At 44.4% G+C, this 72,089-nt stretch overlaps 3 protein-coding genes across 4 annotated transcripts; 1 reads left to right on the top strand and 2 right to left on the bottom strand.

Moving 5' to 3' along the window:
• Window positions 1–22,236: 22,236 nt before the first annotated feature.
• On the top strand, window positions 22,237–25,393 carry LOC124654687 (probable 26S proteasome non-ATPase regulatory subunit 3). 2 transcript variants are annotated; one of them, XM_047193683.1, is made up of 7 exons: window positions 22,237–22,323; window positions 23,324–23,461; window positions 23,529–23,665; window positions 23,792–23,846; window positions 23,934–24,044; window positions 24,254–24,493; window positions 24,571–25,393. In XM_047193683.1, exons 2-7 carry the CDS (start codon window positions 23,339–23,341, stop codon window positions 25,081–25,083), a joined length of 1,179 nt encoding a protein of 392 aa, XP_047049639.1. In that variant the 5' UTR covers window positions 22,237–22,323; window positions 23,324–23,338; the 3' UTR covers window positions 25,084–25,393. The 2 variants fall into 2 exon arrangements, with proteins under 2 accessions (XP_047049639.1, XP_047049638.1); XM_047193682.1 differs by lacking the exon at window positions 22,237–22,323 and having other exon boundaries at window positions 24,571–25,097; window positions 25,278–25,393.
• Window positions 25,394–26,636: 1,243 nt separating this feature from the next.
• On the bottom strand, window positions 26,637–30,297 carry LOC124654506 (probable leucine-rich repeat receptor-like protein kinase At1g35710). Its single transcript, XM_047193508.1, has 2 exons — window positions 27,249–30,297; window positions 26,637–27,094 (listed from the first exon to the last, which is right to left on the bottom strand). Exons 1-2 carry the CDS (start codon window positions 30,295–30,297, stop codon window positions 26,805–26,807), a joined length of 3,339 nt encoding a protein of 1,112 aa, XP_047049464.1. The 3' UTR covers window positions 26,637–26,804.
• Window positions 30,298–57,466: 27,169 nt separating this feature from the next.
• On the bottom strand, window positions 57,467–60,712 carry LOC124657489 (probable leucine-rich repeat receptor-like protein kinase At1g35710). The gene is made up of 2 exons (XM_047196034.1): window positions 57,853–60,712; window positions 57,467–57,753 (listed from the first exon to the last, which is right to left on the bottom strand). Exons 1-2 carry the CDS (start codon window positions 60,710–60,712, stop codon window positions 57,467–57,469), a joined length of 3,147 nt encoding a protein of 1,048 aa, XP_047051990.1.
• Between the last annotated feature and the right edge of the window lie 11,377 nt (window positions 60,713–72,089).

Below are 72,089 nucleotides of genomic sequence, written 5' to 3'. Positions count from 1 at the left end.
CAAGTGGTAAAATGCATAGTAACAATCATCCACACCAATGAATAGTAGTTGTATAATAAGTAAAGAGCAGTTGTCAATTTTAAGTCCTATAGTGCTTGGTTGATGATTCTAATAATATATTTCAAAAGAATAACTTTTGAAGAACATGTTCTTTAATAAAGAACAAGTAGGATAATTAGGTTGGGGTTCTATGGTTGACTATGGTTTCATGTAGTTGCTTGGAGTAAGTATTAGATGGATTACCACCTAGTTGGATTCATCAACACCAAGAGTTTGTAAGGTTGAGTTAAGCCTGACCTTCTAAGCAATTATCATACAAGGTTGCTATCAAGATTGGTTCATCTTGTTGGTGGTAGCTAGGTATTGGCTATAGGTCCTATTAGGCAGAATTGATGATGATTCCTTATTTTCATCAAAAGAATAACTTTTGAAGAACATACTTCTTAAGTAATAAGAAGTATCACAATTAAGGTTGAGGTTACCTAGGGTTTACATTTGAACTCTCTAAGTATTTTTAAAATGGTTGGTTCCTAAATAGGATGATTAATGGTGATGACATGAAAGTACCATTTTAGGGTTCACTAAGAGGTGGTACTTCTTGGTCATATAAGGTCTATTGGAAATGAAACATGACATGATAAGTTCATGTGTATTTGGCTTGTTCTATTTTAGTAGATCATGAGCATGCATTTATTTGTTGCATAGTATGAGTCTATGAGTAAGGTTAAGCTCATATGATTTAACCTTATAAGTTTCTAGGGTTTTAGAGTTGAAAGGAAATTAAGGTTTCATATAAAAATATGAAATGAGGGTTTAGTTCATGGTGGAATTAAGGTTTCTTATTTACTATGCAATTTTAGGATGATGACTTGTTAAGTGAAGTTGAATATAAGAAATAAGTTTTATATATGGTTTGATATCTATTTAAAGATTATTATTTAATTTTTCTTACTTAAGATAATTGGGGTAAATATCTTTTTAGGGCTTTTGTCTTAATAGAATCAAACCTAGGAATAGGCCTTCTAAAATTTAGAGTAGACTTTATTTTATTGTGTTTTATTTTTTTAAAGTATTTGTTGTTACTATCTTGTTTATTCGTTTATTTGTTTTTATTACTTTATTTATTCATAGAATGGTTCTAAAAAAATATATAATCCAAAAGGAGAAAAATGGGCAGATCCCATTTGATCCAGCCGGACCCGACCTAATGGGCCGGCCCACGAGCGCCTGGCTTGGTCGGGTCAACCCGACCCAGCCCTACTCTCCCCTTCACTCCTTTCTCTCTTCTTCACCCGCACGCACTCGACCCCTCCACCAACCTTTCTCGCGACCACCGAGCTCTGCCGCGCCGCCGATTTCTTCTTGCCGCCGCTGACCCTCTCCGGCGCCGACGTGATGGGGCTTTTGCTCGCCTGTACGAGCTCTACGAGACCCCCCTGTTCGATTTGTTTTCCCCTGCCTCGGTCGCTCGCACACTACCCCGGAAACCCTAGTGGTTACCGGCGGTTCTACCGTCGCTGGCTGCTGCTTCGACCATCTCCGGCCACCTGCGAGCGAACGCCCGCATAACCTGAGCCATAGGGCTCGTGCTCGCGGCGCAGCTCCAGCGACTCGCGTCCCCGGCTGCTCCCTATCCTCTCCGGCACCGGCGAGGTGGCTCGAACCGCCCCGACGTGCTCTACATGGCGCCGGCGGACGGCAGTGTCTGCAACCCCGGTGCCCCTCTTTGGCTTGCCATGATCTGATGGTGGTGATGGTTATGGTCGTGTGTCGACCACGGTCTCGACGCCGGCAGGACGGCTACTGGTGTGCAACCCCGACGTCCATATACTGGTGGTACTATGTGGTGCTATGACCACAACTTCGCCCTCGACTTCGATGCCGGCGGAGCGGCGCTGTGCGCGCAACCACGGCATCGACTTCTTCCTCGTTGATTACTGTAAGCAAAATCCCTCTCCTCTCCACTCTGCCTCTGACTATGTATTGCAAAATTACTCTAGCTTGTTCTCTTTGATATATGGCTTGGACAAGTGAGGTATGATCTAAATGATCACCGAACCGTGTGTGGCAGGGTTATTACTTGAGAATGCAATACCCCCGGTGGCGTTAGATTAAGCCCATACTTGTAGTTGCTCTTGTTCTGGTAGCTCATGTGAGGCTTATGGTGCTAGGTGGGGTGTTGCTTGGGTTAGTGAAGCTTTGGATTCACTGATATATATGTACTAGACTTGATATTGTGTCTCTGTTGAGATGATTAACTATCCTGACATGTGTGTGATCTGTCGTGACTTAATATCGATGAAACCGAACCTAGATAGTTCGATCAACTGGATTAATTCAGCTATACCCATGTGTAGCTTATTACTGAATATGGGAATGTGAGAGACATTTAGATTTGCTAGCAGATTGGTGATGTACCTGATGGTTGGCTTGTGCTTTGGTGCTACTGTTTTAATTGTGCTTCAATTCCAGGCTGTTGTTGCTAGTACCTAGATCATGTGCATACATGATCAGATCTTGTGGTTATGTTGATGGCTTGCTTATAATTAATCTGATAAGAACAGATATGGCTTGATTCTTTGGCCCGGCCTATGATGCAAAGGCTGAGGCACATTCTATGATATGAACAGATACTACTTCTTGTGGTTTGTTTAATTCTATGATGAACTAGCATAGCACTTCTATGCTAATCTGAGAATCATCTCTCCTACCAATTTTTCTGTGAGCTATTATCGATAAGAACAGATGCTTGCTTGATCTTGTGGTCTTGCCAATGATGCAAAGGCTGAGGCATTGTTGGATAATAGAACAGATACTACTGGTGCCTTTTTATTTCTCAGTGATGAGGCTGGCATAGCACTTCTATGCCATTCTGAGAGAAAATAATCCTTCTATCCTCCTAGTCAAGATCTAGTGGAAGGGTATTTGGATTTGTTGGCTTTTCTTCTCTGTGATGAGATTAGCATACCATTTGTATGCAAATCTGAGAGTGTTCCCCACCAAAAATTATTTGAACTAAACCGAGAAGATTAACTCGTCGTAGCAGAGTGGACTGACTTGTGGTGAAGTTGTTCTGATGGTGAATCTTGATCAGCTGTTACTTGTGGTTGTTGGCATGTTCCTCTTCCCAGTTCTTGATCTACTCAAGTTGATCTTGCTTCCCTTCTGGAAGTCCTCCTCTTCCTTGCTGTTGTCTTGACCAGAACTATATCTATCTAAACATAATGGTTGTGTAATTTTTGGTGAAGAACTGTGGATGAACTGATGGTGTTCTTGGGTGGATATGGTGCGGTTTGTTGTGGAGAACTCTGTGAAGGGTTTCAAGCAGCACAGCTACGGCTGGTTTGCTTCTTTTATCTACTTGTTGTTGTTGTTGTTGTGTGTTGACAGCACACCAGATTGCATGTGTGTGTGAGCTGCTTGCAGCTGCTTACATGTGAGACCCTCCTGGTTCAAGTTTCCATGTGAAGATATTTCTATCTATGGATCAGCTCAGTTGGCTTGGTATTATCCTTAGTTGTATTTTGGTTTTGACGTTGCCAAGTGTTAACTTGACCCTGCCCATGATGCATGAGCCTGAGGCCAAGCTTTGTTGATAAGAACAAATACTACAGATTTGGCCTCTAAATTAACTACTCAATGATGAGTTCAGCATAGCAACACTATGCCAAAACCTGAGAGTAATCACTAACCAAAATTCCTTTTTTTAGTTATTTTATTTTTGCAGGAATTCAAGTTAAGAACAGAAGAAGAAAATAGAAGATGAAGAAATAGTTAGGAATTACTGTAGGGTTTTTATTTCCATTCTTTTGTAATATTCTTTTAATTCCTCAATCATGTGAAGACATTGTATAATTGTGTTAATATCAATAAAGAACTGTTTTGTTTTCTCGTATGATAACTTTATTACTCGAATTGCTTGTCTTGTAAATATTGCATGACTATAAATGTATTCAAGTGTTAAGTATCTATTTTAGGGTTTATATTTTGTTTTGATTATATTATGTGGCATAAAGGTTTAGAATTCAAATTCCAATTGAAATTCTTATTTGAGTTTCTATCTTTCATATTTGAATTTGAATTCAAATCATTCCCCCCCAAATCACATGCCTTTACAGAGGTCATGTCGAAATTTCTCGCACTCACATCGATGACCTAATTCAATTCCACCGATGCAAGAGAAACCTCGATCACTTTGATAGTTTTAAACAAAAGCGCGAAAATTCCCCGGATTTTCTATGCATGAATGCAATGCACACATCTCGTTTCCTCTATTTTTGTAACCCCAATACCTGGGATATTACAGTCTCTACCCCTTAAACTAAACTTCGTCCTCGAAGTTTGATCTCTCTCACGTTTCGGAATGTGGATCTGACTTGTGCAGACTACGGCTTCTCTCGAACTCCGTGGTGATCTCACTAGATATAATTGAATATATTCCTTGTCCAGATTCTTCCTGGAATCCATTAGGTTTTGTCTCTGAGCCATGGCTTCTTACTTCAATTCCATGATTACTTTCAATATTATAATCTTGTTTCCTTTCTCATTGAAGATTCAATGATGGGACTTCTTCTGGTGCTGCTAGTCTTAACTGAAGACTAATTTGATAATAAACTCCTAATTGATAAATAGGTATTTGTTTTCCCTTACTACCAAAAGTGCAATAATGGTACTTGGTAAGGTACTAAACATGGAAATGATCATGATGGTTTATTCCTCTAAGAATGGATTAGACTCATTTAGTCCATCCAATCATGGTTTATAGTTGATACCTATAACTATTTTGTGTTCTTTAGGTTCCATGAAAGGAATCATTCTAATGGACTTTAGCTTTGGTAAAGTCAATATCCTTCAGTCATTAGCCTTCTCGAGCTGTATTTTGTCTACGGTATTTCCTTTGTCCAACTTATTTATGTTTGACTTACTTGAGCTTTCATACATCTGAGTAAATACTACTCACTTTCTCAAGTTATAGTCCACTTCTTTCTTCCTCGAGGTATGAACCTCGGCTTCTGGTCTGACATCCTTCTGAAAGTAGTGTTCGATAATCTTATGAAAATAAGATCAAACTTCCTCTTAGTTCAGACCTTCATCATCTATCTTGCTCAAAATATTGAGTTTTTGTACTTCCAACTCAATGTTTACTCTACCCCTTAGAGTTTTCTTATGGTATTGAACTCCTTTTCTTCCAACCATTGGATTGATGGTTAGAATATTGGTCTGGTTCTAACTTATGGTTTATACTTTTCTAAAAGTCTTGTGAGGCATCTTTGTGGTGTATCCACTCAATTGTGGACATCCAATGTGAATTCTTCGACTAACTGATTATAGGTCATTGTTATTTGGCTAACAGAATTTTATTTGTTCACAACTTTTTGATACAAATAATCCAATGGTGGACTACTTGATACCAATTGTAGCTATTTGTTATCTAAAAATGGATTCTATTATAGGTTCTGATCAACTGGACGAGACATTCTCTACCTTATCTCGCAGTATTGATCCTATACCAATTGTGGTCTTCTAATATCTACTATGTTCTTCTTATATCTGCTATGATTTCATATATCATCTTCCTTTTTCGAGGGTTCATTGGTGCAAGAAAACCACTAGCTGACACTATGATTATAGTATCCTAAGTGATTTCCCATGCATTCCCTCTTCTATATTGATTATGGATCTGCTTGAGCTTCACCATAATCACCAGATTTCTCACCTTCATGCTTCTAATGTACTAAAGTACTCCTTTGTTGAGGCTAAGCATGAGTTTTGATTGGTACTTCCTTCTGAATATTGTGGTTGCTTCCCACAATTTTGCTTCCTTCTTTTGGTGAACCTTCATCTCGTCATTAGAATCTTCAGAATTCGTCACTTCCTCACACGGATACTATTACCTTCTAGATCTATAACATCAAGTAAGGACTTGATATTGCAACATGCATTTGCATACCAAAGTCAAACTTCATGTATGGATCTAGTCAAACAATGAAAATCCAATAAAATCCAAGAAGGTTCAGCTTTGTGCATATAATACACACCATCATAAGCCTGAATATACTAGTTGAGTAAGACATCTCTAAACATCAGGCTCTGATGTGTAGTATATAACACCACATAAGATAGGTTATATTGTGATACTTAGCACGCATATGGGGATTTCTATTATTTGTCTCAACCTTTACCTTAATTGCACATCTGCAACGAGATAAACTTGAAACAAAGTGGTCTAGGATAGTTGTGGTTAACCTAATTTTCTTTGGAAGTACTAACAAAGTATTATACCATATATAGGTGCTATTGAGGACTATTTTGTATGATACCACTAGTTCTAACATGGTTATTCTGAATACATATTTATTAGGATATAGTTCCTATACTTCCAAGTGTTTCTATTGTAAAACTATGGTCATGATGTGCTTGGCACACTTCTTATTGTTCTGGAACACAATTCTTGCACTATTTGTTTAGCACTTAGCTTCTTATTGTACTCCTCCTAAATACTTTAGATGTTCTACTTCATCACATAATGACTCTCAAGTGAATCATATATGATTTGCAACTCTACCATGTAGGTAGATATATATTATTCCTATCACTCTTCCTTATCTCCCATGATTGACTCATCATGGTCTATACTATCTCATATCACTTGTTTTTATCACTTAGTATCAGTGGTTTCACATGTCTAGATAATTTTACTTACTCATTACTTGTATTGGTTTACACCTTCTAATAGGATATCTTAATTAATTTCATCACTTGATATAACCCCTATTACAGTTCTGGATAACTCTTACTTAACCATAACCTGTGGTGGTACACATCTTCCAATAGGATATCTTCCTTATGGTTGTATCCTCTCTTTGGACTACCATGTATTGTATACCAACTGTGATCTACTCATATATTGTTTTAGGAACTTAATGGTGTGCTCTATGTTTAGCTAACTAACTTAAGGAAGAAACATTGACTTAAGTGTGTCAGGATTATTCTCAAGTGAATATCCATCTCAAGTCATAAGAAGTATTTGGTTTACTCGGGACAATTTCCTATAGACACTACCAATCCTATAGGTCTCCTTTAAAGGGTTTTAATCCTAAGGTCAAAGCATTTGCTCTGATACCAACTCGTGGTGACCCGGCATACCACCGCATGGTGTAGTATGCAAGTCCGATATAACACCAATGAAACACCGTTCCACTCGTATTATATCGCTCAGAGTGGTACAACAGAAACATATGCGGGTCCAAGGCATGTCTATAGAATTACAACCCAGACTCTTTACAAAAGATCCACACAGCCTCCTACTTTACAATGAGGTAAACTGCAAATAAACTCCAAAAGAACGACTCGTGATCTAATCTTATCACGTACTCTATTTATAGAGTATTTGACTAGCTAAAGAGGCTATGACTAGATTCTATCTAAATAGGAGCTAGGTTTAGGAAGCTAGTTCCCTTCTTCTACTTAATCTAGGTTTTCTCCATGGTAGTTGTGGTGTTTGACTCTTCCGGCAGGTTCCTGTCCCCTTGAAGTATTTGTAGACTCCTCGGTCTTCGAGTTGCACGGTAGATCCTCCTTTGATGGCTCCATATCTAAGCAGGGGATTTAAGAGTGGGATGAGTACGAGCGTACTCAACAAGTTCATTATAGGAAAGAGGTGTTTAATGCACTAGCTACGGCATTAGACCAAAAAGTCTAATACCCATGCAGGTTTTCATAACCATTTCTTAAAAAAGGTTGCTTTTATTCAGAAGAACTATGTCCGTCAGCCTTCACCGGTTTACTAGAACTTCATGGAGCTCCTTTCCGGCCGCGTTCGCAGTTCCATATCCCGGAACAGGGAGTGACAGGTCACGGTTCTTTACACTCGCAGAGGTGTGTTGCTTTACCCATAAGAGATCTTAACCTTGATGCCAACCGAGTCTATAGTTCTCGTCCACACTTCCTTTGGTGTGAGGCCCGGTATAAGGTCATAGCCAATCATATTCCTCCGCTACCTCATACACCCACCCGTTGATGCAAACTCCGACCCCGGGTCCTCGCCGGTGCTCTTATACCAATTAAGGACGGCCCCCGACCACGACAACAGTTCGGGTCTCTACCATGAACTCCTTCGCCGGCAGCTCGCAACCCATCATAGACCGCAATTACCGTGGGGACTTCATCGGGACCCCCACCCTACCACTTGTCCTCTCTTGGATCAAGGGTACCACTTGTCCTCTCTTGGATCAAGGGTCTACGGTAAAGCGCATCCGTTGATGTACAAGAGGTGGAAATACAATTGACTATTCCGTCCCACTCCGGATCTTATGGTTAACACGGGTATTACGGCACAAGAATCACTCGGCGACATTTGTTGTTTAATCCTAGATGGATATAAACCCTTGCAATGGAACCTCCACCATATCAACACAATCCATGGTTCCATTGCCCACCACATAGTCATATTCATAGTTATGAAAGTAGTGGTTTTGGTTTTTATGCAATAGTGATAATCATAGTACTTTGCAAGTAATTTGATAAAGATACTCAAATGACATGAGCAAGTGATGAACTTGCCTTTCTTGACTGCAAGATTATGCAGACAAGGTCTTCGATACGCAGTAATTCCAAATTCTGAAATAGCATCATCGTCCGGTAAGGACGATGTTTAAAAGATTGGCAAGGATGCAATAATGCATAAGTATGAGATGCAATCGCTCTAAGCGTGACCTAACCCCGATGATTTAGGATTAGTGAGTGGTAATGATTAGTTCAGGGTGTGTTGCACTTTTAGAGAGATTCACAAACAAGGTTCTTATTCAGGTTTGTGTTGTTTTATAATCATAAGCAAGTGGTAAAATGCATAGTAACAATCATCCACACCAATGAATAGTAGTTGTATAATAAGTAAAGAGCGAGTTGTCAATTTTAAGTCCTATAGTGCTTGGTTGATGATTCTAATAATATATTTCAAAAGAATAACTTTTGAAGAACATGTTCTTTAATAAAGAACAAGTAGGATAATTAGGTTGGGGTTCTATGGTTGACTATGGTTTCATGTAGTTGTCTGGAGTAAGTATTAGATGGATTACCACCTAGTTGGATTCATCAACACCAAGAGTTTGTAAGGTTGAGTTAAGCCCGACCTTCTAAGCAATTATCATACAAGGTTGCTATCAAGATTGGTTCATCTTGTTGGTGGTAGCTAGGTATTGGCTATAGGTCCTATTAGGCGAGAATTGATGATGATTCCTTATTTTCATCAAAAGAATAACTTTTGAAGAACATACTTCTTAAGTAATAAGAAGTATCACAATTAAGGTTGAGGTTACCTAGGGTTTACATTTGAACTCTCTAAGTATTTTTAAAATGGTTGGTTCCTAAATAGGATGATTAATGGTGATGACATGAAAGTACCATTTTAGGGTTCACTAAGAGGTGGTACTTCTTGGTCATATAAGGTCTATTGGAAATGAAACATGACATGATAAGTTCATGTGTATTTGGCTTGTTCTATTTTAGTAGATCATGAGCATGCATTTATTTGTTGCATAGTATGAGTCTATGAGTAAGGTTAAGCTCATATGATTTAACCTTATAAGTTTCTAGGGTTTTAGAGTTGAAAGGAAATTAAGGTTTCATATAAAAATATGAAATGAGGGTTTAGTTCATGGTGGAATTAAGGTTTCTTATTTACTATGCAATTTTAGGATGATGACTTGTTAAGTGAAGTTGAATATAAGAAATAAGTTTTATATATGGTTTGATATCTATTTAAAGATTATTATTTAATTTTTCTTACTTAAGATAATTGGGGTAAATATCTTTTTAGGGCTTTTGTCTTAATAGAATCAAACCTAGGAATAGGCCTTCTAAAATTTAGAGTAGACTTTATTTTATTGTGTTTTATTTTTTTAAAGTATTTGTTGTTACTATCTTGTTTATTCGTTTATTTGTTTTTATTACTTTATTTATTCATAGAATGGTTCTAAAAAAATATATAATCCAAAAGGAGAAAAATGGGCAGATCCCATTTGATCCAGCCGGACCCAGCCTAATGGGCCGGCCCACGAGCGCCTGGCTTGGTCGGGTCAACCCGACCCAGCCCTACTCTCCCCTTCACTCCTTTCTCTCTTCTTCACCCGCACGCACTCGACCCCTCCACCAACCTTTCTCGCGACCACCGAGCTCGCCGCGCCGCCGATTTCTTCTTGCCGCCGCTGACCCTCTCCGGCGCCGACGTGATGGGGCTTTTGCTCGCCTGTACGAGCTCTACGAGACCCCCCTGTTCGATTTGTTTTCCCCTGCCTCGGTCGCTCGCACACTACCCCGGAAACCCTAGTGGTTACCGGCGGTTCTACCGTCGCTGGCTGCTGCTTCGACCATCTCCGGCCACCTGCGAGCGAACGCCCGCATAACCTGAGCCATAGGGCTCGTGCTCGCGGCGCAGCTCCAGCACTCTGCGTCCCCGGCTGCTCCCTATCCTCTCCGGCACCGGCCGAGGTGGCTCTGAACCGCCCCGACGTGCTCTACATGGCGCCGGCGGACGGCAGTGTCCGCAACCCCGGTGCCCCTCTTTGGCTTGCCATGATCCGATGGTGGTGATGGTTATGGTCGTGTGTCGACCACGGTCTCGACGCCGGCAGGACGGCTACCGGTGTGCAACCCCGACGTCCATATACTCGGTGGTACTATGTGGTGCTATGACCACAACTTCGCCCTCGACTTCGATGCCGGCGGAGCGGCGCCGTGCGCGCAACCACGGCATCGACTTCTTCCTCGTTGATTACTGTAAGCAAAATCCCTCTCCTCTCCACTCTGCCTCTGACTATGTATTGCAAAATTACTCTAGCTTGTTCTCTTTGATATATGGCTTGGACAAGTGAGGTATGATCTAAATGATCACTGAACTGTGTGTGGCAGGGTTATTACTTGAGAATGCAATACCCCTGGTGGCGTTAGATTAAGCCCATACTTGTAGTTGCTCTTGTTCTGGTAGCTCATGTGAGGCTTATGGTGCTAGGTGGGGTGTTGCTTGGGTTAGTGAAGCTTTGGATTCACTGATATATATGTACTAGACTTGATATTGTGTCTCTGTTGAGATGATTAACTATCCTGACATGTGTGTGATCTCGTCGTGACTTAATATCGATGAAACCGAACCTAGATAGTTCGGTCAACTGGATTAATTCAGCTATACCCATGTGTAGCTTATTATCGAATATGGGAATGTGAGAGACATTTAGATTTGCTAGCAGATTGGTGATGTACCCGATGGTTGGCTTGTGCTTTGGTGCTACTTGTTTTAATTGTGCTTCAATTCCAGTGCTGTTGTTGCTAGTACCTAGATCATGTGCATACATGATCGGATCTTGTGGTTATGTTGATGGCTTGCTTATAATTAATCCGATAAGAACAGATATGGCTTGATTCTTTGGCCCGGCCTATGATGCAAAGGCTGAGGCACATTCTATGATATGAACAGATACTACTTCTTGTGGTTTGTTTAATTCTATGATGAACTAGCATAGCACTTCTATGCTAATCTGAGAATCATCTCTCCTACCAATTTTTCTGTGAGCTATTATCGATAAGAACAGATGCTTGCTTGATCTTGTGGTCTTGCCAATGATGCAAAGGCTGAGGCATTGTTGGATAATAGAACAGATACTACTGGTGCCTTTTTATTTCTCAGTGATGAGGCTGGCATAGCACTTCTATGCCATTCTGAGAGAAAATAATCCTTCTATCCTCCTAGTCAAGATCTAGTGGAAGGGTATTTGGATTTGTTGGCTTTTATTCTCTGTGATGAGATTAGCATACCATTTGTATGCAAATCTGAGAGTGTTCCCCACCAAAATTATTTGGACTAAACTGAGAAGATTAACCTGCTGTAGCAGAGTGGACTGACTTGTGGTGAAGTTGTTCTGATGGTGAATCTTGATCAGCTGTTACTTGTGGTTGTTGGCATGTTCCTCTTCCCAGTTCTTGATCTACTCAAGTTGATCTTGCTTCCTCTCCGGAAGTCCTCCTCTTCCTTGCTCGTTGTCTTGACCAGAACTATATCTATCTAAACATAATGGTTGTGTAATTTTTGGTGAAGAACTCGTGGATGAACTGATGGTGTTCTTGGGTGGATATGGTGCGGTTTGTTGTGGAGAACTCTGTGAAGGGTTTCAAGCAGCACAGCTACGGCTGGTTTGCTTCTTTTATCTACTTGTTGTTGTTGTTGTGTGTTGACAGCACACCAGATTGCATGTGTGTGTGAGCTGCTTGCAGCTGCTTACATGTGAGACCCTCCTGGTTCAAGTTTCCATGTGAAGATATTTCTATCTATGGATCAGCTCAGTTGGCTTGGTATTATCCTTAGTTGTATTTTGGTTTTGACGTTGCCAAGTGTTAACTTGACCCTGCCCATGATGCATGAGCCTGAGGCCAAGCTTTGTTGATAAGAACAAATACTACAGATTTGGCCTCTAAATTAACTACTCAATGATGAGTTCAGCATAGCAACACTATGCCAAAACCTGAGAGTAATCACTAACCAAAATTCCTTTTTTTAGTTATTTTATTTTTGCAGGAATTCAAGTTAAGAACGTGAAGAAGAAAATAGAAGATGAAGAAATAGTTAGGAATTACTGTAGGGTTTTTATTTCCATTCTTTTGTAATATTCTTTTAATTCCTCAATCATGTGAAGACATTGTATAATTGTGTTAATATCAATAAAGAACTGTTTTGTTTTCTGTATGATAACTTTATTACTGAATTGCTTGTCTTGTAAATATTGCATGACTATAAATGTATTCAAGTGTTAAGTATCTATTTTAGGGTTTATATTTTGTTTTGATTATATTATGTGGCATAAAGGTTTAGAATTCAAATTCCAATTGAAATTCTTATTTGAGTTTCTATCTTTCATATTTGAATTTGAATTCAAATCATTCCCCCCAAATCACATGCCTTTACGGAGGTCATGTCGAAATTTCTCGCACTCACATCGATGACCTAATTCAATTCCACCGATGCAAGAGAAACCTCGATCACTTTGATAGTTTTAAACAAAAGCGCGAAAATTCCCCGGATTTTCTATGCATGAATGCAATGCACACATCTGTTTCCTCTATTTTTGTAACCCCAATACCTGGGATATTACAATATGCTCTCGTTTATTCGAGCAATTATCTCAGTGTTTCAAACTCCCCAAGTTATGTCGCCTGCTTTACATTTGTTTATCTTGCATCAATTCCTGGGCATACCAGTAGATCCTTTACTATTCATTCAGGGAGACAAGGGGGTTCATAAACTAAGATCTATTATAACTTCAACAACTATTTGTTCATGTTAGATGTACATGAGTTATAGTTGAAGTTCACTGTACTTTTCTCCCGATCAGCAACATTCACGACAATGAACCAAGGATGGCAATTTTATCCACACATTTGAGTACCTATGCGGAAATTCAATTTGGCTCCCGGGTGCGTATGCTCCCTCTACCTATGGACAATCTCACTTTTTTGAGGGAACCTATGGATCTCTCACTTGCTAAATTGCCTAAACATTGACTATAGAAGGCTTATTTTGCCCATGGATTTCAAGGAACTGTAAGTAGTTGCTTGTCCCGACATATATTTTGTTCTACTGATATCTATTGGATACTTGCCTAACATGTATGGACCCTAAACCCTATTGTAGAGTCCTCAATTCAATCTCATAGCCCAAAGATTTAAGGACCAACTCAAATAGTGTTATCACCAAGATTTGACCGAGTCAGAGGTGGGCCGCAGTCAAGATGGGCTTAAGGAAATATACGCGGAGAATTATGTGAATCGGCCTGTTATACCAAGTTGGGTTTAATTGCCCGTGTATCCGTAACATATTAGATCTATTTTAGTTTAGAGATAGAATCTTAGTCGTGCACGGTTTAGTGCATGCCCACATTAGAAAGTCCCCTGGACTATAAATATGTACCTAGGGTTTATGGAATAAACAACAACTCACGTTCAACCCCAAAAACAAACCAATCTCGGCGCATCGCCAACTCCTTCGTCTCGAGGGTTTCTATCGGGTAAGCGACATGCTGCCTAGATCGCATCTTGCGATCTAGGCAGCACAAGCCCCACGTTGTTCATGCGTTGCTCGTATCGAAGCGTTTTTGATGGCGAGCAACGTAGTTATCATTAGATGTGTTAGGGTTAGCATTGTTCTTCGTTTAAGCATGCTTACGTAGTGCAACCCTTGCATATCTAGCCGCCCTCACGCCTATCTCAGGTGTGGGGGCGGCACCCCGCTTGATCGTTATTTAGTAGATCCGATCCGTTACGATTGCTCCTTGTTCTACAAGGATTAGTTTAATATCCGCAATAGTTAGGCCTTACAAAGGGGGAGGATCCAGTGGCACGTAGGGTGGCGTTCGCAAGTCCTAAACGGGATGTTCCTAGGATCAACTTCATGTTGGTTTTTTGGCCTTGTTTAGGATCGGCTTACGAGCACCGTGCGTGGCCGCAAGGCCCAACTCCGGAGTAGGATGATCCGATTATGCGGTGAAAACCCTAAATCGTCGTAGATCTCATTAGCTTCATCTTGATCAAGCAGGACCACCAAGTATTCGTGCACCCCGTACGGATCATGGGTGGATCGGCTCTTTGAGCCGATTCACAGGATAACCCGAGAGCCGATCGAGGCTCGTATTTAACGTTTACATGTATGCCCCGGCAGAAGCTAAGCGAGGCATCTTCATCACCTTCCCGACCGGGTATAGGTCGGGTGGCACGCCCTTGCACTTCGCAACGCCGCGTGTGACCAGAAGAGCATTGCGGGCCGTCGCTCGGAGGGGTCTCAGCCAGCCGCAGCTCTAGGCTCTTCCCGGCTCTACGGTGTTGACAAGGCCGCTGCCCGCCGGTGGGTTTTGGCCGTCAACACATTCTGGCACGCCCGGTGGGACAATCGTCTACATCAACCACATCGCCATCTACATCTGAGATGGCGGACGGCACGCCAGTCACCTACGGGGATCTGCCTGACGACCTCAAGAAACAATACAACGAGATCAAGGCTACCCTCGAAGCCGACCTCATCGGCTCTTTTCAGAGAACCCGTTCCGGTGGCATCAGATGGAAGGGGTTCTCACCAGAAGGTGCACTCGATGGGATAGACCTCTCTACCCCGTCGGAGGAACGCACCGTGGGTCCGCGGCGAGAGATCAACTACCCGGTGGCTCACTCGCTACACCGCCACTCGAGAACTTGGTCAACGTGCTCGGAGCGTGTCGCTCTGCGCGTGATCCGAGAGATCATGAGCCACCAGTACTCGCCGTCAGGACCAGCTCTCGGGACTCATCAAGGAGAGTTGCCATTCCAGTCCCGTCCACCGCTGCCGTTTGCGTTGGCAGCACCGGCTGAAGTGCCGACTACACCGACATTCCTCGTCTACAGAATTGGTGGCGACCCCGGTGACTACCGGCTCTTAATGGAGGCGCCTAAGGAGATCCCTCATGGATACGCGTGCATGTATGTGCCGGATTGTGGTGACCGGGCACTCACAAACCAGGCCACAACATCGGGGACTCCGGCGAAGACAGGAGGAACGTCGGCGACAGAGCGGACGTGGCTAACTAAATACGCCACACCGACGAAACTCCCGAGCCCAGCTCCGCAGCCGGCTCGGAGCCGGAAAAGCAAACATGGCAGGCCAAGTACGCCACCCCGGCGAATCTTCGAGTGCAACTCCTACGGCCAGCACAGCGGATCGGATCGGTACCATACCGAGAGACCAGTTCGGCATGATGCCGAAAAGAAGGGCGATCGGCTATTCCAAGCCGTACCCCGACGATTACGAGATGATCCCGCTGCCACCTAAATATCGGCTCCCCGACTTCTCCAAATTCAGTGGATCGGATGGCTCCAGCTCCATCGAGCACGTCGCCCGATATTTGGCTCAACTAGGACCGGCTTCAGTGTCGGATCAGCTACGCGTGAGGCTCTTTTCACGAGTCCCTCACGGGATCGGCTTTTGGATGGTACACCTCTCTCGCAGCCGAACTCCATCCGAGTCTTGGAAGCAATTGGAAGAACAGTTCCATATGCAATACCATTCGAAGCTTCCGAGTCCGGCATTGCCGATCTAGCACAACTACGTCGAAGCGCGGGGAAACGGTGACGAATACATCCAGCCGCTTCGAGAATCTTAGGAACCGATGTTATTCGGTTCGTATAACCGAAAAGGAAGCGCCGAGTTGGCAGTAGCAGGCCTTGCAACACAGCTCAAGGACATGGCCTCCCAAGCAGATTATCCCTCGCCGGCGCACATGGTTCGAAACTATCGGCATATGAACAGCGCCACCCCGACTCGTACCAAGACAAGTTCAAGCGTGCAGTAGTTAGGGTCGATACAGAGGAGGATGAAGTGCCCGCGGGAGGCCAAGAGATAGCAAGTGGCTGAGTGGACTCGGGGGGAACCCCGTGGCCCGCAAATGGGTAAAGCCACCGGGGCCGCCCGTGGGATTTGATTTTGACATAACCAAGACCGAACAAATCTTCGACCTCCTCGCTCAAGGAGAAACAGTTGACGATTCCCGAAGGTCTCAAGTTCCCCACGACGAAAGAGCTAAACGGAAAGCCGTACCGCAAATTCCACAACTCGCTTTCCCATGCCACCAACGACCGCCGGGTGTGGCGTCGGCACATCCAAGCGGCGATAGAGAAGGGGCGGCTAATTTTCAACCAAGTACGCCATGAAGGTCGACACCCAACCCTTCCCCGCCGTTAACATGGTAGAAATCATCCACCCCGAAGGTTGCCAGCCGGGTCCCTCGTTCGAGCATCAACATGGTAGGACCCGGAAACCACTGCGGCGAAGATGGAGATGAGGGCAGTCGCTCTCATAGCAAGGACACAGAGGAGGCCGCTCCACGCGATCGGCTCCATCATGATGGCAAGCGCTATGTCACGAGGGAGAGGTGAAGAATATAAGATATCGCCGACTCCTCTCTCGATCACCTCCTCAACAAATATGTTAGTCGGCATGACCAACGCCGACGGTCCAATTACGATGATAGAGAAGATCGTTTGGCTAGAGAAGCCGAAGACATCGTCGGCGAGACCGCGATGAGGAGGAGCACGAGCGCTATGCCACGGAAGCATCAAGGGAGCAAGACGACAACGCCGAGCATTGGGACCGCCCCTTCTTCGTACACTGCTGGGATTCGAGAATGAGCCGATTGCCCACAATCGGCAATTGCCTCAATGCAATCGAAAAAGAAGGAGGCAGCCAACGTGTCCGTGTTCGAGCGCCTAGGGCCTCTCCCGCCACAAAGCAAACGCGCCGAGTCACCTCGTTGGGCAGATCTTGAAGATTCGGAAGACGAGGGAGAAGTGGAAGAAGACAGTACCACCGGCCAAGGTGGTGCCCCGACGGACTCAGCCGTTCCCAAAGCGCAGGGTTCAGCGATTGCGCGGCCTCGGAGGAAGCCGAAAGGTTGTACCGCACACGCTAAGGAAGGCACGGCCTGATCTGGCTGCAAAATTTCAGCGAACCCTGGATGAAGAGGGTCGCCCACGGAAGATGGAGTGGCGCCCTAAACAGAGGAAAGCCGATGATGAGACATCGGCTGGCACAAACATGGTACTCGTCTTGCCGACAGAGCGTAGCGCTCCACGACTCTACGGAGCACTCAAGGTGGACGACAGCAAGCGCATCAAGTCGGAGGTTGGGTTGGTTTCATCCAGCCGACCAAGTAGCAAGATCAAACCAATGAGCAAACCAGAGAGGCTGATCCTTGTGATCGGCCCCAAAAAATTTATGAAGGGAACTTACAAAACCTTCAACGAGCAAGCAACGTGGAGGCCGATTCTAGCAATCGGCCAAAATTATCCTCACCCACCATTCCGCCTGGGTTCAACATGTTATCCAACACGAGCCGATACCATCAATTCTCTTGACAGAATCGGCTCGGGGGGGCACCCAGGTAGATAAAATACGGGGATATGCAAAAAAGAGTGAAAATTCGAAAATTTTCGAACATAGCCGATGCAGCAGGCATCGACTTAAGGATACAGCCGATGTATGGCCATCGACTCAAGGGGAGTACCTGTTACGATCAGAGGGTCAATGGAGCACAAAGGGAGATTTGTTATCAAGGAGCAGTTTGGAAGCTCAGATCCTCTCTTCAAGAACAATATCAGGAGCATGGGCGAACGGATCAGGACAAGGATGGATGACATTAGATTCACCAAAGGAAAGGGACCGATCTAGCCAGCAAGAACTAAAGAAGCTCGGGGGCAGCTCACCTTGAAGGGTTTCCGTCGGAGAAGCCGATTTGTGTTCAAATCGGTCGACGCCGCATAAGGAACTTCCCCACACACGGTCAAGCCCGGGTCTATGCAGCTCATTTGCGTATCCTCGTCTCCGTGTTGCCTTGGCTGAGACTCGGGGGGCAACAGGCCTGGTAGATGCTCTATTGAAGGACCGATTGAAGCACCGTCGGCTGATCTTCGTTGCAACCTTCTTCACAAAACGATGAGCGCTCGCTAAGGAGTTGAAGAATAGAAGATTGAATGTCGGAGGACCGATGTGTTGTTATCGGCTCATTACGCATTGGCAAAGGGGACGAATCGGCAAAGTCGAGAGAAAAGAGAATCGGCTCAATTAAAAGGAATCGGCAAAATCAAGATTGGGGAAAAGTTCTTCATTGATTAAAAGGAGATTTCTTACATAAAGAGCTAATTGCTCTCAAAAGGGGAATATTAGGGGATCCACTGCCCCATCTACTACTACTGGCCCTATTCTAGAGGTCCTATCTATGGGCCATCACCGCCCTCGTCATCGCCGCCGCCGCCACTATCGGCGCTGCTCCCGGCGGGCTCGTCGTCGCTCCAATGGCCGCCTACCGGGCCCTCGTTGTCTTCATCTTCTTCGTCGGCGTCGTCCTCGTCGCCGTCGAAGTCGCTAAGATTGCCCGGCCAAGGGCGGAACCGCTTGGCCGGCGGCTCGTCGGAGGAGCTCTCGTCGTCTTCCTCCTCCTCCTCTTCCTGCTCCTCCTCCTCCCCGGAAGAGGTGAAGTCGCAGGAGAAGCTGTCGTCGTCACTCCCCTCTTCCGTTTCCCCAACGGCGAGGAAGCGGAGGTCGCTCTCCCCGTCCGTCGAGGACCGGTCGTCCTCGGACCGGATGGAGAAGTCGTGGTCCGATTCCTCCCCGCCGCAATGGCGCGGCGGGTGTTGGCCGCGTGGACCGCCGCCGCGTCGTACTCCGGCGTCGGCTCACGGGACGTGGAGGATTGGCTAGCAAGATCCGATGGAGCAGAGGAGGAGGAAGACATGGTGGCTGGGAGGGTTTTTGGAGTGCTAATGCGGAGGAGATACAAAGGAGAACTGTTCAGAGCGGTTAAATCGAAGGAGGATATAGTGGAAATTCAATGCCACAAGCAGCTTCCGAGGAAGTGGTGCCTAAAAAAACTGCCGTGTCACGCAGAGAAGTTGAGAAGGCAAGGCATCACCATGAGGGATACCGCGACGGTTCCGCCACGACATGACCCGATGAAGGAAAGCAGAGTGATTTTGGAATTACCAATTCCAAAACCAGAAGGGCATGTGTTATCACCAAGATTTGACCGAGTCGAGGTGGGCCGCAGATCAAGATGGGCTTAAGGAAATATACGCGGAGAATTATGTGAATCGGCCTCGTTATACCAAGTTGGGTTTAATTGCCCGTGTATCCGTAACATATTAGATCTATTTTAGTTTAGAGATAGAATCTTAGTCGTGCACGGTTTAGTGCATGCCCACATTAGAAAGTCCCCTGGACTATAAATATGTACCTAGGGTTTATGGAATAAACAACAACTCACGTTCAACCCCAAAACAAACCAATCTCGGCGCATCGCCAACTCCTTCGTCTCGAGGGTTTCTATCGGGTAAGCGACATGTCGCCTAGATCGCATCTTGCGATCTAGGCAGCACAAGCCCCACGTTGTTCATGCGTTGCTCGTATCGAAGCGTTTTTGATGGCGAGCAACGTAGTTATCATTAGATGTGTTAGGGTTAGCATTGTTCTTCGTTTAAGCATGCTTACGTAGTGCAACCCTTGCATATCTAGCCGCCCTCACGCCTATCTCAGGTGTGGGGGCGGCACCCCGCTTGATCGTTATTTAGTAGATCCGATCCGTTACGATTGCTCCTTGTTCTACAAGGATTAGTTTAATATCCGCAATAGTTAGGCCTTACAAAGGGGGAGGATCCAGGTGGCACGTAGGGTGGCGTTCGCAAGTCCTAAACGGGATGTTCCTAGGATCAACTTCATGTTGGTTTTTTGGCCTTGTTTAGGATCGGCTTACGAGCACCGTGCGTGGCCGCAAGGCCCAACTCCGGAGTAGGATGATCCGATTATGCGGTGAAAACCCTAAATCGTCGTAGATCTCATTAGCTTCATCTTGATCAAGCAGGACCACCAAGTATTCGTGCACCCCGTACGGATCATGGGTGGATCGGCTCTTTGAGCCGATTCACGGGATAACTCCGAGAGCCGATCGAGGCTCGTATTTAACGTTTACATGTATGCCCCGCAGAAGCTAAGCGAGGCATCTTCATCACCTTCCCGACCGGGTATAGGTCGGGTGGCACGCCCTGCACTCCGCAACGCCGCGTGTGACCAGAAGAGCATTGCGGGCCGTCGCTCGGAGGGGTCTCAGCCAGCCGCAGCTCTAGGCTCTTCCCGGCTCTACGGTGTTGACAAGGCCGCTGCCCGCCGGTGGGTTTTGGCAGTCAACAAATAGTAACATACTTCTACTTACACGGTAAGCCACATGACCATTTCTCAAAAATAAAGTAAGCCAGCTTGACCGTCTCGGTCCTTGCATGCCCACACCAACGTCGTCACGCCACTCGGTAACAAGGCGGACCGACCTAGTCATGTTCCATCCTCAACACATCGCTCGATCCTCCACCCCTGCCCCAATCTTGCATCCTCTCCTCGATGACATGGCCGGCGGTCCTCTACCGCATCTTCTCCAACTTGACACCGTGATCTTCCGCTGCCCGGGGCTTAGTGATGCAGCCTCAACCCTCCGCCGCTCTACCCATGATCGCAAACGCAAACGCACCAACCGTCACAACTTTTTTGTCAGTTGCCAACGATTCAGGAACCGACATCCTCATTAACTCGAGTAGTGCATGAAGTAGAGCTAGTGAGGAGTGTGACGCGGAAAACGACCAAGTGCAATGGGTGTGGATGTGGCGGGTTGAGATGTTTATGGTTTGTGAATAACTAAATACTATAATTGTGTTGTGGATTTAGTGTGGCTGATGACATGAGATACAATTATCCTAATGTTTGTTTTTGTATATGGTTGGGGATATCCATGGTAGTTGGATATTCAATATATATGGATATGACTATGAACACAAAATTTAAACATGCATGGGTATTTTTGCGAATGATTATATCCATCACCCATGGATATGGATATAAAGGTGCTATGAACCCAACCCTCGAGATTGTCGTATCGAGAACCATGTAAGATTACGAATGGGCTTTTAATATTGGTTACTGCCATGTCAAAAACATATAAACTTTATTATTAGGGTATGCTTGTAGCTAAGAATGATCGAACTTGTAAAATGATCATTGATTTTGATCAACCTTTAGATCAACGTCGACCGGACCACACTCTTTTCCTTTCATTTTGGAGTTAGTATACCTCCCTAAGTATTTACGATTGTGATTCAGGATTCAGTCGCACGAACTATATTCCATATTCGTTTTCAGAAAATTTCAATAAATCTGATGGAATATCCGACCTTTTTTTTTTCATATCCGTGACCGATTTCAGTAAACACGAAGTATTTGATCTGTCCCCACTCCTGACAATATCCCCCTCCTCTCCTGCATTCACTCTCCTCGCTCCCGTCCCCCCTCGCGCCGCACAAACTCCCCGACCTCGCCGCCGACGCCGCCGCCATGCCGGAGGACGTCGAGATGAACGACTCCGCCGCGCCCGCGCCCGCTGCCACCCCCGCGGCCGCCGACGCCCCCGCGCCCGCTCTCTCTACCTTGCAACGTGAGTATCCCTTCCTCTCCCCCAAAACCCTAGCCCATCTCCCGGCGCTCAGCGGGCGGTACCTAACGCGTGTGTTCCCTGGCGGTGCGCGCGTGCAGATCTGAAGGAGATCGCGTCTGTGGTCGAGGCCGGGTCGCTGACCAAGGAGGTGCGCCGGATCTCCCGCGCCGTGCGCCTCACCGTCGCCCTCCGCCGCCGTCTCGCCCCCCGCGACGTCGCGGCCTTCCTCGCCTTCGCGCTGCCGCCTTCCTCCGACGCCTTCGCCCGCCTCGCCCCGCTCCTGCCCAAGGTAAGTTCGGCACGCAGCTTCTTCTGCCCGTGCTCCTAGTTTTCGAGAGCAAACCGGCAACTACGCCTGAATCTGGTGGCAACGCAAAGGATTTGGGCGTCGCATCGCATGCTGTGTTTGTTTGTCTGAATGCGTCTTGGCTGCCGAATCGCACGGTAGATCGTTCTGGATTGATTGGCGTTTTAGAAGCGAATGGGGAACTCATAATCTGGATAAAATTGTTGCCAAGAAATTGAGTTTCACTATTGGAGTTCATGTCAGACCTGGTTCCTTCTGTTCCCATGCTTTGCTGAATATCATCGTAGATCGTTTTGGACTGATTGACTTTTAGAAGTGAATGGAAGCTCATAACTACATTATTGCTGTAAAGCAACTGTTACAATATGGTAATGTGGTACAAGCATTTTTTTGTAATTTCATATTGTGCAATTGGGTTTCACTATTGAAGTTCATGTCAAACCTGGTTCCTTCTGTTCCCATGCTTTGCTGAATATCATTGTAGATCGTTTTGTACTGATTGACTTTTAGAAGTGAATGGGAACTCATAACTACATAATTGTTGTGAAGTAACTGTTACAGTATGGTTATGTGGGGTACAAGCATTGAGTAAGTTCATATTTTACAGTTGAGTTTCACCATTGAAGTTCATGTCAAACCTGGTCCCTTCTGTTTTGATGCTTTGCTGAATGACATGGTAGATCTTTCTGGATTGATTGAGAAGCGAATGGAAAACCATAATGTAGATAATCGTTGTAAAGCAACTGTTACCGTATGGTTATGCGGTACAAGCATTTGAGTTTTTGCAATTGAGTTTTTCGAACCTGGTTCCTTCTGTTCTGATGCTTAATTGGTAGTCCCCAAATTGAGTACTATGTAGTTTCAAATTGACGCGAAGGGGTTAAAACTTCCAGTTTCATTCTGCACACATCAAAAATTTGAAACTGGAGTCTTCTCTTGCTCAGAGGTTTTTGACATTCATCTTAATGTTACCATTTTTTAGGAAGATGGAAGTGAGATGGATGTTGATACTGCAGCTCCAGCAGCTCAAGTTTCAATCAAGCATGGTCTCCCAGAGATTGAAATATACTGCTACTTGCTTGTGTTGATTTTCCTTATTGATCACAAGAAGTACGATGAGGTATGTCTTGGAATTTCTTCCACTTCATCATCATTTGTGAAACATACCAACTTGATTTTCTCCCCAGGCTAAAGCATGTGCCAATGCTAGCATTGCTCGTCTGAAGAATCTCAATAGGAGGACTGTTGATGTTTTGGCTTCTAGGCTGTACTCGTATTACTCATATGCCCATGAACTCACCAACAGCCTTGCTGAAATTCGTGGGTGAGTTATTCCAACTATCATGAATTGTTGGTCTCAGTATGCTCTCGCGTCTCTCTGAGTAGTAACCAGTTACTTTTTTCTGTTTGGTCCTGCTTTCATGTGCCTCATACAATTGGTGCTCTGCAGAACGCTCCTGGGGTTGCACAGGATGGCAACTTTGCACCGTGATGAGCTTGGCCAGGTTGTCCTGAGACCTTAGTCTTCAGTTTTAGACTTACAACTTAAATATTGTCAAGGTCATGTGGTTGACTTTTGGTTTCTATGACAGGAAACCCTTCTTAACCTGCTTCTTCGCAATTACCTGCACTACAACTTGTACGACCAGGCAGAAAAACTTAGGTCAAAGGCACCACGTTTTGAAGCACATTCCAATCAGCAGGTAATCATCATTCATCAAGTAGTTTGTTTGCTCTCCTGTTTGTATGCTAAGTTGTTACTGTTGAATTAGAAATGCAATATTCCTTTGTTGTTTGTGCCGAGGCTGGTTATCGATTTAATGATGATTGACCTATGCAATTGTCATTATGTCGTTTGCTTATGTAGAGATCTTATTGTAGACCAGTACTAACCTCTCTACTTCTACCACAGTTCTGCCGGTATCTCTTCTACTTGGGCAAAATTAGAACAATTCAGCTGGAATACACTGATGCTAAAGAGAGCCTCTTGCAAGCTGCACGAAAAGCACCCACTGCAGCTCGTGGATTCCGCATTCAGTGCAACAAATGGGCTATAATAGTAAGGCTACTCTTAGGGGAGATACCGGAGAGGACTGTTTTCATGCAGAAAGGAATGAAGGCAGCTTTGACACCATATTTTGAGCTTACAAATGTAAGTTCACTTTCCTAAAAAAAAGATGGCACTGCTGCATGGTACATTCTTAATTGCTTTTCATGTATGATCTGCAGGCTGTTAGGGTTGGGGACCTAGAATTGTTCAAAGCTGTTGCAGAAAAATTTGCAAGCACTTTCAGTGCAGACAGGACATCCAATTTGATTGTTAGGCTGCGCCACAATGTCATTCGGACTGGACTGCGCAACATTAGCATATCATATTCACGGATCTCCCTTCCTGACATTGCGAAGAAATTGAGGTTGGATTCTGAGAATCCTGTTGCTGATGCTGAGTGCATTGTTGCTAAGGCCATCAGAGATGGCGCAGTTGATGCCACCATTGATCATGCAAATGGTTGGGTGGTGTCAAAAGAGACTGGTGATGTGTACTCAACGAACGAGCCACAGGCTGCGTTCAACTCCAGGATTGCATTTTGTCTGAACATGCACAATGAGGCAGTCAAGGCTCTGAGATTTCCCCCGAATTCTCACAAGGAAAAAGAAAGCGCTGAGAAGAGGCGAGAGAGACTCCAGCAGGAGGAAGAACTTGCAAAACACATGGCCGAGGAAGACGATGATGACTTCTAGATTGGCTTCCCTCGGTGCGTTCAGCTGCTGCATGTTCCATTTAAAAAATGCTGAGGGCTACTCTGTCAATTTTAGGAGCCGCAAGATCTCTGATCTACCTGCGGGGACAATTTGAATCATGCAATGCTTGATATTGTTACTCCTGTGGTTAATTTATGTTCCTTACAATTCTTTTATCACCACAAATTGTTTAGGAAGCACCTTATTTTCCCCTGAGATTCTGTAATCGAGGAAGCAAAGAGCTGCAACAGATCACTGTGTTTTGCATCGCATTTCATGTTTGCTTTGCGGGAAGCTGATTTGAGGACAAGTTCAGTGCGCCAACTTCATTTTTTGCTGTATGTGATTCATCATTATGCTGGAGTGTAGCCTGTGTTAATAATCAGTCTCTACATACTACTTTTTTTTACAACCTCTACATAATATATTTTGGTGGCTCATACTTTGTCATTATTAACATCAGAGAGGTTTACAGCATCAGTGACATATTGTCATCTTGCTGAGCTGCTGTATGTCGTATCTCCACGGTTTCAATGGATTTTGTATTATACCATGTTTTCCTTGTACTTATTCACATGTTTCATTGTTTTAGATTGTGCTGTCGTTAGGTCTTCCCATGCCATGAATTGCATTTCCTGCGGTAAAGCATCTTATATGCTGTGGTCATGTGGATAGGTACTGGGCAACCAATATCCCGGGCAAAAAGTTAGCAATATCAGGAACATTTCGGCAGTACCATTGAAACAGAAGAAGGATTAAGAGAGTTGTCCAGCATTTCAAAAAAAGAGAGTTGTCCAGTAGAGTCGTGCAAGTATGGGTTAAGTTTAGGATTTTAAGTACACTGTCAAGGCTCTGTATCTCACATTCTCACATAGGCACCGGGGAGGAGTCAATGAAGGCTGGTGCCAACGCGGGCGCTAGGAGAGGCGCTACCGCCCGCGACGGGGCGATAGCGAGGCAAGAGCGGGGCGAGACGGTAGCGTCGGGCGGTGGCGCGGGCGCCCGGCGTTAGGGCGCGGTATCGCTCGCCTATAGCCCGCGTTGGAGGCGAGAGCGGGGCGAGAGGGAGGCGATAGCGGTGCTAGTGGGGGCGGTAGGGAGGCGGTAGGGAGGAGGTAGGGAGGAGAGAGAAGTGAGAGCTGACACTATAGCCCGTGCACTGGCACCGTTTGGTGAGAGTGAGGTGAGAGTGGGATGAGAGTGAGGGAAAAGCTGACGTGGCGAGGTTATAGTGGGGTGATGCATTGGCACCAGCCGAAGTCGTTTCCGTGTCTCATCTTTTCTTCTGACCCTTATGCAAAGTGCGATGCACTTACGTACTTCAACTTGGCATTGATTTTCTACCTATCTTTCTTATATGGATGGGGTTACGGACTGCATGTTAGTATTACCGTTCTTAAACATATTACTTTGCTGGGTCCAATTTGTAGAGACCGCCTATTAGTTAGAAGTTGTAAACACGGATTATTAGGAGATAACAGAAGTTCAGGTGGCAGAAAGTGATCATCACTTCCAGGCCTCCTTTCATCATGAGCTTGGTTCTATGATTTGTATGATCAACAGGAAATAATTATAACGTGTACCCATTCATTCTGTGATGCCCAACATAAATAGTATTAGTTATTTGGTTCACAGATGCTTGGACAGCTAAGATAACGTAAGTTTATTATGAACTAAACATGCCCAAGATGATACATTCCGCAAAGATTTAACATGTAACCTCAGATGGCAAGATCTCGATAGACTTTCAGCATAGTTGGCCTTTCTTTGGGCGACGGAACAAGGCAGTCAAATGCCACATAGATACACCGCTTCACGTCTTCTGCCTCCTCCTCAGTTTTGGGTTGTGGAAGTCGTTTATCCAAAATTTCTTCCGGTAGAAATTTGTCACCCAGTAAAGAAAGAAAATCTTGTATGTCTCCTGGATGTTTGCCCATCAACACCTCAAGCACGACGACACCAAAGCTATACACATCACACTTCTCTGTAACTACAGATGTGTAGGAAAATTCTGCATCCACCATAGGAACATAAGAAGTTGGAGTATGCATTTGTGCAGAGCATTCCAAGCAACACAATTTACTACTACCTCAGAACTAAAACCATGACAAGAATTATGGAACGGAGGGAAGTATAGGATATAGTATTGTACTGAATAAACATACCAGGTGCTATGTAGCCATATGTCCCTGCGAGTGCACTCCAGTTTGACGAGTCGGGTTTTAACATTCTTGCAATACCAAAATCGGAGACAAATGCTCTGTACTCAGCATCTAGTAAGATATTTCTGCTTGTGATGTCTCGATGAATTATTGGTGGGTGAACATCATGATGGAGGTATGTGATGGCTTGAGCCACATCTCTTATCAGAGCTGTCCTTCTTTGCCAATGGAACTGGATTGCTTCTTCTTCATTGCTTAAGATAGAAGCTAGATTCCCTCTCTCTATAAATTGGCACACAAGGAATCGGTACCGTGGATGAGAACAATATCCATACAACTTGACGATGCTGCGTTGACGAATTTTTGTTAACACTTCAATCTCATGCAAGAATCTTTCTTCATCATGTGCCTCTTCATCTCCTGCATGGAGTTTCTTTACTGCTACCACTTGTTCATCTTGAAGTTCAGCTTTATAAACACTACCGTATGATCCCTCTCCAATGCAATGCTTCTCATCAAAATTGTCAGTTGCATTAATGATATCCTCAAATGCCATTTTACCATCGAAGCCCCATACAGATAAAATATCCCTTTTGCTCTCAAAATCATTTTTTGGAGACACTTTCTTGCGGGAAATAAAAAGGGCTATTACACATGCTGCTATTGAAACAGTAGCCACAATTATAGCAAGACTGACTGATAGTATAATCTTTTGATGCTTTTGACTATGATCTGCAGAGGGAAAATTACAAGGAGACATGTCAATGAGGTCTCCGCAAAGACCTTTGTTGTGGAGAAACCATTCAGCTGATGCATTGTGGATCCCTTTTGGGACAGAGCCTTCTAGGAAGTTGTATGATACATCAAATATTGACAGGCTTTGCATGCTTGCAATGGAGGCAGGGATGGCACCACTGAATTGATTGTGTGAGAAGTTCGCAGAGATCAGCATCTGTAGTTGGCTAAGTTCCGATGGTATCAGTCCACTGAGACTATTCATACTAAGATCAAGCATGCTTTGCAGGGAAGCTAAATGGCCCAAACTACGAGGAAGACTTCCACTCAGGTTGTTGCCATTCAAATCTAATGATTGTAGTTTCAAACAACTTCCAATCTCTTCTGGTATTTTACCACTCAACAAATTTCTTGAGAAACGAATAATCTCAAGATTGCTAAGCTGGCCGATTTGCTTAGGAATCTGTCCAGATAGTTGATTGTTTCTTAAATCCATCCAGTACAGGCTGGTTAACTTTCCAAGTTCTACGGGTATCTCACCGGCCAGCCTATTGAAACTCAGTTTGAGGGTATTAAGATTTTGTAGCTTCCCAAGCTCAGAAGGTATACTGCCATCTATGAGGTTGTTTGCAAAAGCAATCCTTGTCAAGTTTTGACACGAGCCCCAACTCGGTGAGAGTTGGCCAGTGAGCCTGTTTGAAGATAAATTAATATCAGTGAGATGTGGATACACCCCAAATGCTTCAGCTATGTCTCCCTCAATCTGATTATTAGTGATCGCGAGGGATTTTAGTGACCTGCAATCCCTCAAACCTTTTGGGACAGGACCATCCAAATTGTTATTAAAAACATGGAGAAGCTGTAGCTTTTTACTCTGGCAAAATTCTGGCAAGCGTCCAATCAGATGGTTGTCATTCACTGCAATGAGCACCAAATTGGTAAGGTTGGAGAGTGCTGAAGGCAAAGGGCCTGATAGCTGATTGCTGAAGAGTCGCATTTCGGTCATCCTCACCAATTTTCCAAAACTCCGAGGGATTACACCGGCCAACTGGTTTAAATGGAATCGAAGTGCTTCCAAATTTTCCAATTTTCCAAGCTCGGCTGGCAGTTCCCCGGAGATATTATTGTTAAATATGCTTATCAGGCTGAGTGAAGACATGTTCCCAATACTTGGCGGCACTGATCCAACTAGGAAATTGAACGAGATGTCAAGTGCTTCCAGATTCACGAGATTTCCGAACTCATGAGGGATGGATCCAGTTATATGGTTATCGAAAAGAGAAAAAAAGCTTAGTGAAGTAAGATTTCCAGCAACACTAGAAGGAATAGAGCCGGTCAAACGGTTCTCTGAAAAGTCCAACTTGGTCAAGCTCGAGAGCATCCCAAGCTCTTCCGGGATCGTACCAGTGAGCTGGTTCTTATATGTGTACAGGAACATGAGCATTGTGAGGTTTCCAAGGGAGGGCGGAATGGTGCCATCCAGGGTGTTATTCTCCAGTAATAGTCCTTGCAGGGTTTGGACTTGTCCTAGCTCCTTAGGTATGGGTCCTGACAGACGATTATCAGCAAGGCCAAGATAGCTGAGGCTCGTTAGGTTTGCAAGGGTGGAAGGTATTTGTCCAGAAAGGACATTCAAGGCCAAATCCATCTCCCTCAGGTTCCGAAGCTGTCCGAGCTGCCATGGGATGTCACCCGAGAGCCTATTCCCACCTAGGTAAAGAATATCAAGTCTTGAGAGATTACCCAAGGCAGGAGGGATTTGGCCAGTGAGATTGTTCATGGAGAGATCCATTTGTGTGAGCCTCCCAAGGTTGCCGATTGACACAGGTATGTGCCCGCCGAGCTGGCTAACGGAGAGGTTGAGGTTTAAAAGCATGGAAAGGGAGCCGATGCCAGGAGGGATGGCACCAGAGAGAAGATTGTTGTCGCTGATGTCAAGGTTGACTAGGTAAGGGAGTGACTGCAATCTCAGTGTGTCTAGTCGCCCTGTGATGCCAGCACCAGCAAGGGAAATTCCTGTGACAACCTTCACAGTGGTTCCTCCGCGTGACCGAGTGTTGCCGCAGGTGATGCCCGTCCAGTTGCACGGAGTCATGGCGCCGTCGGCACTCCAGGTTCCCAGCTGGTGTTTGGAGGAGTACCTGACGGATGATTTCCAGTGGAGAAGCGCAGCAGCCTGAGCACTTAACGAAGTGCCTCGATGTGGCGTGGCGCGGCCCTCGGCTTGCGCGGAGGTAAGGAGAAGAATAAGCAGCAGGACGGGTGAGAGAAGCAACTGGCAATGTAGCGTCCGGGAAGGCACCTTGGAATCCGCCATGATCATCGCTACATACGAGTATACGACAGTAACTAAGGCTGCATATGGAAATTTATCGTGTAAACTGAACAGCGATGTCAAAGACGCACCCAAGCGAAAAGACATGATGGTTAAGGAGATGAGATAGAATGGCGCACCTCTGGTAGGGGCTGTCTTGGCAAGATGGAGAGGATGGCGCGGTGGTTTGTGTGAGTGAGCTCGAGCTGTGAAGTATGAGTTGGCTCCTGGTCCAGGGGCTTAAAAACAAGTGCAGTAGTGCACAGCTGCCTCACGCCCACACACTTGCATCTCATCTGTAGCGAAAACCTTGACTCAGGTCTAATGTACGGATTTGGATCTGCCAGAATGGATGGCTGACATTTAACTGAGGGTAACGTATAAGTCTTCCTGCCGCGACTAGCTTGACACCCAGTCCAAAAGTGCGGCTATATACTGTTGTCGCCTACCTCAGACAGAGACCTGTCTTACGCGTTCATGTGCGACCTATGTCGACAGATTTCAACGCTACCAAACACATCACATCGTGGTTTACTGCTCTAAGGGCATGCCCAATGCACTGCCCTAAAGGTAATGCCTCACAACTTTAGTTAGATTCGGGTGGTCCGAAGTAGGTTCGGATGAGGAGGTAGTCTCTTCATCAGGAGACAACCTCTTCAGCCATAAAGTGAAAACTGAGTGAAAATGTGAGAGAGAAAGAGAAAAACCAAATCAGCTTTTGAGAAAAAGATATATTAATGGGACCATAACATGGCATGCATATGTCAAAAGTTTTATCCAAACCTAGTTGAACAGCTGCCTCCATTGCTCATGCCCTAAGATTCTCCGTTTCTTTTTGTGTCTGGTTCTCTGTGGTGACGATGCATGCTTTCAGTCAAAAACAAATATCGTGCTTGTTTTGCGGAGATGATTTTTTCTTGGTTTTCTTACAGCATCAATATTCCTCCTTTTTTGCACGAGTAGGTACGCTGATGGAAAATAAATTAGTGCAGTTCAACTAGGGGAAATGTATCGATCTTAGCTTTTCCGTGATTGTAATAAGTGATGATGGATTTTTTGTGACTTGATACTTGGTTTTAATAAGGCAAGCCATGGCATCTATTGATGCAGAGGCTGGGGCTATGCTTATTTATCGAGAAAAAAAACTAAGAGAAATGTATATCTAGAAGTGCCATCCGTTGGAATTTGGCAGAAATTTTCTGAAATGTCTTTTAGAGGTGATAATATTTATGGATGTTTGACAAAGTTTCAAATCCAGGTTAGAAGCACACTAGTGCTGGAGAGAGAATGGACCGCCGTGGCGTGATGATCATGTTGTGTCTGTTGACCTCGGCACACTATCAGACCATCAAGGCGTGATGATTGTGTTGTGTCTGTTGACCTCAGCACGCTTGTCGTCGGCTATACTATATTGACTAGCTCAATGCCCGTGCATTGCTACGAGCCGTCAAATATCTTTTACAACTGCGCATTTAAACATAATAGAGAAATTATGGTACGAGCTGAACATTATTACAACTGAACATTATTATGATGTTCAATGTCAGAGCAAAAGCACCGTTCGAGGAGGTTATGTAAACGGCTTCAAGTGTTTGTGCTAGAACTGAAACCCCTCCTAGTATTTATAAGAAGAACCTTGGTAATTAAGGTGTACAGTTATTTTTTACACATCTAATATTTAAATGTGTATGCTGTTATCACGGAACAATAAACTTAGAGATGTCAATCAAAACATTACTGCAATTCTCAAATCGTGTGTTTACTGTGCAACTTTTGGTTGTTTCGGCCAATAGCACCTAGAATGACACCAAGCACGCGCGCACACACACACACACACAATTCGGGGAACTACTTTTGTTCAAGCTATTCCACCGAGCTCCTCAAATTGCCGATTACCATCTAAAGCTTGAATAGACCTTTTTTTTTGTCCCACTAAAAGGTGAAGAAATTACTTCAGTCCAGCAGATAGGCAACAATTTGGAACTAACGGCAACCAAACCATCAGTGTGCTTCTTATTTTCATTTATGTTATTAAAATTCATCACATGACAGTCCAAACACAATCTAAGTAAAGTTGAGGATACGAAATTAGTAACAGGTGCTACACTGTGCTAGTTAAAGATGAATATATTCAACACACGGTTACACTATAATTTAGAATCGCAACTAAAATTAAAGTAATAAACCACCCAGGACCATCCAGGGCACATGCTAGTTATAATAGAAGGACCCATACATAATGCAATTAATTGATCCACGAGAAATCGCCTGAAATTTTTATGAACCAACTTGCATCAAGGAATCCGGGTGCGCCCTCAATGGCCTGGCAGTTCTGCATTTTATCAAACACATGGTGTGCATACAACATATATTGTACTAATATGTAGAGGAATCAATTCCTAGTACTATCACCGTCACTATGTCCACCTCCATTGTTCCTCACCCCGTCGCCTGACCGCTTCTCTGCTATCGTTTGCACAATTGAAATGTCAATAGGTGCATGCATTGCTTCAATGGTAAATTACAAATTTTGAACTGAAGCAGTACAACATATTAGGAGCACTATAATATATAGGAATTGTTCTAGCAAGCAAAATTCCTCACATCCAGATCTTGTTATTTCTGCTCCCTAGGCACCAAGAACTTGTTCCTGATGAGTTCAATGAAACTCATGTGAAGCAACCAAAAAAAATGTCACTGAATTTTGCATCTACACATACTGCAGTTAGAACAAAGATGACTACACACTATGTTTAACTCCGTATTGTTAGAATAAAGAAGCATTTGTTCATGGAAGCAATCTACCAAATTGCAGAGAGTTAGAGCAACCGAAACCAAGATTTAGTAGTATAGTACTTTAGGTGATATATTCGATCAACTCTTCAGGAGTATACAGTATGAAGCTAGTAACTGAACAAGTTAGAGTGATTGACCACGGATAAGCAAAGCGTACCATTGGATTGCAAACTAAGGCATCTACTTTTGTTGAAACCATTGAGATCCAGATCTACGTGCAAGAAATGCAAACAAGGTGAGATGATATAGAGGAGAACCGAGGCACCTCGAGCACGTATGTGCTGGATTCGCAACACTCTCCCGGCCACGCGCGAGCGAATCGGCAGCGTCTCTGGTCCTCCCGTTCACTCACCTGGCCACGCGCGAGCGAATCGGCAGCGTCTCTGGTCCTCAAGTTCATCCCCAACCCATCGGCAGTGGTGACGTGGAGGGCGACGATGTGGTCTCTGGCGGCTTCCTAGACGAGCACCTAGAAATACCAGCAGGACTGCAGGCTGATTGTCTAATTGGTCAGGGGCGAAATTGCAAAAAAGTCGGTGACGTACGACGTACCAGACCGGTTTCAATTTAATAGTTAAGATTAGTACATGAGGAGGAGCGCCTAAAAGTATGCACTAGAGAGTAGGCAATATTGCTGAATTTCATCAAAAAATCTCGGTGTCGCGTCTTAATTGATTGTCTTTGTATGATGTATTATGAACCTCCGACCATTATACCATGAATTCTAGTTCATGTGGTAAAACACCATATATTTCACTTTATTCTTCGATGCACCTGTTGCGGTTTGTGGATACACAATGGGGAAACAAGAGTCACCACTCGGGACTAGAAGTTAGCAATATTACAAACATTTGTAGTGTTACCATTGAATAACAATGACTGAAGCAGGAGTTGGCCTGCAGCTTTGTGCAAGTTGGGGTTAGGTTAAGGGCGATTTTTTTTTTTTAAATAATACGAATATTTTATTTAAGTGCAGTAATAGCACGCGTTTTCAAAAAATTTGAAAAGTGTGACCCGGTCGGTTAGCAGCTGACCGGTCTTTAGTAGGAACTAATTGGTCAGCTACCGACCAATTGGTCAGCTATAGACCAATTGGTCAGCTGTAGACCGATCGGCCTCCTAGTTTCCCATGGTTTGCATGATTATTTTCCCGCTGCCGATTTCCCACCATATTTGTCCCCTCTCTTGTTCACACCGCCGTGTATTCCTCCCGTCCTTCCCACCACGATCTCCCGCTAATTTTATCCCCCCACGTTCTCCCGCCAGTCCTTCCCGCCACGTTTTCCCGCCAATTTTATCCCGCCACTATCTCTCGCTATATTTTCCCGCTGGATTTTTGCCTATAAAAGCAGGCATCGACAGTCTTCGCTGCACAAGTGTTTCTATCTCTTTTTTTTTCTGTTTGCTCACCCTTAGCCATCATGAGTGTGCCGTGCTCTGACCATGAGTTTAGGCCGGTGAAGGCGAAGGCTGCAAGTTTGCCCCCGGGTGTGACTGCGGAGCGGTGTTGGTGCGGCCGTCTTGCTAAGGTTAAGCAGGTGGAGGATTTCTCCGACTCGGTTCGGCATGAAATTTTTCATGTGTGCGAGCTATGAGCATGATCCACCCCGTAGTTCAGCTTCGTCGTCCACCAGGCCGCCGGTATGTTTGGACATAATTTTATGTTGACATTAATTTATTTATGAATGTGATTTAATGTTATTGTTTGTGTTGCAGTCTCCCCCTCCCCTATGCAAATGGTTTCACTGGATAGACACGGAGCAGCCAGATTGGGCGCGTCAGGAGGTTGAGGAGAAACACCGGCGTGCGTGGGCAACGTTCTTTGAGGAGGAGCGTTGGGAAAAAGTTCGTGCTAATGAAAAAGCAGAGCGAGAGAGGCAGATACGTAAACTTAGGGCGGAACAAGCTCGTAATCGCGAGGTGAATCGGAAGAGGATGGATGAGGAGGCTGCACGTAGGTTTGCGAGAGGAAGAGGTGCGCAGGGAGGCTCGTGAAGCGGAAAGGAAGAGACTAAGGGAAAGAGCTGCCGAGGCGCAAGCGGCGAGAAGAACGCGGCGACAAGTCCGGGAAAATGGCCACGGTGGACGCAGGGAAAGTAGTGTGATGTGTCGTACTAGCTATGTATCTTAATTTCAGTTTTAGTTTGTCATTGTATCTTAAATTCTGTTGTAGTGATAAGGCGTATTTTAATTCCAGCTTCAATGTATCTTTATTTCAGTTTTAGTATTAATGTGAAATGAATTTGCCGCAAAATTGTTGTGTTCGAAATTTTGGCTCAAGTGTTACCCGCCGAAATTTGCCGCCCAATTTTTCGCGCCCAATTTTCCCGCCATTTATTCCCGCCGAAACCTCCCGCCACTTTTTCCCGCCCAATTTTCCCGCTCAATCTTCCCGCCGAAAGTCATTCCTTGTAGCCTATAAAAAACCCCCACCGTTTCCTTGTGTTTCAGTGTATTCTGTGAAGAAGATGGATCCCCCATATAAGAATCCCCCCATCTTTTCAACGAATTCATGGCCAAACCTCTTCTAGACGAGGCCCGCAAAGTGATGTGGGAGAGTAAGGTAGACACATTCGAGGAGTTCATCAGTAGCGACGCCTTGCTGCGTAAGGTGGGTAGGGAATTTGAGAAATATTCTCATGGGTGGCCGATGAAGAAGATGCCTCGCTCGCAGCCCACGGGAGATAAGGTGTGAGCTTATCGGGTTGAATGAGAAGTGGAAGTCACTAACATGGAAGAATGAAGAAGATAGGGAAAGGGATTTGAAATATCCAGCACGGTGGGCGGTTGAGAGTGAGGACGACGATGATATCTTTGAGCCTAGCAGCAAGGCGAAGAGAGCTGCATCGTCGAAGGGCAAGAGTGCCAAGTCCTCGAAGGGCAAGAGTGCTGCACCACCGGTCGTCGACTCGGACGACGACTTTGAGCCTAGCACGAAGGCGAAGAAAGCTGCATCGTCGAAGGGCAAGAGTGCCAATTCCTCGAAGGGCAAGAGTGCAGCACCGCCGGTCGTTGACTCGGACGATGACTTCGAGCCTAGCACCAAGGCGAAGAAAGCTGCATCGTCGAAGGGCAAGAGTGCTGCACCGCCGGTCGTCGACTCGGACGACGACTTCGAGCCTAGCACCAAAGCCATGAAAGCTGCATCGTTGAAGGGCAAGGGAAAGGGTGTGCTGCGTTCTTAGTTTAAGTTTTAGTTTTTTGATATATCTTAAATTCCGTTGTAGTGATAAGCAGTATTTAAATTTCAGCTCTATTGTATCTTAATTTTGCACGCTGTTTTAATAAAGTACTATTGAATGTCTCGTACGTAAGTCATGCATACATAAATGTCTCATACGTAAGTCATGCATACAGAAATGTCTCATACGTAAGGCATGCATACATAAATGTCTCATACAGGAGTAATGCATACATAAATGTCTCATACATAGGTGATACATCAGACAGGGGGACGGCGTAGTCTGGGCTGTCGTGGGGGTGGCGTAACACGGGGTGTCCAACCGAACCTGTCCGGGGCCCTGACGTTGCGAGCAGGGATCCAGGACCCGGACTCGGGGTCGTACTGCGTCTCCTGTGTGGGCTCTGGTGGAGGAGTCTGCATACCGACATAGTTCTGCTGCGTGCTGTAATACTCCATGTGCTCAGCGTCCTGATCACTAGCTCCCCATGAAGGATTAGATGCCATAAGAAATGGTGTAAAAATGATGCTTCTTAACATTCTTCTGTATGACGTTTACTCTCATGGCTTGCCCTTCCACTATTTCAGTGTACAGCAGCCGGGCTATGAGATTAGACGATAGGTTGCAATGATCATTGCGGATACTTGCAAGCTCACAACTGTGCGGCACAAAGTCGCTCACACGCCATGTTGTGTCATACTTAGGAACATACCCATGCACCCTTCCGGGACAATTGATGTCCACACATTCCATCGTCAGGTATTTTCCAGATGACACGGTTGTTCTCAGCTCCCTCTGGCTCGCCATTGCCCACTTAATTATTGCATCCTGCATATGTCGCTTCGACAGAAACATGGCCCCTACGGCGAGATTGTTCTGGTGATACTCCCAGTTAGAATCAAGGCCATCATTGATTGTCATTGCAGACGAAAAGCTGTGATTCCATGTAACAGGAATAGGCACCTCCTCCCCATCATCAGACTCATCGGAATCATCATCATCAGTTCCATCTGATTCTGCCTGTATCCATTTTCTTCGTCACCATCAACCTCACCGTCTTCTCCTGTGTAACTATCACCCTGGCCACTATAAACATCTTCCGCATGGCTGCTCTGTTCAGGCTCGTAACCACCGCCACCGCCGGGTGCTTGACTGCTCGGGCCCGATTCGTAACCACCTCCTCCATCGTAACCGCCTTCAGGAGGCGCTACCTCCTTCGCCACCGGAAGAACTAATGCCACAGGGTTAGTTCCTCTCCTTTCAGATCCTTTTAACCAGCTCACCCACTTAGAGGTATCATCTACATGCCTCAAATACCACAAAATGTTTGATACCGACTTAGTCCACAATGCATGCACAGCCACTATGTGCACTTCAGGATTAAGCCCGAAACATTCTGTTAACCAATCCTTCACCTGCTCAATTGTCCATGTTCTAGGGGCAGTCATATTCATCTCTACATATTTGAACTCACTCAGATCAACTCCCATTTCATTTGATCGGACACTACCCATACCATAGTAAAATACTATCTTCACTACATCTGTCATCTTTGCTCACCTAAAAAAAATTCGTCCGCATCAACTACTAATACCAGCCCACATAAATACACTAACACTAAAACCAGCCTACATTAACCTACACAGTTAACACTAATATGCAAAGGTTAGGGTTTACCCTTGTAGCTTGAGCAGCCTCTCCAACAAGCAGGAAGACGTAACAGCACGCAAGCAGCTCAAGCACCACCAGCAATACACAAGACGAGCTCAGCCCCTTACACCACCGTCAACCTCCACCACTTCATCACCATTGCTGCTAAACAGCACCACCAAACTCCTCCAAACTCTAACCCATCTGTAGATCGGGCTTCCCTCAACTAATACCAACAAAATGGTGAAGTTTTATTGGCTAAATCAGTGAGGATCTGAGAAAAACGAAGTTTTTCGAGCTCTTCTTGTATGCAGCCGACGAACAGCCGGAGAAAGAAGAAAGAGGAAGGAAGAAGAAAGAGATTCGGCCGGGAGCGTCTGCGCGCGGCGCCGAAGAAAAGGAGATGCTCGCGCGGGCCATGCACGGTCGGCCGGCTATCGACCGATCGGCCTACTAGTGGCCGACAAGCGCTGGTCGCTGTAATAACCCAGAACATAGGAACAACGAAGGGTAGATTTAGAAATGGGATGTGCATTTCATCGCAAAACGGGGGAAATTTTCGCGCCTTATTGCAACTAAACCTAAGAGGGATCGAGGTTCTCTCTCATTTTGCACTTAGGGTTAGGCAATGTGAGTTAGGGAAATTTCGACATGATCTCTTTTGTATCTTGTTGATTTGGGGAATTGATTTCATTTGACAAGTGTTAATATATTAAACAATAAACATTGAACAATATAAATGGAATTCATAATTCAAACAACTTATGAATTCAAACAACTTTGAATTTCAAAGTAAATCATAAATACAATGTTTATTTCAGAATATAAATGTCACATAATCAAAAGCTCATAAACAAAAACCTTGGGCTTTATTGATATCAACACAGATTACAAAGTCTTTACAATATTCTTGATACAAGAATTGATAAATAAGAAACGAAATGAAAATGAAGATTACAATTTTATTCCTAACCTAAAACCTAGACTATATGACTTGGAGAATATCTTCTGGCCATGTCCAACTTCATAAACCTGCAAAACAAAGAATCAAACTAGCCAAAATGTTACAGTTAGCAAACAACACAATATTCAGTTTGGACAGAACCAAGTGACATGCACACTTGTGCTTGTCCAAAACCAGGGACAGCACAAGATAAGGGCAGCAGCAGACCAAACCTGAGCACACACCAGGGCTCAAGTTTCAGCATATGAGAGCACACAGCTCAAGTGTGTCAAGCAAGCAACAGCAAGGCCATGCAACAGATTAGTCACCAAGCAAGCCAGGCTTGTGTGTCAATGCAGGAGAGAAGTAGGGATCATATAAAAGGAGCACAAACCCTAGAAACCATAACCAGTCGACCGGATAGGATTCACCGTGTAAGGGTGAAGCAAGAGCAAGCTCAGTTCATCCCGTTCTTGAGCAAGAACATAACCCACACACACAACCACTCAAACCATCGAAATCATGGTGACCTAGAAGATCATCCAAGATCTCGGAGGTGAAGGGCCGTGAACAAACCCAAGTCCGCATCAACAAAGCATTACTTTCTAGGAGCCGGAACAAGGTATACCTAGTTCCCGGAAAAGATCCAATGGATCTAATCCATCATATGCATGAACTAAGCATGGGATGAGCAGATGCTCATATGGGTAGATCATCACTTGGTTTTCACCAAGGATTACCGCGACCAAAAGCTACTAAGACAGAAACCATCCAGATACAAATCATGTGCACAGAAGCTAGAAAGCATGCACAGATGCACACTAGCAAGATCACATGCACAGATAGCACCAGTAGATAGCATAGATTAGCAGCCAAGACTACACAGAAAATCCTAAGCATACAACCATCAGAAACCCTAGATTTCTTCACAGGCAAGCATATTGGCATTCATAGTTACTATGATCCCCTAATATGCAAGCAAAGTTGAGTAGCCAACAAGATCCAACCAACTAGGTGAGCAACCAGTCAGTAGCAAGGCTACTGAGGTCACATCACACTTAGCACCAAATAAGAGCAAGACAAATAGATCACATCACTATCCGTAAATGGATTCAGAGTTTAATTGCTTGTAAAATAATCATGAACAGACAAACTCATATACAAGCAAGACATTTAAATCATCACCGCATAAGCAAGTTCATCATAATCAAGTAATCCAAGCATGAATTTATTACGGATCCATGCTAAGCATGACAAGCAAAGATACTCGTTAAGCAATACAACTTAATTCATAGCCACTAGAGCAAGTCTAGATAGCTAAAAGTAAGCAACAGCACAAGTAAGCAACAGTACAATGATGCTCGAGCATCAGCATCACCAGATAAGTGAATCATTTAACCACGATGATTAGCCGAGTAAGCCATCACTGACCATCAATTGATCAAGTTGATCAATCATAGCAAGCCAAGCTACACAGAGAGATTAGCCAACAAGCAAGAAATGATCCAAAGGATCATTGGCTTGCAGAATTAGTACTGAATCATATCACAGGCACCTCTGGCACACACACAAGTGTCACAGATGCAACACAGGTACACCTAGGCAAGCAAGTATGATAAACCAGTAAGCATAGCAAGCCCATAAGCATGAACAGCAGGGTATATCAAGCCAAAGCAAGCACAGTAGAGCAGGGCAAGTGTAGAGCAAGCTAGAAGTAGCAGAGAAGCAAGCCTAGCATGAACAGCAAGCAAATCGACATGTGCCAGTACCAGTAACTGGTAATCTGACCATGAGCTTGCAGTAAACCGAAGCACAGTAAGATTGCGCAGCAGTAGCATGACTCTAGATGATCACAAGATCACCGAGAGTGACATAGCATGAGGAGGAAGAAGCACAGGTAACAAGGGGAGGCGCACGTAAGAGAAGGAGGAGGAGCATAGGACCTTACCCGCGCTCGGAGCGTGGCTATGGCATGGCGAGGCGAGTGCCCGCGCGGCCATAGCAGCTGCAAAGCCGGGAAGTCGCCGGCGTTACGCCGACGAACACCACCACAAGAAGACACAGATGGAGACGACGGCACAGTGCGCTGCGAGCAGCACCCGCGCCACGTCGATCTCGGAGGCGCGCACGTCGTCGGCAAGGACGAGATCTCGCCGGAGTTCGTCGAGGCGATTCTCCAGTGGATCCAGATCGAGGCGATTCGCCAAGAGAGGACGAGAGGGAAAAACGGCGCGGACAGATCGATAGATCTGCTCGCGGCGGTTCAGGAGCTGTAGAGGGCTACGGCGGAGGAGGCCGGCGATGGCCGGAGCAGGGCGGCGGCCATGGCGGCGACGCCATCGCCACGGGATCGCCAGAGGCTAGGGTTAGGTCGAGTGAGGAGAGGGCCGAGTGAGAGTGAGTGAGGTGGGCCGCTTCGGCGCCACCGAACCCAAAAGGGGGCCAGCCTATTTGGGCCGTCCCTGGGTTAGTTTAATTGGGCTGGGCCCAATAGGGGTCCAGGGGGTATTTTGGTCATTTTACATTTAATAAAAGACCAAAACTTTACCAAATTTTTATAAATCATAAACAACTCTAAAAATCCAATAAAAATTGGATTTATAAATGAAAAATAAATCTTAACCAGAATAAAATATGAAATGGAATTTATGGAACAAATTCAAAATTATGAATTTTCAGAATTTAAATAATAACTTGGAATTTGAATTATTATTTCCTTGTATTTAAAATTCAAGGAAAAATCTCAAATAAGTTCAAATACTTATTCTCCAACATTTCAAAATGAGATTCTATTATTCCAAGTCATTTCTTTTGAACAAGGGAATTTTTCCCAGAAAACTACTATATTTCTTTTTATTCCAAAAACTATAGAGGTAACTCTATAATTTCAAATTATTTTGGAATGACTAAGGTAATTATCAAGTAAAATCATTTTACTTTGAATTGTTGTACTTTGTGTGAATTACAGTGATTAATACTTTTAAATCAATTGTAAATTACCGTCAAAGACATAAATCTTAAATACAACCCTAAATTGTAATAACTCAATGGGGTAAAGGGATTCAACATAAAATAATACATCCATGATTGCATTATTTGGATTTTTATAACATTGTCCTTACTGGACAATGATGCTTCTTACAGTAACCCGAGGTCCAGGTTCCATCGATCGCATTGAACCGCACTATCTCGCAGTCCACGTGCAAGTTCACCCTTGCTCATGTCAACTTGATTATTTTCTACTACTTTAATGCAAAGCTATATACTTATCATTCCCGCATCGCAAATGAAATGTTATTTTCCAACTATGAATATGACTATGTGGATGGCAATGGAACCATGGTATGTGTTGATATGGTGGAGGTTCCATTGCAATGGGTTATATCACCCTAGGATTAATTACCAATGCCGTCCAGTGATTCTAGCGCCGTACAAACCGCGTTGACCATGAGATCTATAATGGCTCTGGAAAAGCCAGTCGTATCTTTTCCCTTCTGCACGCCAACGGATCGGAGAGCTGGTGGGGTGCTGGAGGCACTGCCGCAATAGGTTGGGAAATCCTTTTAAATCCCCATCCATTAGTGATGATAAGCTCAACGATCTATGAGGGATTGTCCGGAGTACACCATGAGTAAAGCCGTATTATCTGGGGAAGTCTACCGGAGGTGTACGATCGGACAAAAGGGTTGGTTTGCGATCGCGGAGAAGGCGGTGTGGGCTTGGATCTTTATACTCGGCCTCACACCAAAGGAAGTGTGAACGGGGGCAAGTCCCTCGCGGATGGCAAAAAGGGTGAGATCTCTTGTGGGAAAAGTAATGCACCTCTCGCAGAGTGTATCAAATTGTGGTCGTCACTCCTTGTTCCGGGAAGGGAACTGCGAACGCGGCAGAAAGGAACTCCACGAAGTTCCGGTCAACTCCGTGAAGACCGACGGGCATAGTTTTCATAATAAAAGCAACCTTTTTAAGAAATGATTGCAAAACATGCATTGACCGGAGATTTCCTGATCAATGGTCGTAGCTAGTGCATCAAACACCTTTTTATTCTTTTAGAACTTGCTGAGTACCTCTGTACTCACTTTCTTTCGACACCCTTACTAGACTGTGATCCGGAAGTGGAGGCTATCAACGATGGAGCACCAGAAGGAAGCTACGAGCTGGTCTACGAAGAACCTGATCTTACCGACGGAGTGGAAGGCGTAGACTATGGGATAGTCTACGGACCAGATGACACGGAGGTGGAGGAGTAGTGACATACCCTAGTATCATAGAGCCGAGCAACGTAGAACTTACCTAAATAAGTTGTTGAGCTCTCTTTTATATTGTTATGAGTTGTAATCATACTTAAGTAGTATCTTAGGGTGTTCTCATAGGACTCGTGAGAATACCAACTTGTTAAGACAATGTTTGTAATAAAGTATGGAGTGTTATGACCTGCAATGTTTCTGTTGTACCACTCTGAGGGATATGGCAATTTGAGAAGAAGTCCCTTCGCAAAGATCATATCAACGACTTGTATACTACAACATGCGATGGTATGCTCGGGTCACCGCAGCTGGTATCAGAGCAAATGTTGCGACCTTAGGTTGGAAAAACCTAGTATAGGGAAGAAACCTGTAGGAGTCTAGTAGAAATAGTAAAGGATTCTCTAGAAATATGGTGGTTATTCACTTGAGAATAGCAAAACCATATATTCTAGTGTGATAATTCTTTATTATAGCTATTATGATGCATTATCACTACTAATATTCTGCTTTTGTATACAGCCATAATGGCGAACACTTTTCCTAAGAGGACTTTGAGGAAGGTTGAGGGTTGGCTCGGTGATTATGATGGACCAATAACAGCTCTCCTGTGCGGGATGCTGAGGGAACTTCATTGCGATCCAAGGATACCTGTTATCAAGTATACTTACTATGATGGGGAAATCCTAGCCAAGTGCAGAGTATCGGTCCAACTACCGGAAAAACTGCTGATGAGTCGTATAATGCCATACGGAGAAGCCAAAACTATCACCACAGACCTACCATATGGGCCTATTCAAGGCAATCCTTGAGATAAGGTAGCACAAGTCGAGTAGAACTGCTATGTTCGAGTTTTCTCATATACCTCATGCCGAGGAAGATGAGGATCCCACTCTTAATCATTTGGTGTTAGCACACGGAAGTCCTGAAGCTGCAGCACAACACATGGATAGCTGTAAGTCTTTATTGACCACGATGTACCTTTTACACATGAAGATGAGAGGTGAGATTGACCACATGCTAGCTGAGTTCACGGACCCTGATAAAGTCCAAACTCGGATGCGTGATTTGAGGGCACAACCACAACATACTACACCCTTCTTTAACCCAGACAGTGATGTAGATTTGAGTGACCAGTGGTTCAAGAGAAATCTACCTACAAGAGATCCACTTACACCTAACTTTGTTCCGCACTATCCACACGTGTCAGCATCGTATGATACTGGATATGGGGGAGACCACTCATGGAACATAAACTGCTCGGAGTCACCGATTGAAAACTCAACGGGTTGGCGTTTCGGGGAACCTTTCGGTGATGAGGAGGAGCCAATTCCATGTGATACAGGAGATGAGAGTGGTGGGGTTAACCAACACTATGGGCAGGAAGAGAAAGGTACTAACTCCATTTCTTTAGATTTGGAGATGGGATTACCCAAAACATCCCAGTACGTTGTAGGTGAGAGTTCTGGAACCAAGAAAAAGAAGAAGAAGAAGATGAGGGGTCAAGTGAATAGGAATCCTCCATGGATGACTGGAGAAGAGGCGCTGTATTCCACTGGGGATATGTATGAGTCTTTATCTAGTTACTTTGGAATGACAGATCTCTGTCTCGGCACTTCGTCCGATTCAGACTACATACCTACGGGAAGAACCTTCATTCCGGACGGTCTTCGGAGGACAGACCGTTGTACCGGATGGACCCCAGGGATGTACGCGGAGGCGAATGAAGACGATGAGGAGTAGAGCTCCAATGAAGAATAAAGTAATCTAGGTGGTATTGTAATAGAACGTATTTTAAATTCCCGTTGGCTTGGGCTTGGAGCCAAATAAGTGGTTTATATATACCACATGTAATATAAGTTTGTGAGTGTGTTATGTATTATACGGTGTATATACATAATAAATGTTTGTTTTGGATTTGCTTCTTGATTTCATTGTGTGACTAGTTCTGGGCAATGAGTTGAGCTCAGAAAACATTCGCATGGTGTAATTATGAGTAATCGCTCTTTGTTACAGGACTAGGGGGAAATGGCGTTAGTAGAAACCGAAGAGGCTCGCAGAGAGCGGGAAGCCAGAGAGAAAGAGGAGGCGAGATGCAGCAGCTAGAGCGAAAACGCACCACCACCACCACACCCAATGTTGCACCCGGACTTCCAACAAGTATATGAGGTCAATGGAGGAAGATAGGAGGCGTTACCAGGAAAGCCAGAGCAAGAATATGCAGGATTTCTTTACCCATGTCATCAATGATAGGGGTAATGAAGGCAAGGGAGTAACACTATCGGACTTCCAAAATGCAAGACCACTACCATTTACATCAGCCCCAGAACCAATGGACGCTAAAGATTGGCTTATGGATACTGAACGGAAATTGAAGACCGTTGGTTGCAACGATGAGGAGAAGATCAGATATACCACTTATCTGTTGTCAGGACCAGCAGCATCATGGTGGGAGAACCTTGTAGCAGTACACCCTCCAGATAAGGTATTCACCTGGGAGGAGTTCAAGAAGAAGTTTCGGGATGCTCATGTTCGGGACGGCGTGGTGGAGCTGAAGAAGAGGGAATTTGAAGAACCGAGACAGAATCATCGCACCAATCATGCGAGTATGTTCGGGATTTCAATAGGTTAGCCAGGTATGCACCCGAGGATGTAGATACGAGAGGAGAAGCGGAAGAAGCGGTTCATGAAAGGCATGAATCCATACATGAAGATGCAACTGAGGTTGGCACGAACTGCCGAATTCCAGGAACTGATTGACTCGGCAATCACTTTCGAGGATGACTACAGGCAAGTCCAGGAGGACATGAGGAAGAGGGCTCGTATAGAGCCAAGGAAGTACCCAATCAGTAAACCATTACCTGATCGGAGTTTCAAACCTCGATACAGACCTACTACTGGTAATCAATACAACCGGGGAGGTCAAAGTCGAACCCAATCAATCAAATCATCTGCAACAATTGTGGCCTGAGAGGTCATACGCATAAGGATTGTCAGAAACCCAGAATCATCTGTTATGGTTGTGGGAAGGATGGACACATCAAGCCGGATTGTCCAAACAAGGCGTCCTGGAGCGGACAGAGCTCTGGAGGACGAGGTGGAAACAACAACAACAACAATCGCAACAACAACAACAACAACAACCGCAACTACAACTACAACAACAAGAAGGGAAAGCCTTATGGAAAGCTGAATTGCACATCTTTGGAACAAGCGGAAGAGTCGGATCAAACAGTCTTAGGTACGCTAAGCATTCTTACTCATCCTGGCAAAGTATTATTTGATACTGGAGTAACTACATCATTTCTTGCATTGGAATTTGTGGAAAAATTCGGGCTTAGATGTTCTAAGTTAGAAACCCCTATAACTGTTCTATCCGCGGGGGGGACGATCTTAGTAACCCACGTGAAAGAAGCACAAGTCCTAACCATATGTGACTGTGTGTATTTCGCGGACCTATTCATCATACCCATGAAGGACATATCAGTCATCTTAGGGATGGATTGGTTGACAGAAAATGGAGCGGTGATTAACTGTGGAGACAAAACAGTATCACTTCGCAACTCCATCGGAGGTAGAATAGTGTTCCAAGGAGATAGGTACAGTGAGTTGGAGATTGGATTGGAACTCAACAGCCTGAAGGAAGTGAGAATTGAAGATATTCCTGTAGTGAATGAGTTTAAGGATGTATTTCCTAAGGAACTACCGGGAATGCCACCCGATAGAGAGATAGAATTCACAATCGATCTGATTCCAGGCACCGCACCAATAGCACAACCACCATATAAGATGGGGCCAAAGGAGTTAGTGGAACTGAAAGCTCAGATAGATGAACTGGAACAAAAGGGATTTATTCAAGAAAGTGTGTCACCATGGGGTACACCAGTTATTTTTGTGGATAAAAGGGATGGAGGAAAGAGAATGTGTGGAGATTACAGAAATTTGAACAATGTCACTATCAAGAACAAGTATCCTTTACCCAGAATTCAAGATCTTTTTGATCAAGTTCAAGGAGCAGGAGTCTTCTCGAAGATAGATTTAAGGTCAGGATACCATCAAATCAAGATCAAGAAGGAAGATGTACCAAAAACAGCGTTTGTATCAAGGTATGGACACCATGAATACTTGGTTGTACCATTTGGACTAACAAATGCACCAGCAATTTTCATGAATTTGATGAACAAGATATTCATGAAGTACTTGGACAAGTTTGTGATAGTGTTCATAGATGATATTCTAATCTATTCCAAAGATAAAGAAGAACATGCCAAGCATTTGAAGATAGTTCCGCAAACTTTGAGGGAACATCAGCTATATGCGAAGTTCAAGCAAGTGTAAATTTTGGTTAGATAGTGTTGAATTTCTTGGACATGTTATAACCAAAGAAGGCATAGCGGTGAATCCAAGCAAGGTTCAGTCCGTATTGGAATGGAAATCACCTAAAAATGCTAAGGAGATACGAGGATTTCTTGGTATGGCAGGCTACTATAGAAGATTCATAGAGGGATTTTCGAAGATTGCGGGACCAATGACCAAGCTACTCAAGAAAAATACTCCATTTGTATGGACGAGATGAGTGTGAAGCCAGCTTCCAAACACTCAAGGATAAGTTAACCACGAGCACCGGTATTAGCAGCTCTCGAGCCCGGAAAGGATTACACGGTGTATTGTGATGCTTCCAAGAATGGACTTGGATGTGTTCGATGCAAGATCGGAAGGTAATAGCTTATGGATCAAGGCGAGTTGAAACCACATGAACACAACTACCCAAGTACATGATCTAGAGTTAGCGGCGATTGTGTATGCTCTGAAGAGTTGGAGACAATTTCTATACGGATCCAAGTGTGAGTTATACACCGATCATAAAAGTTTGAAATATTTCTTCACCCAAAAGGAATTAAACATGAGGCAGAAGAGATGGTTAGAGTTGATTAAGGATTACGACCTTAAGATCAACTATACCCCGTGCAAGGCTAATGTAGTAGCAGATGCCTTAAGCAGAAAGAGTACGGAGACTCAACCTACGGAATGGGAAATTCCAAAGGAACTTCGGAAAGAGTTAGAAGATGCTCAGATTCTGTTTATTCAGGGTAATGTCAAAGGAAGTATAGCAACCATGAGGATTATGGATGAGATGTACTCAGACTTGAAATATGAGATTATCCGAAAGCAAGCGGATGATTTGTTCATTCAAGAGGAAATCAAGAGGATTGGCGAAGGAAGACCATCGAATTCCATCTAGGGGATTTTGATTCATTATATTTCCAGAAAAGGATCTGTGTACCGGATGATCCGAAGTGAAGTCAATCATATTAAAAGAAGCACATGAAACCCCTTATTCCATACATCCAGGAAGTACCAAGATGTATATGGATTTGAAGGAGATGTTCGGTGGAACAACATGAAAAGAGAAATAGCACAATATGTCTCGGAATGTCATACATGTCAACGAGTGAAGGCAGAGCATCAGAGTCCTACGGGATTACTCAAACCACTAGAGATACCGGAATGGAAATGGGATGAAATCGGAATGGATTTTGTTACTGGTCTACCAATGACTAGTAAGAAGAAGGATATGATATGGGTAATAGTGGATAGACTTACCAAGAGCGCTCATTTCATAGCCGTAAACACAAAAGATACTGCAGAAAAGCTTGTGGATATATATGTGAAGGAAATTGTGAGTAAGCATGGAGTACCAAAGAAGATAGTCTCGGATAGAGGTTCGATTTTCACATCAGCATTCTGGAAACAACTACAAGAATCTTTGGGATCCAAGTTGGATTTCAGTACAGCATATCATCCACAAACCGGAGGACAAACCGAAAGAACCAATCAGATACTTGAAGACATGCTTAGAGCTTGTGCTCTAAACTTTGGAGGCTCATGGGAGGATCATTTACCTTTAGCGGAGTTCTCATATAACAATAGTTATCAGAGTAGCATTCAGATGGCACCGTACGAAGCATTGTACGGAAGGAAGTGTAGATCACCAATTTGTTGGTTTGAAACCGGAGAAAACAAGGAGTTTACACCAGACTACATCAAGGAGAGACAAGACGTCATCGAGGTGATCCGGGATAGACTCAAAATAGCTCAGAGTCGTCAGAAGAGTTACGCCGACTTAAAGAGGAGAGATTGGGAACCGAAAGTAGGAGACATGGTATATTTAAAGGTTAGCCCAATGAAAGGACTTAAGAGGTTCGGAGTGAAAGGAAAGTTAAGTCCTCGATATATTGGACCATTTAAGATAATCAATCGGAATCGAGGAACAGACTTTTGAGTTGGAGTTACCGGCACAACTAAGTCAAGTTCATAATGTATTTCATGTATCACAACTCGAGAAAGTGTTTGAAGGCACCGGATGATCCTATCACATATGAAGAAATAGAATTGCAGTCCGACCTAACTTATGTGGAAAGACCGGAAAAGATTTTGGAGGTACAAGTGGAAGAAGTTAAGGAACAGGGCAATCAAATATTGTAAGGTGCAATGGCAACACCATCCTGAGCGAGAAGCAACTTGGGAGACGGAAGAAGAATTAAGGAAGTCTTACCCCGAGATGTTCGAGTACCAATCTTAACTTCGGGACGAAGTTTCGTTAAGGGGAGAGGCTGTAATAACCCGGAACATAGGAACAACGAAGGGTAGATTTAGAAATGGGATGTGCATTTCATCGCAAAACGGGGGAAATTTTCGCGCCTTATTGCAACTAAACCTAAGAGGGATCGAGGTTCTCTCTCATTTTGCACTTAGGGTTAGGCAATGTGAGTTAGGGAAATTTCGACATGATCTCTTTTGTATCTTGTTGATTTGGGGAATTGATTTCATTTGACAAGTGTTAATATATTAAACAATAAACATTGAACAATATAAATGGAATTCATAATTCAAACAACTTATGAATTCAAACAACTTTGAATTTCAAAGTAAATCATAAATACAATGTTTATTTCAGAATATAAATGTCACATAATCAAAAGCTCATAAACAAAAACCTTGGGCTTTATTGATATCAACACAGATTACAAAGTCTTTACAATATTCTTGATACAAGAATTGATAAATAAGAAACGAAATGAAAATGAAGATTACAATTTTATTCCTAACCTAAAACCTAGACTATATGACTTGGAGAATATCTTCTGGCCATGTCCAACTTCATAAACCTGCAAAACAAAGAATCAAACTAGCCAAAATGTTACAGTTAGCAAACAACACAATATTCAGTTTGGACAGAACCAAGTGACATGCACACTTGTGCTTGTCCAAAACCGAGGACAAGCACAAGATAAGGGCAAGCAGCAGACCAAACCCGAGCACACACCGGGGCTCAAGTTTCAAGCATATGAGAGCACACGGCTCAAGTGTGCTCGGGCAGCAACAGCAAGGCCATGCAACAGATTAGTCACCAAGCAAGCCAGGCTTGTGTGTCAATGCAGGGAGAGAAGTAGGGATCATATAAAAGGAGCACAAACCCTAGAAACCATAACCAGTCGACCAGATAGGATTCACCAGGTAAGGGTGAAGCAAGAGCAAGCTCGATTCATCCTGTTCTTGAGCAAGAACATAACCCACACACACAACCACTCAAACCATCGAAATCATGGTGACCTAGAAGATCATCCAAGATCCGGAGGTGAAGGGCTGTGAACAAACCCAAGTCCGCATCAACAAAGCATTACTTTCTAGGAGCTGGAACAAGGTATACCTAGTTCCTGGAAAAGATCCAATGGATCTAATCCATCATATGCATGAACTAAGCATGGGATGAGCAGATGCTCATATGGGTAGATCATCACTTGGTTTTCACCAAGGATTACTGCCAGTCAAAAGCTACTAAGACAGAAACCATCCAGATACAAATCATGTGCACAGAAGCTAGAAAGCATGCACAGATGCACACTAGCAAGATCACATGCACAGATAGCACCAGTAGATAGCATAGATTAGCAGCTAAGACTACACAGAAAATCCTAGGCACATAACCATCAGAAACCCTAGATTTCTTCACAGGCAAGCATATTGGCATTCATACTTACTATGATCCCCTAATATGCAAGCAAAGTTGAGTAGCCAACAAGATCCAACCAACTAGGTGAGCAACCGATCGAGTAGCAAGGCTACTGAGGTCACATCACACTTAGCACCAAATAAGAGCAAGACAAATAGATCACATCACTATCCAGAAATGGATTCAGAGTTTAATTGCTTGTAAAATAATCATGAACAGCAAACTCATATACAAGCAAGACATTTAAATCATCACTGCATAAGCAGTTCATCATAATCAAGTAATCCAAGCATGAATTTATTACAGATCCATGCTAAGCATGACAACAGCATACTGTTAAGCAATACAACTTAATTCATAGCCACTAGAGCAAGTCTAGATAGCTAAAAGTAAGCAACAGCACAAGTAAGCAACAGTACAGTGATGCTCGAGCATCAGCATCACCAGATAAGTGAATCATTTAACCACAGTATTAGCCAGTAAGCCATCACTGACCATCAATTGATCAAGTTGATCAATCATAGCAAGCCAAGCTACACAGAGAGATTAGCCAACAAGCAAGAAATGATCCAAAGGATCATTGGCTTGCAGAATTAGTACTGAATCATATCACAGGCACCCCTGGCACACACACAAGTGTCACAGATGCAACACAAGTACACCTAGGCAAGCAAGTATGATAAACCAGTAAGCATAGCAAGCCCATAAGCATGAACAGCAGGGTATATCAAGCCAAAGCAAGCACAGTAGAGCAGGGCAAGTGTAGAGCAAGCTAGAAGTAGCAGAGAAGCAAGCCTAGCATGAACAGCAAGCAAATCGACATGTGCCAGTACCAGTAACTGGTAATCTGACCATGAGCTTGCAGTAAACCGAAGCACAGTAAGATTGCGCAGCAGTAGCATGACTCTAGATGATCACAAGATCACCAGAGAGTGACATAGCATGAGGAGGAAGAAGCACAGTAACAAGGGGAGGCGCACAGAAGAGAAGGAGGAGGAGCATAGGACCTTACCCGCGCACGGAAGCGGAAGCTATGGCATGGCGAGGCAATGCCCGCGCGGCCATAGCAGTTGCAAAGCCAGGGAAGTCGCCGGCGTTACGCCGACGAACACCACCACAAGCAGCACAGCATGGAGACGACGGCACAGGCGCTGCGAGCAGCACCCGCGCCAGGTCGATCTCGGAGGCGCGCACGTCGTCGGCAAGGACGAGATCTCGCCGGAGTTCGTCGAGGCGATTCTCCAGTGGATCCAGATCGAGGCGATTCGCCAGGAGAGGACGAGAGGGGAAAAACGGCGCGGACAGATCGATAGATCTGCTCGCGGCGGTTCAGGAGCTGTAGAGGGCTACGGCGGAGGAGGCCGGCGATGGCCGGAGCAGGGCGGCGGCCATGGCGGCGACGCCATCGCCACGGGATCGCCAGAGGCTAGGGTTAGGTCGAGTGAGGAGAGGGCCGAGTGAGAGTGAGTGAGGTGGGCCGCTTCGGCGCCACCGAACCCAAAAGGGGCCAGCCTATTTGGGCCGTCCCCGGGTTAGTTTAATTGGGCTGGGCCCAATAGGGGTCCAGGGGTATTTTGGTCATTTTACATTTAATAAAAGACCAAAACTTTACCAAATTTTTATAAATCATAAACAACTCTAAAAATCCAATAAAAATTGGATTTATAAATGAAAAATAAATCTTAACCAGAATAAAATATGAAATGGAATTTATGGAACAAATTCAAAATTATGAATTTTCAGAATTTAAATAATAACTTGGAATTTGAATTATTATTTCCTTGTATTTAAAATTCAAGGAAAAATCTCAAATAAGTTCAAATACTTATTCTCCAACATTTCAAAATGAGATTCTATTATTCCAAGTCATTTCTTTTGAACAAGGGAATTTTTCCCAGAAAACTACTATATTTCTTTTTATTCCAAAAACTATAGAGGTAACTCTATAATTTCAAATTATTTTGGAATGACTAAGGTAATTATCAAGTAAAATCATTTTACTTTGAATTGTTGTACTTTGTGTGAATTACGATGATTAATACTTTTAAATCAATTGTAAATTACCGTCAAAGACATAAATCTTAAATACAACCCTAAATTGTAATAACTCAATGGGGTAAAGGGATTCAACATAAAATAATACATCCATGATTGCATTATTTGGATTTTTATAACATTGTCCTTACCGGACAATGATGCTTCTTACAGAACCCGAGGTCCAGGTTCCATCGACTGCATTGAACTGCACTATCTCGCAGTCCACAGGCAAGTTCACCCTTGCTCATGTCAACTTGATTATTTTCTACTACTTTAATGCAAAGCTATATACTTATCATTCCTGCATCGCAAATGAAATGTTATTTTCCAACTATGAATATGACTATGTGGATGGCAATGGAACCATGGTATGTGTTGATATGGTGGAGGTTCCATTGCAATGGGTTATATCACCCTAGGATTAATTACCAATGCCGTCCAGTGATTCTAGCGCCGTACAAACCGCGTTGACCATGAGATCTATAATGGCTCTGGAAAAGCCAGCTGTATCTTTTCCCTTCTGCACGCCAACGGATCGGAGAGCTGGTGGGGTGCTTGGAGGCACCTGCCGCAATAGGTTGGGAAATCCTTTTAAATCCCCATCCATTAGTGATGATAAGCTCAACGATCTATGAGGGATTGTCCGGAGTACACCATGAGTAAAGCCGTATTATCGGGGGAAGTCTACTGGAGGTGTACGGTCGGACAAAAGGGTGGGTTTGCAGTCGCGGAGAAGGCGGTGTGGGCTTGGATCTTTATACCTGGCCTCACACCAAAGGAAGTGTGAACGGGGGCAAGTCCCTGCGGATGGCAAAAAGGGTGAGATCTCTTGTGGGAAAAGTAACGCACCTCTGCAGAGTGTATCAAATTGTGGCTGTCACTCCTTGTTCCGGGAAGGGAACTGCGAACGCGGCAGGAAAGGAACTCCACGAAGTTCTGGTCAACCTGTGAAGACTGACGGGCATAGTTTTCATAATAAAAGCAACCTTTTTAAGAAATGATTGCAAAACATGCATTGACCGGAGATTTCCTGATCAATGGTCGTAGCTAGTGCATCAAACACCTTTTTATTCTTTTAGAACTTGCTGAGTACCTCTGTACTCACTTTCTTTCGACACCCTTGCTAGACTCGTGATCCGGAAGTGGAGGCTATCAACGATGGAGCACCAGAAGGAAGCTACGAGCTGGTCTACGAAGAACCTGATCTTACCGGCGGAGTGGAAGGCGTAGACTATGGGATAGTCTACGGACCAGATGACACGGAGGTGGAGGAGTAGTGACATACCCTAGTATCATAGAGCCGAGCAACGTAGAACTTACCTAAATAAGTTGTTGAGCTCTCTTTTATATTGTTATGAGTTGTAATCGTACTTAAGTAGTATCTTAGGGTGTTCTCATAGGACTCTGTGAGAATACCAACTTGTTAAGACAATGTTTGTAATAAAGTATGGAGTGTTATGACCTGCAATGTTTCTGTTGTACCACTCTGAGGGATATGGCAATTTGAGAAGAAGTCCCTTCGCAAAGATCATATCAACGACTTGTATACTACAACATGCAGTGGTATGCTGGGTCACCGCAGTCGCCCTGTCCCCCGTCTGCGCAGCCTGCAGTCGGCCAGCTGCTGGCCGATCGGCCCGCTGCTGACCGGTCGGTCAGCTAGTGTCCGACGAGTTCACACTTTCCAAATTTTTTGAAAACGAGCGCTATTACTGCACTTAAATAAAATATTCGTATTATTTAAAAAAATTCGCTAGGTTAAGGATTGTATATTAGTAGAATAAAGTTGTTCACTTCAGAAGTCAATGAAGTTCTTCACTTGTCTTATCTTATTTTCTTATGTCAGACCTGTTTAATTCTTCTCCAGCCTGCTATCCACTTATTTGCTATCCATGGCAGCTACAATATTCTTCTTTGGGAAGTGCAATAATACGGAACTGGTTCACTTGGCATTATCAGGAGATAACATAAGTTCACATTTTTTTTCGATAATGGGCGCTTTTATTACTTCAGGAAGCAATTACATCCGACCTCTGCATAGCTAAGATGCACGCAGCCGTTCGAAAAGTTTCAAAAAGTCTAAAGTGATCATAAAGGCGAATTACATATCAAAGCATGAGCAACTGAACGACGCCTAAGATGAAGGCGGAGGCCCAAACCGTAGATTATGCTGCCACTCATGTAGGGAAACAGTATCCCTCGCCGCGTCCTCCAACCGTGTACAGACCTCCGTAAAGAGGTCGCGATTCTCCATCTTTTGCAGCGCAGACCACGAACGAAGAGTAGCGGTACATCTGTAGATAACCTGCAAGAGAGAAAAATTCTTATCATTAAAAACTTGTCATTTCTACATAGCCATAGCGACCATAAAATGGCAAGCGCCCCCACCCTAATAAGAGTTCTAAATCTGTGATCAATACCATGAAGCCAATTACCACAGATATTGGCCACACTAGTCGGGGGATATACTTGGATGCATGACCATATAGACCTGGCAATGCGACATTGGAAGAACAGGTGTTTAATCATCTCGTTGTGGTGACAGAAAACACATTTCGTACTCCCATGCCAATTGCGTTTCACAAGATTGTCTTTGGTTAGGATTACTCCTCGACGTAAATACCAGCCAAAAATCTTAATTTTGAGCGGTATTTTCATCTTCCAAATTTTCTTGTTCTTATCAACTGGTATTTGAGGTTGGATAATTGCATTGTACAAAGAACTTACAGAGAACTTTCCATTGAGTTGTAAGTTCCAACGAAATTCATCCTGACCTTCTGACAACTGAATGGATTCCGAACGTAGAAGTAAGGTATTCCATGCTAGAAGTTTCGGACCGATTAAATCTCGTCTAAACGTTACTGTTGGAGGTGAGGTTGCCATTACTAATGCAATGGTATCACTTTTGCGACGAGCAATGCTATATAACGCTGGATATTGTTCTGAGAGAGGCATATTCCCTAGCCATGTATCCACCCAGAAACGAATCTGCGATCCATCCTTAATATTAAAAGTACCATATGTGAAGAAAAAAAATTCTTCGTTGCCATTAGGCCAGCCTAGAAATGCGAGTCACCCGGTTTCCAAAGTATTTGGGATAACGCTTTCTCGCAAATGTACTTTCGTTTAATTATGGTGTGCCATACGCCATGTTCTGTTAGCAGCTTATAGAGCCACTTACCCAACAAGGCCGAGTTCTTGACTTCAAGGTCATGAACCCTCAACCCACCCATATCTCTGGGTCGGCATACGACAGATCACTTGACCAGTCGATATTTCTTTTTTCACTATCCCCTTGTCAAAAAAATCTCGATCTATAATGGTCGAGCTTGTGTAACACACCTTTTGGCAAGATGAAGAAGGATATCATATACATCACCATGTTAGTGAGTACTGCATTAATGAGTACCAATCTTCCTCCGAGGGATAGCAATTTACCTTTCCAACTACTAAGTCTCTTCTGAAGTCTTTCCTCAACTAGTTTCCATTCAGCTATAGTTAATCTCCGATAATGAATCGGGATGCCCAGATAGTTGATAGGGAACTGGCCTTGGCCACAGCCAAACAGTTAACTGGCCTTGATTTTGAGAAGGCTTACGATAAAGTTAATTGGTCTTTTCTTCATCGGACACTCGGGATGAAAGGTTTTTCACCCGAGTGGAGAGCGCTGATCAATAATTTTATGTATGGAGGAAGTGTAGCGATTCGTGTCAATGACGATACGGGACGCTTCTTTCAGACACGAAAAGGCTTACGCCAGGGCGATCCTCTATCACCACTATTATTCAACATTGTGGCTGATATGCTCGCTAGCTTGATCGAGCTAGCTAAATCTGATGGCCAAATTGAAGGCGTGATCCCACATCTTGTTGATGGGGGTTTATCAATTCTTCAATACGCGAACGATACAATTTTATTTATGGAACATGACATCGAAAAAGCTCAGAATCTAAAGCTAATATTGGCAGCTTTTGAGCATTTATCGGGTCTCAAAATAAACTTCCATAAGAGCGAAATGTTCTGCTTTGGCGAGGCTCAGGAATCAGTCACCGAATATTCGGAACATAAGTTCACATACTGCAAACTATATGCGACAGATACAAACACTTAAGAGCCTCCTTTCAATATATTATAACGAACATGATCCATCATCTCTATGCATGAAACGATTGTACAGTGTATATGTATGGCCCATACATTCTATGTTTGTTCTGAAATAACCAATACCAGTATACATCTAAGGGAGCCTATTTTCGTTCTGGACTAAACAAGAGCATATACATTTGCAAAGATTGAACATGTAATTTCAGGTCACAAGATCTTGGTAAACTTTCAGCATACTTGGCCTTTCTTTAGGTGAAGGAAGGAGGCAGTCAAATGCCACAGAGATACACCGTTTAACGTCTTTCTCTTCATCAGTTTTGGGTCGAGGAAGTTGTCTATCAATAATTTCTTCGAGAAGAAATTGGTCATTAAGTGAAGAAAGAAAATTTTGCACGTCTCCTGGGTGTTTGCCCATCAACACTTCAAGCACCACGACACCAAAACTATATACATCACATTTCTCTGTAACTTGAGATGTGTAGGAAAATTCTGCACCCAAACAAGAACATAAGGATTAGAAGTATGTATCGGTGAAAAGCATCAAACAAAATTTACTAAAGGATATAGTAATGCACTAAATAAATATACCAGGTGCCATGTAGCCGTAGGTCCCTGCTAGTGTACTCCAATTCGACGAATCAGGTTTTAACATTCTTGCAATACCAAAATCCGAGACAAATGCTTTGTAGTCAACATCTAGTATGATGTTTCTGCTTGTGATGTCTCGATGAATTATGGGTGGGTGAACATCATGATGAAGGTAAGTGATGGCTTGAGCCACATCTCTTACGAGAGTTGTCCTTCTTTGCCAATGGAACTCAATTGCTAGTTCTTCATTGCTTAATATAGAAGCTAGATTTCCTCTCTCTATAAACTGGCATACAAGGAACCGGTACCGTGGATGAGAACAATATCCATACAGTTTGACGATGCTGCGCTGCCGAATTTTTGTCAACATTTCAATCTCATGCTGGAACCTTTCTTCATCATCTGCCTCTTCATTTCCTACATGGAGTTTCTTGACTGCAACCACTTGTTCATCTTGAAGTTTTGCTTTGTAAACACTACCATATGATCCCTCTCCAATGCAGTGCTTCTCATCAAAATTTTCAGTTGCATTGATAATGTCCTCAAATGCCATTCTACCATCAAAGTTCCATACTGACAAGACATTTCTTTTTCCCACATCAGCAGTACTTTTAGATAGCTTCTTGCGGCGAATAGAAAAGGCAATTACACTGGCTGCTATTAAAATAGTAGCAACCAACAAAGGAACACTGACTGATAGTAAAAACTTGTGATGCTTTCGCCTATGATCCGTAGAGGGCATATCACAAGGAGATAGGCCAACAAAGTCCCCGCAAAGACCCTCATTGTGGAGAAACCATTCGGCTGATGCATTGCGAATCCCTTTTGGGACAGAGCCTTCTAGGAAGTTGTATGATACATCAATTATTGTTAGGCTTTCCATGCTTGCAATGGAGATAGGGATTGCACCATTTAATTGATTGTGTGAGAAGTTTATGAAGATCAACATCTCTAGTTTGCTAAGTTCCGATGGTATTGATCCACTGAGACTATTCATACTAAGATCAAGCATACTTTGCATCGAAGCTAAATGGCCCAAACTAGGTGGAAGACTTCCATTAAGGTTGTTGTTATTCATATTTATTGACCGCAATTTCAAACAACTTCCGATCTCTTCTGGTATTTTACCACTCAACATGTTGCTTGAGAAATCAAGAATCTCAAGATTGCTAAGTTGGCCGATTTGCTTAGGGATCTGGCCAGATAGTTGATTTTTTCTTAAATCCATCCAGTACAGGTTGCTTAAATTGCCAATTTCCTGTGGTATCTCACCGATAAACCTATTAAATCGGAGTTCGAGAATTCTGAGATTTCTTAGCTCCCCTAACTCAGAAGGTATACTGCCTTCTAGCATGTTGTCTCCAAAATTAAGTTTTGTCAAGTTTTTACACGAGCCCCAATTTGGCGAGAGATGGCCTCCAAACCTGTTTGAAGATAAATCAATCATATTGAGATGTGGATACACCCCAAATGCGTCAGTTATGTCTCCCTCAATCAGATTCTTTCCGAGGATGATGGTCGTTAGTGAACTGCAATCCCTCAAGCCTTTTGGGACAAGTCCATCCAAATTGTTATTATAAACTACAAGAACATGTAGCCTTTTACTTTGGCACAAATTTGGCAAGTGTCCTGTTAGCTGGTTTTCGGACAGTTGAATGCTGACCAAATTGGTAAGGTTCGAGAGCGATGAAGGCAAAGAGCCGGAGATTTGATTGGAGAATAGTCGCATTTCTATCATACTAACCAATTTTCCAAAACTCTGAGGGATTATGCCAGACAGCTGATTTCTATAGGCTGCAAGATATTCCAAAATTTCCAAGTTTCCAAACTCAGACGGCAATTCCCCAGAGAGATTATTTCTTGCCATGTGTATATCCCTGAGTGAAGACATGTTCCCAATACTTGTCGGCACTGATCCAACTATGAAATTCATCGAGATGTCAAGCACTTCCAGATTCACGAGATTTCCGAACTCGGGAGGGATGGATCCAGTTATGTGGTTACCCCGAAGATCAAAATAGGTCACTGAAGTAAGATTTCCAGCAACAGTTGAAGGAATAGAGCCCGTCAAAAGATTCTGTGAGAAGTCCAAACCAGTCAAGCTGGAGAGCATCCCAAGCTCTACCGGGATCGGACCAGTGACCTGATTCCGATATAAGACCAGGTTTTTGATCATTGTGAGGTTTCCAAGGGATGGAGGAATTGTGCCAGTGAGGTTGTTTACTGCCAAGGACATGTCTTGCAAGGTATGGATGTGTCCTAGCACTTCAGGTATAGGTCCCGACAGGCGATTAACAGACAGGTCCAGAAAGTTGAGGCTTGTCAGGTTCGCAAGGGCGGAAGGTATTTGGCCAGAAAGAATATTGAAGGTCAAATCCAGCTCCCTCATGTTCTGAAGGTGTCCCAGTTGCCATGGGATGCTACCTGAGAGCCTATTCCCATCGAGATAAAGAATGACAAGTCTTGAGAGATTTCCCAAGGCAGGAGGGATTTGGCCAGAGATATTATTGTTCGAGAGGTCGAGATTGACGAGGTATGGGAGTGATTGAAATCTCAGGGTGTGAAGTTGTCCTTCGATGCCGGCACCGCCAAGATTGAGCTCTCTTATGACCTTCACCGTGGTTCCTCCGCTTGACCGAGTGTCTCCGCAGGTGATGCCGGTCCAGTTGCACGGGTACATGCCGTCGTCTCTCCAGGTTCCCAGCTGGTGCTTGGAGGAGAAGTTGACTGATGATTTCCAGCGGAGGAGCGCCGCGGCTTGATCTATCAGCGAAGCGCCTCGGCCGTCAGCGTGCCTGGAAATAAGGAGTGGAAGCAGGACAAACGAGAGAACCAAGCGATGTAGTGTGGAATTCGCCATGATCTTACTGCGTGCTCCGGCTGTATGATGACTGCATACGCCAAGTGATCTCACGTAAATTAACTGATCGAAGCACTCCCCACAAGTCTAGCAGCAAGACGCACACACGCGAGAATGCATAGATGAAGGAGATGGAGAGAATGGCGCACCTCCGGTGTCCTGAGCAGAACGCGGCGGCCGCGCTTGTGTCGGGTGGTGGTGTGTGAGCTCGAGGTGTCAAGTGCCAGTTGAATTCCAGGGGTTTAAAAACACATGTACAGCAGCCTCACATGGTGTGAGTCGCACCCACAAAAAAGAAAAACTCTGCAGCGATAACTTTGACTCAGTTCTGAAGGCCGGCTATATTATTTGGACGCGTCGGACGGCCGCGTGCTTGTTGTTGTATTCTAGCCGGCGTCTAAATATAAAAGCATTGCGGCAAGCTCTTCAAAACTAAGGACGCTTTCACTTTTGAATTTCTATGTCTTTTGATGAAGTTTTTTCTAAAGCAACTTCTACTTGAGACAAAGCAATTGTAATGTGAGATGATGCAAATTTAGTGCGGGGTGAAGCAACTTTGCTGCACAGCGTAAATCTACATTCACAACGAAAGTTGCATCGCTGGACGCCAAAGTTGCTCAGCCATCTACCAAAATTTATTTGGTGGGCATCAGAGTTGCTTTGCTGGACGCCAAATTAGGTCGTCACAAACCAAATTTGCTCTATCGAGTACCAAAGTTGCTCTACAGGACATTAAATTTTCTTAGTTGGGCGCCAAAGGTGCTCTGCAGGATTCGAAAAGTACGTCGTCGGGCACCAATGTTGCTCTGCATGGCACTTAAGTTTCTTCGTCACACATTGAAATTGCTCCGATGGATACCAAAATTGTTGTCGGGCATCAAAGTTGTGCCTTCGTGTACCGAAAAATGTACTTCGTTGCATACCAAAGTTGCTTTGTCGCACATCAAAGTTGTTTTTCTGCATAATAAAGTTGCTCTATCGCGCATCAAAGTTGCTTGTTAAAAAAATCGTTGATACATATGTAGTTTCGAAGCTCTCGACGTGGAGATTTTAGAAGTGAAAGCGAATTGTAATTTCTCCGCACGGTTTAAAAGTTACAGTTTTTTCAAAAATGACACCTAATATTAGCTAGCCTACCACTTTTGTGGCAACCGGACAAAACAGGCTGGCGCCTAGTACGTTTGCCTGAGACCCCGTTCGTTTGACACATGTCCGCTCGTAAGATTTCAGGATATTATTTTCTCGCCAAACTCAAACAGAGATGTTTTCTAGCTGACGGACATGATCACTTATACTAGTGTTTTACTAGTCTAAGATTCTCCATTCCTGGCTAGTCTAAAATTCTCCATTCCTAATTGTCTCTGGTTCTCTATGATGACCGTGGATGCTTCCAGCCGTTCAAAACAAAACAAAAATAGCATGCTCGTCGTGTGTTCGGAGATGAGAATTCTCTTGTATTTATTGCTTTAGAAGTTCAATTGGCTAATTTCTATATAAATTGATTATTTTTGGAACTAACCAGCTCATAACTGCCCAAAAGCAATATTTCTCTTCTGTTTGTCTGCTTTACATAATTTTTTAGTAGATTAGTTTTGGAACTAACCATCCAGTGAAATTCTTCTAGACTACCATTTTTTTTAGAAACTTTGAACCCTCTTTTTTACGATATCCGTTGGTCAAGATTTGAGGTGATCACTGAGGTTGAAGATATCAGGATGACTACTAGGAGCGGAAAGAGAAGTATGAATCTGACCGTCAGTGACACCCTCTGAGGTTTACATATTTTGTGGCACAACATCGGCCTAACATGCCTCTCTTATCTAACGAACAATGCAACACTAGTACAGAGCCAGCTAAGGGCACCCTACATCGTAAATGACAACAATACGGCCCAAGGTTTAAACATAATTCTCGGTGGCCAACGAGGCCTGCCAAAAGTACGTCAGTCACTTTGGAGACTACATGGTTCACGATTATTTTGTTGAATGTAGATGGGCTGCAGTCCAGTCAGACAACCCATATAATCTACAATTTCTGAAATATCAAGACCCATCATATTGACAGCTTGGAACAGCCTTGGGGGACAAATTTTAGTCCCACATTACTAGTTGGGAGAGAGTTGGAGTGGTATATAAGGGCTGCTGTTCTAGTCACTCCAAGTGAGTGAGAATAGAAGAAGCCCTCGCGCACTCCTCCTCCTCGGCACGCCACGTCACGCACGCACGTCGCGTTTCGTGACTCGAGTTCGAGTTCGAGACACACTCAAGGAAGCCTAAATTTTTGCTTGGTGCATGTGCATGCTCGCCGCGTGTCCCTGGCTTCCTACGCGTGTCAACGCGGTCGGGTCGGCTTCCTCCTAGGCTATACAAGGGGACCGATCAGATCTGGAGAACAGTGCTCTTAGATCTCTCTCGCGAAGTTCCTTTTGCTGTGCTACTCTCTAGTCTTCCCCATCCCGGCGACTGCGTGCACAGCCGTTCGGGAGAGCAGGCCTCCGAAACTCCGTCCGTTGAGATCCTGCACCGGGAGACGGGCGATAAGGTTTTTGGGGAGCGTCTCGGCGCGACTGCTCGCTGTTGTTCGTGTTCATCTTCGCCGGTTCGTCTACTTCATCGACGACTTCGACTACACCATGGGCGACCTCAACAACTCCCATGGTGGTGGTGGTGCTACTGCTGGTGCGACCTTCCCGGTCGCGATGTACGTGATTTCCCTCTCCTACCTTGCACTGCTACTTGTTCCATGTTCAGATCTGATGCATGTGCTTAGTCTGATGTGTGTGGTTAAGTATGCTTGTGCATCTGTAATGTTGCTTTCGGTAATTAAACTCACACGGAAATTGCCTAATAATCCAACAATCCAAAAACCTTATGTGCTTAGGTAATTTTCACCGTCTGGTTTTGCTGTTGCGCTCAAACCGAGCCCATTTACGGGTTCTCATTTCAAGAGATGGCAGAGTAAGACCCTCTTGTGGCTCACTTCTATGGGCGTGCACCGAGTTACGGAAGGTACTCCCAGAGGTCCACTTACTCCTGGCGAGGATAAAGCGTTCGGGGATGCCACCATAATCTTTGTGGGTGCCGTTCTAAGTGTGCTTGGAGACAAGTTGGTTGATGCTTATCTGCACATTCGAAATGGGAAGGAACTGTGGGATGCACTGGACGCTAAGTTTGGTGCTGCCGATGTCGGAGGTGAACTGTATGCTATGGAGCAGTTCAATGACTACAGAATGGTTGAGAACCGATCTGTAGTAGAACAGGCCCATGAGATACAGATCATGGCATAGGAACTTGAGCTCCTCAAGTGTGTGCTACCGGACAAGTTTGTCGCGGGATGCATTGTCGCTAAGCTTCCCCCTTCATGGTGGAACTTTGCCACTTCTCTGAAACATCGGAGGCATGAGTTCTCTGTTGAGAATATCATGGGCTCTGCGGATGTTGAGGAGAAGGCGAGGGCAAAAGACAAACACACTGGAGGAACCGAGAGACGTTCTGCTGCCAATATGGTACAGAAAAATGCCCACAAGTCCAAGGGAAAGAACAAGGGAGTCTCCCAGACTACCAACTTCAAGAAGAAGGGAAAAACAGAGAAGAAAGATCCTTGCTGGGTGTGTGGCGAGACAGACCATTGGGCTAATCGATGTCCACAACGCAAAGGAAAGAAATGTCAGGCTGGACAGAACTCAAATTCTGTCAGCATGGTCATTGGCAACACAGAGGAAGGAACTACAGGGTATGGTAATATATTACCTACTATTCTTTCGGTGTTTCAGTCCACGAAATGGTGGGTTGATACAGGTGCCAATGTTCATGTGTGTGCTGACATCTCCATGTTTACCTCTTATCAGGCCCGAGGTTCCTTAGTAATGATGGGGAATGGGTTACATGCTACTGTTCGTGGTGTTGGCACGGTAGATCTGAAGTTTACTTCGGGAAAGATCGTGCAACTGAGGAACGTGTTGCATGTCCCTTCTATCAAGAAGAATCTCGTTAGTGGCTCCCGTCTTATGAAAGATGGGTTTAAGTTGGTGTTTGAGTCCAATAAAGTTGTACCGTCTAAGTATGAAACTTTTGTTGGAAAGGGATATGAATGTGAGGGAATGTTTCGCTTCTCTCTAGAAGACTTCGTGATAATGTTGTGAACCATGTAAGCACTAGTGTTAATGAAACTAATGTTTGGCATTCACGACTTTGTCATGTTAATTTCGGTTGTATGACGTGGCTTGCTGATATGAGTTTAATTCTGAAATTCACCTTTGTCAAAGGCTCTAAGTGCCATGCTTGTGTGCAAGCAAAGCAGCCTCGCAAGCCTCACAAGCCTGCGAAGGAAAGAAACTTGGCACCACTAGAGCTCGTGCATTCAGATCTATGTGAGATGAATGGTGGGTTGACAAGAGGTGGAAAGAAATATTTCATGACTTTGATTGATGATTACACTAGGTACTGTTATGTGTATCTCCTAAAAACCAAAGATGAGGCTCTTGATTTCTTTAAAATCTATAAGGCTGAAGTTGAAAATCAACTTAAAAGAAAGATAAAAAGGGTTCGGTCCGATCGTGGTGGAGAGTACTTTTCTAATGAGTTCAATTTATTCTGTGCGGAACATGGTATAATCCATGAGAGGACGCCTCCCAATTCCCCACAATCCAATGAGATTGCGGAAAGGAAAAACCGTACTCTAACAGATTTGGTTAACGCCATGTTGGATGTTTCAGGTTTATCCAAGGAATGGTGGGGGGAGGCTATATTGACTTCGTGTCATGTCCTAAATCGTGTTCCAACCAAAAATAAAGAGATTACCCCATATGAGGAATGGGAAAAGAAAAGACCAACACTCTCCTATCTACGAACTTGGGGTTGTTTGGCTAAAGTGAATTTGCCAATCACCAAAAAGCGAAAGCTTGGACCAAAAACCGTGGATTGTGTCTTTCTTGGCTATGCTGCCCGTAGCATTGCTTATAGATTTCTTGTGGTGAAATGCAGAGTGGACGACATGAATGTTGGCACCATCTTTGAATCAAGAGATGCTACATTCTTTGAGGACATATTCCCTATGAGAGATATGCATGGCATGTCTAGTTGGGAATATGATCCAATACATGAAACTCCTATGGAGTCTAATGAGGAATCTGATGATGAGAGTTCAGATTCTGATGAAGATGACAATGAAGCTCCCACAAGGAGTAAGAGACAAAGGACTGCAAAGTCTTTTGGTAATGATTTCATTGTGTATCTTGTGGATGATACTCTCACTACCATTTCAGAAGCTCTAGCATCTCCCGATGCGGACTATCGGAAGGAAGCGGTTCAAAGCGAGATGGATTCCATCTTGGCTAATGAAACGTGGGAGTTAACTGAGCGTCCTTATGGGTGCAAACCTGTAGGATGTAAATGGGTATTTAAGAAGAAGCTTAGAGCTGATGGTACTATTGAGAAGTACAAAGCTCGGCTTGTAGCCAAAGTCTATACCCAAAAGGAAGGCGAAGATTTCTTCGATACTTACTCACCTGTGGCGAGATTGACTACCATTCGAGTACTACTATCATTGGCTGCCTCACATGGTCTTCTCGTTCATCAAATGGACGTTAAGACGGCTTTCCTAAATGGAGAGTTGGACGAGGAAATTTACATGGAACAGCCTGATGGTTTCGTACTAGAAGGTCAAGAAAGAAAGGTGTGTAAATTAAAGAAATCTTTGTATGGTCTCAAACAAACACCCAAACAATGGCATGAGAAGTTTGAAAGAACTTTGACATCTGTGGGCTTTGTTATCAATGAAGCTGACAAATGTGTGTACTACCGCCATGGTGGGGGTGAGGGGGTTGTCCTATGCTTGTATGTGGATGACATACTAATTTTTGGGACAAGTCTCAAAGTGATTGAGGAGGTCAAAACCTTCTTATCTCAGTGCTTCGAGATGAAAGATCTTGGAGAAGTTGATGTTATATTAAACATCAAGTTATTGAGAGATGAGAATAATGGGATTACACTTGTGCAACCTCATTATGTTGAGAAGGTGTTGAATATATTTGGCTATAATGATTGCAAATCTTCTCTCACACCTTATGATCCTAGTGTCTTGCTTCGAAAGAATGAAAAGGCAACTAGAGATCAATTGAGATACTCTCAAATCATTGGTTCACTCATGTATTTAGCTTGTGCTACGAGGCTCGATATCTTGTTTGTCTGTGTGCAAACTTAGCCGGTTTGTGGCCAACCGGGAGATGATCATTGGCATGCTCTTGAGAGAGTGATGCGCTATCTAAAGGGAACCATGAGTTATGGAATTCATTATACCGGGTATCCAAGAGGACTTGAAGGGTATAGTGATTCCAATTTGATTTCGATGCTAAAATGAAAGCCACAAGTGGATATGTTTTCACTCTTGGTGGTGGCGCTGTTTCCTGGAAGTCTTGCAAGCGAGACCATCTTAACAAGGTCAACTATGGAAGCAGAACTCACGGCATTAGATACGGCTCTACCGTCGAAGCGGAATGGCTTCGTGAGCTCTTGATGGACTTGCCTATGGTTGAAAAACCAACACCGGCCATCCTCATGAGCTGTGATAATCAAACTGTGATTATCAAAGTGAAAAGTTCTAAGGATAATATGAAAAGTTCCAAACATATCAAGAGGAGACGAAGTCTGTCGAGAAACCGAAGAACTGCGGAGTGATAGCATTGAATTATGTCCAAAGTGCTAAAAATCGGCGAGATCCTTTCACAAAAGGACTATCAAGAAATATGATAGACCTTGCATCAATGGAGATGAGTTTGAGACCCACTTGAGTTGCCGAGGGGTAACCCAAACTATGTGATCGGAAATTCCGTGAACTAGGACACGGGAAAACAAGCTGGAGTAAGCGAGTTGAGAGAAAATTTAATACTCCCACTCCGCTGCGGATGCAATTCTCTCATAGCTATTGTAAGGCGGAGTTGACAATGTCTTAATGTGTTACGAGCGGCTCTTGATGAGCGAAGACGCCGTCCTACATGGAGATCTTTTGAAGAACACACCTATATGAGTGACACTACTGGTCATAGTGTGGGAGATTTGGGTGAATCTCTAGTAAGCTCATGAAGGGCCGAGGAGTATGACTTATAAGCTCCACCCGATGGGAAGGCTATGGTAGCCTAGTACTGTGTCGGCATTGAGCGAAACTTGCTGCACAAAGACTGACAATTCAAGGCATAGTCCATTGTTCAGTTGTAGCCAAGCGTGGCACCTTGCCTAGGTGGAAGTTCAACTTAATAGTCTCCATTGAAGTGCAGGTATATTAAACAGTGAATGGAACTAATGTGTCATCTGATGTGCATATGAGATCTGGTCGGGGATTGTTGAATGTAGATGGGTTGTAGCCCAGTAAGGCAGCCCATATAGTCTACAATTCCTGAAATCTCAAGGCCCATCACGTTGACAGCCTGGGACAGCCTTGGGGGACAAAGTTTAGTCCCACATTGCTAGTCGGGAGAGAGTTGGAGTGGTATATAAGGGCTGTTGTTCTAGTCACTCCAAGTGAGTGAGAATAGAAGAAGCCCTCGCGCACTCCTCCTCCTCCGCCCGCCCCGCCTCGGCTCGGCACGGCACGGCACGGCACGACACGACATGTCACGCACGCACGCACGTCGCGTTTCGTGACTCGAGTTCGAGTTCGAGACACACTCAAGGAAGCCTAAATTTTTTGCTTGGTGCACCAACTGAGTTGGGTACGTGTCGACCTGCATGTGCATGCTCGCCGCGTGTCCCTGGCTTCCTACGCGTGTCAACGCGGTCGGGTCGGCTTCCTCCCAGGCTATACAAGGAGACCGATCAGATCTGGAGAACAGTGCTCTTAGATCTCTCTCGCGAAGTTCCTTTTGCTGTGCTACTCTCTAGTCTTCCCCATCCCGGCGACTGCGTGCACAGCCGTCCGGGAGAGCAGGCCTCCGAAACTCCGTCCGTTGAGATCCTGCACCGGGAGACGGGCGATAAGGTTTTTGGGGAGCGTCTCGGCACGACTGCTGTTCGTGTTCATCTTCGCCGGTTCGTCTACTTATCGACGACTTCGACTACACCATGGGCGACCTCAACAACTCCCATGGTGGTGGTGGTGCTACTGCTGGTGCGACCTTCCCGGTCGCGATGTACGTGATTTCCCTCTCCTACCTTGCACTGCTACTTGTTCCATGTTCAGATCTGATGCATGTGCTTAGTCTGATGTGTGTGGTTAAGTATGCTTGTGCATCTGTAATGTTGCTTTCGGTAATCAAACTCACACGGAAATTTCCTAATAATCCAACGTATTTTTATTTGTCCATCATCAATAACTACCAAATGGACATCTTTCCAACAAAGTTGATTTCATCTCGATCGGAGTTTCGAATCTCAAGATATTATGATTCTCGTATTTGCTATTAACGTAGTTTTTGATAAAAGAAAAAGGAAGGGATCCATTTGGGGTCGTGGTACCACCGCCCGGGCTTCCAGCCCGGCTTCTGGCAGCTGCCCCTGTCTTTAATTTGTCCGGTATTCGGCTGGTACCAGGCCCTGTAGTACCGGCTAGCCTGTTTTACGCTACCCTGGTCTAGCCGCCCCGCTCGCCCACCAGATCGTTGCACCATCGCTCGCTCGCGCGTGTTCCATGCCTCGGTCGCCCATTTTCCTCGCTCGCCGCTCGCTCGCCCACCAGATCGGTGCACCATCACTCGCTCGCGCGTGTTTCCTGCCTCGGTTGCCCATTTTCCTCGCTCGCTCGCCCACCAGATCGCTGCACCATCGCTCGCTCACTGGTTTTGCTGATAACAAAGCGTTAACCGTACGGTGTGGAAAGAGATGTTTGCAGTGAATGAAAGAGAACAATGCTTGCAGTAAGTAAACATAACAAGATGATTGTATCAGTGTAAAAGAAAAAATCAGGGTCCACAGTTCACTAGTGGTGTCTCTCCGTAAAGATAAATAGCATGTTGGGTGAACAAATTACAGCTGGGCAATTGACAGAATAAAGTTCATACATAGCAAGATGACTTCTATGAGATTCATTTGGGCATTACAACATAATACATAGACCGTAGTCCAACTGCGTCTATGACTAATAATTCACCTTCTGGTTAGCATCCGCACCCCTTTCAGTATTAAGTTGCAAGCAACAGATAATCGCATTAAGCAATGTGTGTAAAGTAAACAATAGAATTATCCTTGGATAAACTATTGTTGTTTTCTCCCTACTGCAACAGCACATCTACAATCTTAGAACTTATTGTCACTCTTCCAGAAAACTAGAGACATGAAACCCACTATCGAGCATAAATACTCCCTCTTGGAGTCACAAGCATCTACTTGACCAAAACATCTACTTGCAACAGAGAGCATGCAAGATCACAAATAACATATGACATCAATCTCAACCATAGTATTCAATATTCATCGGAAACCAGCAAACACAACATATAGCATTACATAAGGATGGTCTTGATCATGATAGGAAGCTCACAATATCTAAACATGAGGCACAAATTAGAGAAGACAACCATCTAGCTACTGCTCTGGACCCATAGTCCAGGGATGAACTACTCACGCATCACTTCGGAGTCGGGCATGACGATGTAGAAGTCTCCGGTGATGATCTTCCCCTCCAGTAGGGTGCCAGGAAGAGCTTCAAAACCCTCCCGAGATGGGTTCTGCAATGGCGGCCGCGATGGAACTTTTCATGGATGGAGTTTCGGGTCTCTGGGGTTTTCCCAAGATCGTGAATAAATAGGCGAAAGGGTGAGTTCGGTGGAGGCCAGGGGGCCCACACCACCCCTTGGCGCGGCCAAGGGTGGGGCCGTGCCTAGGGCTGGCGTGGCCGCCCTTCTGTGCCTCTTCGTCCCCCCTTCGGTCTCCAGCTTCGTTACGGTAAAATATTGACTTCCACTTTTGTTTCGTCGAATTCCGAGAATATTTCCGGTACAACTTTTTTGAAACCAAAAACAGCAGAAAACAGGGAACTGGCACTGTGGCATCTTGTCAATAGGTTAGTGCCGAAAAAATTATAAAAGTGTAACAAAGTGCAGGTAAAACATAGTGGAATTGGTGTAAAACAAACATGGAGCATAAAAAATTATAGATACGTTCGACGTATGACTTCTCATTCTGCTTCTTCTCGTGATTGAAGTATTCCTCTGTATCGGCTTGCATACGGTCAAGTTCGTCCTTCTTCTTAGCTTCCTCCTCCTTCTTCTTCCTCTCAAGTTCGGCCTTCTCCTTCTCCCGCACCGTCCTCAAAGCCTCCTCCCAAACGGACCCCTCCTTGTCATTTCCCTCCCACGCCGCCTTCCCTTTGATGGGTTGAGTTGCCATAACTGAAAATAAAATTAATAAAACAAAGTTAGTAACAAAATTGGAAACTAAAAATAAAAATAGAATTCATATATTGGAGGCACATACGGAAAAGGCCCGGCTACGTATCCTATCATACTACCACCCCGACGTCCACCATGGCGACCTCTAGAAAATAAGGTGTCTATCAAGAAACTCATAACCACCAGCATTGAGGTCTTTGTTCTTCAGCAACCCATTGTATAGAACTATGAGGGGTGTGCAAAATCGAATGACCAATGTGTTTAATCATCATACATTTACCAGTAGCATCATGAACTTGCTCACGCCCGCGATATTTGTCATGAGTATGAAGCTTGTTTAACTCCCCGGTGATGTGATCTGCAGCACTAGTGTCCATAAACCAGTTTGTGTCCACCCCATATGCAGCTCTTGGCTCATTGTTGTAGTCACCATCATTATTATCCGACCACCACCAATACTCATTTGCAGGGCGGCCCTCCTTCTTGCAAATCTGACAGAAAATGCCATCTTGATGAGGAGAGGGGACTCGACCGTGACCGTGACCACGGCCACAACCCCCTGATTTGCACCACGTCCATGATTACAGCGGTACTGATTTCCTATATAGCCATGTTGATCATCATGATAGCCACGGTTGTGATAATGGTACCCACGAGTATCATCACGAGAGCCTCTGTTGTCATCACGATACCCGCGATTATCATCACGGTACCCTCTGCTGTCATCACGGTAACCACGATTATCATCACGGTACCCACGAATATCATCATGATAGCCACGGTTTGGAGTATTGGAATTTCTGCGACGTGTCTTATCGTCACCACTGCGGTAACTTTCATTGCCACGAGGATAATATGGACGGCAGGGACGTCCACGACCTCGAGTAGCAGTATTGGCCGAAGACTTAAAAACCGTCGAATTTTGACCACTCTCGGACAACATTTGATAACACTGATCAAAGGTGGTAAGCTGCGAGGACATGTCAGTCAATGTGGTGCTAGGAACGGTGTTGACGAACGCGGCCAAAGGGGTGTAATGATCATCAAGACCATTGATAA

The sequence above is a fragment of the Lolium rigidum genome, chromosome 5, assembly GCF_022539505.1.
Source record: "Lolium rigidum isolate FL_2022 chromosome 5, APGP_CSIRO_Lrig_0.1, whole genome shotgun sequence".
NCBI classification, from domain to species: domain Eukaryota; kingdom Viridiplantae; phylum Streptophyta; class Magnoliopsida; order Poales; family Poaceae; genus Lolium; species Lolium rigidum.
Note: the sequence above shows the minus strand (reverse complement) of the source record. Positions and strands in the feature narration are given on the sequence as shown.

Excerpts from the sequence above, each read along its gene's own strand:
- LOC124654687 (XM_047193683.1), top strand. The coding sequence starts at position 23,339 with ATGGATGTTGATACTGCAGCTCCAGCAGCTCAAGTTTCAATCAAGCAT. Across the intron at positions 23,462-23,528 it reads ATCACAAGAAGTACGATGAG|GCTAAAGCATGTGCCAATGC; the intron begins GTATGTCTTGGA and ends TTTTCTCCCCAG. Across the intron at positions 24,494-24,570 it reads CATATTTTGAGCTTACAAAT|GCTGTTAGGGTTGGGGACCT; the intron begins GTAAGTTCACTT and ends TATGATCTGCAG.
- LOC124654506 (XM_047193508.1), bottom strand. The coding sequence starts at position 30,297 with ATGGCGGATTCCAAGGTGCCTTCCCGGACGCTACATTGCCAGTTGCTT. Across the intron at positions 27,095-27,248 it reads ATATGGCTACATAGCACCTG|AATTTTCCTACACATCTGTA; the intron begins GTATGTTTATTC and ends TGGTGGATGCAG.
- LOC124657489 (XM_047196034.1), bottom strand. The coding sequence starts at position 60,712 with ATGGCGAATTCCACACTACATCGCTTGGTTCTCTCGTTTGTCCTGCTT. Across the intron at positions 57,754-57,852 it reads CTACGGCTACATGGCACCTG|AATTTTCCTACACATCTCAA; the intron begins GTATATTTATTT and ends GTTTGGGTGCAG.